The 51,425-nt window shown below is 53.0% G+C and overlaps 4 protein-coding genes across 8 annotated transcripts; 3 read left to right on the top strand and 1 right to left on the bottom strand.

Annotated features, from left to right (window-relative positions):
- Positions 1 to 445: 445 nt before the first annotated feature.
- On the top strand, positions 446 to 21,677 carry TRAIP (TRAF interacting protein). Its single transcript, XM_047693706.1, has 15 exons — positions 446 to 678; positions 6,156 to 6,213; positions 6,724 to 6,807; positions 8,929 to 8,968; positions 9,579 to 9,706; positions 10,913 to 11,007; positions 11,505 to 11,618; positions 12,553 to 12,640; positions 13,247 to 13,336; positions 13,754 to 13,842; positions 18,421 to 18,576; positions 20,255 to 20,303; positions 20,578 to 20,727; positions 20,827 to 20,877; positions 21,078 to 21,677. Exons 1-15 carry the CDS (start codon positions 581 to 583, stop codon positions 21,195 to 21,197), a joined length of 1,410 nt encoding a protein of 469 aa, XP_047549662.1. The 5' UTR covers positions 446 to 580; the 3' UTR covers positions 21,198 to 21,677.
- Positions 21,678 to 29,269: 7,592 nt separating this feature from the next.
- On the top strand, positions 29,270 to 38,057 carry UBA7 (ubiquitin like modifier activating enzyme 7). 2 transcript variants are annotated; one of them, XR_007121179.1, is made up of 24 exons: positions 29,270 to 29,477; positions 29,562 to 29,730; positions 29,830 to 29,964; positions 30,063 to 30,169; positions 30,520 to 30,610; positions 30,685 to 30,820; positions 31,009 to 31,106; positions 31,200 to 31,346; positions 31,777 to 31,959; positions 32,137 to 32,244; positions 32,394 to 32,474; positions 32,555 to 32,710; positions 32,815 to 32,980; positions 33,058 to 33,263; positions 33,353 to 33,417; positions 33,507 to 33,690; positions 33,764 to 33,838; positions 34,091 to 34,274; positions 34,761 to 34,843; positions 35,130 to 35,222; positions 35,292 to 35,506; positions 37,098 to 37,196; positions 37,271 to 37,371; positions 37,834 to 37,871. XR_007121179.1 is itself a non-coding variant. In XM_047693718.1 (24 exons), exons 1-24 carry the CDS (start codon positions 29,422 to 29,424, stop codon positions 37,967 to 37,969), a joined length of 3,051 nt encoding a protein of 1,016 aa, XP_047549674.1. In that variant the 5' UTR covers positions 29,270 to 29,421; the 3' UTR covers positions 37,970 to 38,057. The 2 variants fall into 2 exon arrangements, 1 of the variants encoding a protein (XP_047549674.1); XM_047693718.1 differs by having other exon boundaries at positions 35,315 to 35,506; positions 37,834 to 38,057.
- A 171-nt stretch (positions 38,058 to 38,228) lies between these two features.
- Positions 38,229 to 40,053, bottom strand: INKA1 (inka box actin regulator 1). Its single transcript, XM_047693732.1, has 2 exons — positions 39,816 to 40,053; positions 38,229 to 39,065 (listed from the first exon to the last, which is right to left on the bottom strand). Exons 1-2 carry the CDS (start codon positions 40,038 to 40,040, stop codon positions 38,271 to 38,273), a joined length of 1,020 nt encoding a protein of 339 aa, XP_047549688.1. The 5' UTR covers positions 40,041 to 40,053; the 3' UTR covers positions 38,229 to 38,270.
- A 3,105-nt stretch (positions 40,054 to 43,158) lies between these two features.
- Positions 43,159 to 51,059, top strand: CDHR4 (cadherin related family member 4). 4 transcript variants are annotated; one of them, XR_007121198.1, is made up of 19 exons: positions 43,159 to 43,259; positions 43,590 to 43,774; positions 43,900 to 44,062; positions 44,137 to 44,228; positions 44,763 to 44,873; positions 45,505 to 45,608; positions 45,818 to 45,954; positions 46,238 to 46,421; positions 46,518 to 46,671; positions 46,945 to 47,038; positions 47,359 to 47,562; positions 47,643 to 47,782; positions 48,016 to 48,166; positions 48,254 to 48,376; positions 48,709 to 48,851; positions 49,802 to 49,858; positions 49,959 to 50,046; positions 50,267 to 50,297; positions 50,792 to 50,801. XR_007121198.1 is itself a non-coding variant. In XM_047693815.1 (19 exons), the coding sequence occupies exons 1-19, from the start codon at positions 43,211 to 43,213 to the stop codon at positions 50,845 to 50,847; spliced, it is 2,361 nt and encodes a 786-aa protein (XP_047549771.1). In that variant the 5' UTR covers positions 43,159 to 43,210; the 3' UTR covers positions 50,848 to 51,059. The 4 variants fall into 4 exon arrangements, 3 of the variants coding, with proteins under 3 accessions (XP_047549771.1, XP_047549760.1, XP_047549780.1); XM_047693815.1 differs by having other exon boundaries at positions 48,254 to 48,474; positions 50,270 to 50,297; positions 50,792 to 51,059; XM_047693804.1 differs by having other exon boundaries at positions 48,254 to 48,474; positions 50,792 to 51,058.
- The last annotated feature ends 366 nt before the right edge of the window (positions 51,060 to 51,425 follow it).

A 51,425-nucleotide genomic window follows, 5' to 3' on the forward strand; every position in this document is an offset into this window, starting at 1 on the left:
CAGAGCTGAGGGCTGAGAGAATGGGGCGTTCTTTTAGTCTGTGGGAACTATGGGCTTCCGGGCGTATGGCCAGGCATTGCCCGGAGCCCAGGAGACCGCTCTCCATCGGGACAACTGTCCCATTTCCCTATGGCTTCGGTCTTCTCGACTCTCCCGAGGTGCAGAGAAGCCTGCCCTAATAGAACAGGGCTGAGGAGCCCGTGCCGGGCGCGCTTCGCACCAGATCTGGCTTCGGACCATAATGTCTTATCTTGCCCCACAAAGGGGCCAGCCGGCGGCATAGCTACTGCGGGTACCTGCCGAATCCTTCCGGGAGCTACTGGAGAGATACCACTGACAGATCAGTCTCGCGCTCAGCCCCAGGAATCTCTTCGGTCGTTAAGCCCCGCCCCCATGGCTCGTCCAATCCAGACCCAGCTCCCGGGCTCCGCCTCCACGTACCTTATCACCACTTCCGGTTCGCTCCCGGAAGTTGCGCTGTGGAGCCAAATTTGAAGCCCGCGGGGACGCGGGGGCGCGGCCGCGAAGCTGGACCTGTCGAGGTTTCCTTGGCTGCCTGATCCCCTTTAGATCAGTCGTCATGCCTATTCGTGCGCTGTGCACCATCTGCTCCGACTTCTTCGACCACTCCCGAGATGTGGCCGCCATCCACTGCGGCCACACCTTCCATCTTCAGTGGTGAGTGACCACAGTGGCGGGGCCGGGCTCTCGGCCTTGTACGGCTACAGAACTCGGGGGTGTTGGGTCCCCCGGCGGAGCCCAGACAGGTAATTAAGACGGCACTAGACTGATTCCCACGGTAGGTACCCGACCTGAGCAGAGGCGGGTCTGGGCAGGCTTCCCGGAGGAGGTAACAGCTGAACTGAGTCCAGGGAAACAGAGTTGGTTCGGTGAACTTAAAGTAGGGGCTTCCTTGATCCGCTAGCAGAGAGATGTGACTTCAAAATTATTAGTCCGGGCAGAGGTGACTTTCGCCAAATTAACGAGGGCTTTTATTTCTTTGAGATAACCTGGTAGGCCTCTGGCTATCCGACTTGTGGTTTGGTTGATGGTTTGGGATTATTCCACCCAGAGTCATCTCGTTGGTCGGACTCAGTGTATTCACTGACGCCAAGAATACCAAGATAACATGGAAGGAAGGGCAAGGGGGCACCTGGATGGCTCAGTTGGTTAAGCACCTGCCTTCGACTCAGGTCATGATTTCAGGGCCCTGGGATGGAGCAAGTCTGCTTCTCCCTTGCCCTCTGTGATGTCTCTCTCTCTCTCTCTCTCTCTCAAGTAAGTAAATAAAATCTAAAAAAAAAAAAAAAAAAAAAGCCAAACAAACATGGAGGGCAAGGAGGTGCTCCCTAATCCAGCCATCCTACTGACCCTTTGAATGTACAGCTGGTGAGGAAAGATTCCCTTAGCATCTGTGGACTGGCTGATTCAGAGCTCTTTTTTTAAAGTGAAATATAATTGACATACCATATTATATTAGTTTCAGTTGCACAACATATTGATTTATCAATTCTGTACAATAGTCGATGCTTACCACGATTTAATTGTGGTCACTGTCTGTCACTATACAGCAGTATTTTTAAAAAGATTTTATTTATTTATGGGACACCTGGATGGCTCAGTTGGTTTAGTGACTGCCTTCACCTCAGGTCATGATCCCAGGGTCCTGGGGTCCAGCTCCCCATCAGGCTCCCTTCTCAGTGGGGAGTCTGCTTCTCCTTCTTCCACTCCCTCTGCTTGTGCTCTCTCTGTCTAATTAATTAATTAATAAAAATATTTTATTTTTTTATTTGAGAGAGAGAGAGTGAGAAAAGTGCAGAGGGAGAGGGAAAAGCAGACTCTTTGCTGCGCAGGGAGTCCAGTGTGGGGTTTGATCCCAGGACCCTGGGATTCTGACCCGATGGGAAGGCAGACACCCAACCTGCTGAGCCACCCAGGCACCCACCATACAACAGTATTATTGATCATATTTCCTACGCTTTCCTTTTCATCTCCATGACTTATTTATTGGTTTGTTTGTTTTTTAAATTATTTTATTTATTTATTTGACAAAGAGATCACAAGTAGGCAGAGAGGCAGGGAGAGAGAGAGGAAGGGAAGCAGGCTCCCTGCTGAGCAGAGAGCCCGATTCGGGGCTTGATCCCAGGACCCTGGGATCATGACCTAGCTGAAGGCAGAGACTTTAACCCACTGGGCCACCCAGGCACCCCATGACTTATTTATTTTATAACTGGAAGTTTGTACTTCTTAATTCCCTTTATCTATTTCCAGAACTTTTCCATCATTCCAAACAGAAACTGTATCAATAAATGACAACTCTCCATTACCCCTCATCCCCATTGCCCCCCAAACCTCTATTTTACCCTCTCTCTCCTTGAATTTTCCTATTCTGGGTATCTTGTGTAAGTGGAATCATACAGTATTTGTTCTTTTGAGTTTTGCTTACTTCACTAAGCATAATGTTTTCAAGGTTCATCCATGCTGTAGCATGTATGAGAATTTCATTCCTTTTATGACTAAAATTCGATTGTATGGGAATACCACATTTTATTTATCCCTTCATCTGTTAAAGGATGTTGGGTTGTTTCCGTGTTCTGGCTACTATGAATAATGCTACAATGAACTGGTGTAAAAGTATCTGTATAAGTGCCTGCTTTCCTTTTGGGTTACACCCAGAGGTGAGATGACTGGATCATATGGTAATTCTATGTTTAATTTTTTGAAGAACTGCTTTACTGTTTTCCACATTAACTGCACCATTTTACATCCCCAGCAGCAATGCACAAGGGTCCAATTTCTCTACATCCTTGTCAACACTTGTTATTTTCTCATTTTTTTAAATAATAGTTATCTAATGGGTATTTTTTAAAAATGTGTGTGTGTTTACAGCTATCAACTTCCCTTTTAGCATGCTTTCACTGAATTCTGTAAGTCTTGGTATGTGGTCTTTTCATTTTCACTCATCTCAAGGTATTCTCTAATTTCCTTTATGATTTCTTCTTTGATCCATCAGTTATTTAAGAGTGTGTTAATTTCCATGTATTTGTGAATTTTCCAGTTTTTTTTTTTCTGTTACTGGTTTTCAGTTTCATTCCATTGTGATTAGAAAAAACACTTTGTATGATTTTAATCTTTTAAAATTTATTGGTACTTGTTTTGTGGCCCAACATATGGTCTATCTTGGAGAATGTTCCATGTGCACTAGAGAAGAATGCATACTCTGCTGTGATTGGGTGGAGTATTTGTGTGTGAGATCTAGTTGGTTTATGTTGTCTCAGCCCTCTATTTCCTTATGATTACCTGTGTGATGATTCTATCCATTATTAAAAGTTTGGGTTATTGACCTCTTCAACTTTTATTGTATAGCTGTCTATTTCTCTCTTGAATCCTGTCCAATTTTCTTCCATATATTTTTTTTTGGCTCTGTTGTTAGGTACATGTGTGTTTATAATTGTTATTTCTTCTTGTTGGATTGTACCTTTTATCAATATATAAAGTCCTTCTTTGTTTTTTGTACCTTTTTTAACTTGAAGTCTATTTTGTCTGACAATAACATAGCACTTCAGCTCTCTTTTTGTTACCATTTTTGTACTTATCCTGCTTGGGATTCATTATGGTTCTCTAACTTGTGGAATGGTTTCTGTAATTAGTTTTGAAAAATTATCAGCCATTATCTTTTCAGGTCTTGTCTCTAGTTTATTATCTGTTTTCTTTTCATATTAGTTCCTCATTTGTTATAACAAATTACTACTAACTTGGTGGTTTAAAACAAGACAGATTTACTATCTTGCAGTTCCAGAGGTCAGAAGTCCAAAATGGGTTTACCGGGTTATAGTCAATATTTGTAAGTAGATATATGCTTTTCTTAGCTCATGGCCCCATTTTCCATCTTCATTTCTCTCTGTATGACTCTGACACCCCTGCTTCACTTAGGGACCCTTGTGATTACATGGGGGCACACCTGGATAATCTCCCTGTCTCAAGGTTTTTGTTTGTTTGTTTGTTTGTTTTAAGACTTATTCATTTATTATTATTATTATTTTTAAAGATTTTATTTATTTATTTGACAGAGATCACAAGTAGGCAGAGAGGCAGGCAGAGAGAGAGGAGGTAGCAGGCTCCCTGCTGAGCAGATAGCCCTATGCAGGGCTTGATCCCAGGACCCTAGGATCATGATCTAAGCTGAAGGCAGTGGCTTTAACCCACTGAGCCACCCAGGACCTAACATGGAACCTAATATGGGGCTCTATCCCTGATTCCCCTGGGATCAGGACCTGAGCCGAAGGCAGACGCTCACTCGCAGACACTCAACCGACTGAGCCACCCAGGACGCCCCCTGTCTCGAGATCCTAAATCACATCTGCAAAATTACTATTGTCATATAAGGTAAAATATTCACAGTTTTGAGAAATTAGGATATAGACTTCTTGGGGAATGTGCATAATTCTACCTAATACTTTTTTTTTGGAACTCCTTATTATATGTATGCTAGAGCTTTTCACATTATTTTCTTTTCTTTTTTTTTTTTTTAAGATTTTATTTATTTATTTGACAGAGAGAAATCACAAGTAGGCAGAGAGGCAGGCAGAGAGAGAGGAGGAAGCAGGCTCCCTGCTGAGCAGAAAGCCCGACGTGGGGCTCGAACCCAGGACCTGGGATCATGACCTGAGCCGAAGGCAGCGGCTCAACCCACTGAGCCACCCAGGCGCCCCAACATTATTTTCTATATCTTTTACCATCTCATATATTTTTCTTTTTGATTCTTAGTGTTTTTTGTGACCTATCTTTTCATTTTACTAATTCTTCAACTGTGCGTAAACTGCCATTAAACTCATCCATTGAATTCTTAATTTTGGCCATTTTTTATTTTCGAATTTCTGTTTGGTTCTTATTAAATTCTGCCATGCCACCTTTTATTCTGTAGTTCTCTACTGATATATTTTTTTCTTTTCTAAGATAAACTCTACCCCTACCACAGGGCTCAAACTCAAAACCCCAAGATCAAGAGTCACATGCTCTACCGACTGAGCCAGGCACCCCTCTACTGATATTTTCAGTCTTGATCTTTATTTCCTTAGCATGCTGTGTTACATTGTGTCTGACAATTCCCATATCTGAAGTCTTTGTGTGTATGTTCTGGTTTGCATGCGTAGTGCTTTTTCCCTTGCCTATTTGCTTTTTTAAAAAACTAAAACGGGAGCACCTGGGTGGCTCAGTGGGTTGAGCCTCTGCCTTCGGCTCAGGTTGTGATCTCAGGGTCCTGGGATTGAGCCCCGAATCGGGCTCTCTGCTAGGCAGGGAGCCTGCTTCCCTACCTCTCTCTCTGCCTGCCTCTTTGCCTACTTGTGATCTCTCTCTCTCTCTGCCAAATAAATAAATAAAATCTTAAAAAACAAACAACCTAAAACATTTACTTTACATAATTGGAGTCATACATAATATATCTTTTGTATCTGGCTTCTCTTCCTCCATGTTATGTGTATGTGATTCATCCATAATGTTGTTCTTAGATGTAGACTCATTCTCATCGCTATACCTGGGTACCTTTGAATTTATCTCATGCCTAATATATGGAAAAGTATTTAAAGAAAAAAACAAGCCTGGGATGATGATATTACCTTCCAGAAAGGACTCTGCTTCTCCCTGGTCCCTGGTGGGAGAGTCGACTAGTAGGAGACTAATTAGAGTTTAAGGCTTGAGGTTTTGTTGGACCACTCAGATAGATGAGGTGAAGCTGGACTGTGTTTTGCTTTTACCACAACTTGCATTTACTTCTAGTGTACGCTTACTCTGAAAGTGTAGCCCTTTGGAGTCCTAGCTTAAAGTGGGGGTGTTATTGGAATCCCTATCTTTGAGGGACCCTGGGCTTTGGCTGCTGCTCCGTCCTAGTCAGAGCCTGGAATGTTGACAAAAGAGCAGCTCGGGTCAGGACGGCCACACCAACAGGGCCAAAAAAGGGCCGACTGGTCAGAGTGTTTGTACCAGTGAGGCCCCATGGGATGTGCTGTCCCACTGTGATACTACCCTCCTTTGTGGTCAGGCATCAGGTTGAGGAGGAATAAGTCAGACGCTGTTGTGGTCAGGGTGACTGCCTGGCCGGTACGTCTGTGCCCAAGCAAGGGCTCACCAGTCTGCTTCTCTTCTTCCCATTCCAGCCTAATTCAGTGGTTTGAGACAGCACCAAGTCGGACCTGCCCACAGTGTCGAATCCAGGTGAGGGTGATGGGGTAAAAACACCTTTTCCTTGCTGGGGAGGAGGAATGAGAAAAAATCTCTGAAACTGAACAATATCTTTGACCTTTTCAGACCCTCATGGTTTGAGGCTGATTAAGCCTTACTTGTGCTTTTGAGTGGCTCAGGAGACCTACTTGTGTCCAAGAATAGCTGGCAGATGGACTTGTTGCCCGGGCTGGTCTTCACCTAGCTAAATTTGACCTCCTTCCTTGCCTTTCCCCATCCTCAGTGCCCAGCACCTAGAGTTGGTCGGTCTTTCGAACAGTTACCACATGGGTCTATGGTGACATGACTTCAGAAACCACCAAACGAGTGGCACCAGCGTGGGCAACCTGTAGGGTTACAGAGCTCATCTGATTCCAAGGGATGTGCTGTGAAAAGTTAGGCCTGAGAACAGGCCTGGCTCCATGTCAAGCAGCATGTCCATTCCTGTCGGCCTTGCACATGACCCAGCTATACAGTCATACTCTCTCTTGTCCTTTCATCCAGGTTGGCAGAAGAACCATTATTAATAAGCTCTTCTTTGACCTTGCCCAAGAGGAGGAGAGTGTCTTAGATGCAGAATTCTTAAAGGTACCTGGGATTTATGTCATTCTACTGCACTGCAAGCCCTCTGAGAATTTACTCTCTGTTCCCTCCCAGGGTGGGTGTGTAAACTGTGGAGATAGAGACTGGAGGAAGATTTGTAGAGGTTTCAAGGCAGAGGGGAAGAGAGCAAAGGAAAAGTGATGATAAAGACCCAGTCATTGGAGAGATACACTGTTGGGGAAGAAGGGAGCCACGTGACTGTGAGCCTTCACTGTTGGGATTTCAGAGAGATTCCCACCAAAGGCCAGAGTGTCTCTCCTGAGGTTCTCTCACCTCGTGGAGGTTGTGCAGCCATACTTCCCAGCCCACCTTGCTGCTTGGACAGCTAGAAACCGATCAGAAAACTCTTCTAGTCCTCAGCCACGGAGGATGTGTGGACCCACTATTCACAAACCTGGCTGTGCCTCAAAACTGTGGGGAAGCTTGGTATATATCCAGTTGCCCGAGTCTTTCCAGAACCAGGAATGGAGGGCAGAACCACTGGAATCAGGATGTGAGCCAGGGCAGAAACCCACCATTCCTCCTATACTTCTTCCCTTCAAGTCCAAGATTTAACTTTCTTTGTGTACCGGGGGGACTGAATTGGTCAAAACCTCTTGAGTAAGTGGGATTGGGATTCACAATGCACCTGGACGCGAGGGTTCATTTGCTGGGCATCTGTCAGCCCAGGGTTCATTTGGCCTTGGCCCCGGGTTGCTGTGATGTCCTTAGAACCTTCCTGCTTCAAGAACGTGGAGCTTTTGTGCTTAAAGCCAGCACGTTCATCGTCATGGTAACTGCTCCTGGTTTTAAGCTGCATCTTCCCTGTGATAAAGACAACAAAGGCAGCTTCCTTTCTTTCTGGCTTTCAAAGCCAGATCTAAGAGACAGAGAGGCAGCATCTTGAGTAGTCTGGAGCACGGGCTTGCAGGCATCTTGCTTAAGTGTAGGAGGCAGGCAACTTGGGGGAGCTTTGGGTTGGTGTCTGTTCTCTGGCAGCCCATGCATGCCCTTCTCTACCCACCATTTGCTCTCCAGGATATTCTGCCAACACTGAGCCACCCAGCCACCGAAAGCTTTTGTCCTGGAGTCCTGGGTGGGGGATTTTGACAGAAGGGAGCTCATCCCTCTACTGAGGCTGGTCTTTAGTATTGGTCACCAGTGAAATTCTGAGTCTCGTGCTGACCTGGAAAGGGTGATGTGGGGGAAGCTTTACCTGAATTCCATCCAGCACCACCATGAACCCTTGGTCAAGCCTTTCAGTTCTACAGTGTCTGGTTTTCCTGCTTATGGAAAACTTCTCTTGCCCATGGGGGTGTTGAGTGCTCCGAACTCCTGAATGGGAGCTGGACTCATTTCTGCCCCAGCCTCTCAGTGGTTCTGTGGCAGTGGCTCTGTAACTTAACGCCCGGGCTTTGAGAGGTTCATTTGACCCTCACAATAGTCTGGTTAGAGCCTAGCACGTGTGAGGTTTCATCCAGAGACACAAGGTTGTCCCAGCTTACCTACTTTATTAGGGTTAGAAGATTCGTGGTACACAGAGCCAGCTCAGAGCTTGGAGAGAAGTAGACTGTGGAGCAAGCAGGACCTGGGGTAGAGGGAAGGAGTGGTGACCCAAGGTCCTTAGCCCTCCCAACTCTGTGTCCCCAGTCAGTGAAGCCCAGAGAGTGTAAGGGCCAGCACAGGGCCAAGGAAGTGATGGAAGCCTCTGCTGTGAGACTGATCCCACAGGTCCCAACTTCACTTCTCTTGCCCCTTTCTGGCCCCTCTCTTGCCCTGTTCTGCCTCCTTCCCTGTCCCAGGGTCTTGTACTTGAGATTATTTTCCTCCATCTTACCTACTTTTTAAAAAAAGCATGGAGCACTGGGTGTGGTACAAAAACAATGAATACTGTTATGCTGAAAATAAATTTTTAAAAAATGATTAAAAAAAAAAACAGAGATAAAAAAGCAAGATGTATCTCTCCACTGTGGGCCTAGCTTGGCCATGACATATATCAGGGTCTGTGCCTCCCTGGACCTGCAGGCCTCATTGTCCCCTCCTGGATCTCCCTGCAAGCCTTTGGGATGCTGTGTGGAAGCCAGGTATGATGCCTTTCTGCTTCTTATTGTGGATATTGCCTTGTAGAATGAACTGGATAACACCAGAGCCCAGCTTTCTCAGAAAGGTGAGTTAGTAAGAGGCAAGGGGTCCTGGGAAGCCCCTGATGTAGGTGCTTGGGGGAGAGGCCCTGGGAAAAATGGTTCCAGCCTTCTGGTAAAGCTAGGGGCTCTCCCTGCTTTGTACAGCCAAGAGTTTTGCCAGCTCTTGTGATTGGCAGGAAAGGGGAAGAAAGGGAGGTGCCTCAAGCTGTGCACCTAGGCCCGATGAGCTTTCTCTCTTTGTCTGAGGACAAAGAGAGAGCCCCAGGACTGGGGCTGGGAAGGGACTACCAAATGGGACAGACTATTTCTAGGAGAGAGTTTGGCTGCTGAGTTTCGTAGGAAACCTGCTTGAGTTCTAAGATGATGAATTAACTAGACTCTTGGGAGTGGAGAGCAGTGAAATCTTTACTCAAGTAGTTCTAAGCAGCAGAAAGAGGGTCTCATTCCATGCATGAAGAGACTCTGGCTTAGCTTCCCTGGCTTGGTGTGTGCCAGAGAGAGAAGCAGGCCACCCAACTTGCTGACCGGAGACTTGTTCCTTACGTGGCTCTGGGGTGTGGTGCTGGAGCCCAAGGGCTCAGGTTCTTACACTGATGAGTGAACAGGCCTTCCCCCTTCTCACCCCTGCTGCAGAGAAGGAGAAAAGGGACAGTCAGGTCATCATTGACACCCTGCGGGACACGCTGGAAGAGCGCAACGCCACTGTGGAATCCTTGCAGAAGGCCTTAGACAAGGCTGAAATGCTGTGCTCCACCCTCAAGGTGGGTCCCTAGGTTCTGTGGGCACAAGTCAGTTGGGCTCATCTTCTGCTTCTGCCTTGGTCATGACCTTCGTTTGTGCTGTTATAAAATGGAGGCAAATCCCTTCTTCCCCATGCCACCCATATTGTACCCATCCAGCCCGTAAGCAAAGGGTCACATTGGCCGTGCTTACGGATTTTGCGCCAGGTAGTATGAAGAGGTGAGGCCTTCCCGGTGCTTCTCGGAGGGTCAGCTCAGCCAAGACCTCAGTGAGGCTGGACCTTGTTTCCAAAAGTGGTTTGTACTCCACCAATGAAGCCAGACTGAGGAACCTTCCATTAACACTCTAGTCCTTGGCTGGGCTGCTCTCTGGATCCAGATCAAACAGCATCCCAGGGAGGAGCAGGGGGCCTTTGAAGTCAGATGTGCTGAGCTGACCCGGCAGATCAAAGCCTGCAGAGCAAGGCGCTCTAGACCCAGATGAATTTTGTATCAGGCTGGGTTGGTGAGCCTCTTGCTCTCTAAGGGGCATGAGGCGATTGATCTGAACCTGCAGTTGATGTTCTGGCCTCGTAAGAAGGAGCAGTCCTTGCTGGATGCCATTTGAAAGGGAATGGGAGCCATCTTTGTGAACAGACAGAGCCCCAGGGTGTTCGTTGTCTCTGTTCCTGCTTGGTGGCTGGGCTGGATCACGTGGCGTGGCCAGTGGGAGAGAAGGAGTGAATCAGTACTTGACCGCAGAGCGGGCATCTTCGATGACATTCCCAGGTCAGAGATGGAGTGCTTTTGTGCTGAGGGCAGCCTGGCCCACTGCCTCTGGTCCAGCTCTCCTATCTTGGTGGGTAACTGTCCTTGGGTCTAGATGATAGATAATGAGACCTGGATTTGTGTTTCTTCAGCTGCATACACGACATGCACCCTGAGCCCTTAAGCCATGGGACCTCAGCAGCCCACAGTGGGCCTCTAGATAGTGGGATGTGCCTGGGTTAAGACACATCTCAGGAGGAAGCAAGCAGGGAGGTGAAGGAGCAGCTGGTGTAGGGCGTCAGAGCAGAAAAAACACAAGCCAGAATGGCCCAGGAGCCTTTCTCCCGCGGGGCTGGGGACACACGGTTATTGGCATTTGGAAAAGTGGACAGTTCCAGAGTAGAGTTTTCAGGATGACTTTAGCTGTGGTGCCTGGGATCCTCCAAGCGACAGGTGGGCATGGGTGTGTTTGCTGTGCAGAAGCAGATGAAGTACTTGGAGCAGCAGCAGGATGAGAGCAGGCAAGCCCAGGAGGAGGCACGCCGACTCAGGACCAAGATGCGGACCATGGAGCGGTGAGCCTGACGCTGGGACCACCCTCAGCTCACTCCTCCAGCCCCGGGGCCCAGCTCTTAGGACTGCAGTGGGGCTTGGATCACTTCCATGGCTCAAATCTCCATTGGTCATGTGGAGCTCAGGCCAGCGGGGTGTGGGCCCCCGTGTCCTCACTCGGCCTCGGGGGGGCTCCTCCACTTGCCACGAGGCCCCTGGCCTCAGTCTTCCCCCTTTCTGTTGCCCGTGGCCCAGTGACCTGGCAGGTCTTTGGCTCCAGAGACCCTTCTCCAGGGATCCCTGACCTTGAGGACCTGTCAGCACCCGTTCTTCCCCAGCAGCATCCCTGCAGCTACTTCAGCTCTGCTGCGGGGCCTTTCTTTGGGTAGACCCGCCTGCTAAAGCATGCTGGCAGGCCAGGCTGTTACCATAGCAACAGCAGCAAAGGAGAGCAGAGCTGTACTGGGTACCTACCCATCAGCCTCCAGATTCTAAATGTCGTGGGCTGGGTGTTTTTCAGGATTGAGCTCCTGCTCCAGAGCCAGCGACCCGAGGTGGAGGAGATGATCCGAGACATGGGTGTGGGACAGTCCGCGGTGGAGCAGCTGGCTGTGTACTGCGTGTCCCTCAAGAAGTGTGTACTCTGGCCCCTGTGGCCCAGTCCAGGAGCTAAGCCATGGCACCCTCTCTGTTGCCCATCTCTTACAAAGCAGAGCAGGCTGAGTAAAGGGGCAGGCTCTGGAGCTATCCTGCCTCAGTTGAACCATGACCCCACCTCTCACCATGTGGCTAGGAGTCAATTTCTTAGCCTCTGACCAGCTTCCTGCGTGGGGATAGTAATAACTTGCCTCATTGGGTTACTGAGAGAATGAGTGTGAAGGGAAGTGTTATTCTTTTTTTTTTTTTTTAGATTTTATTTATTTATTTGACAGAGATAGCAAGAGAGGGAATACAAGCAGGGGGGATTTGGGAGGGAGAAGCAGGCTCCCCACTGAGCAGGGAGCCCCTTGTGGGGCTTGATCTCAGGACCCTGGGATTACAACCTGAGCTGAAGGCAGATGCTTAACTGACTGAGCCACCCAGGCACCCCAGAAGTGTTATCGCTAAGCAGACTGGTACCATTCTCTGAGCTATAAGCCCCATCATGATAAATGGAGCCTGTTTCCCATCAGCACTTACCGACTCTGCCTAACTTGAATCAGAAACTTTGCTCAGATTCGCCACTACTGTGGATGTGAGGTTGTGGAAAGGGGCCACATGGCTGACAGGTGCAGATGTCTCCAGTGAGGGCCAGGTGGTATAGGGGCCTCTTCCTGAGACCCTAGTGAGGGCGAGGCTTTCTGCATACCCTCTCCAATCACCAGGGCCTGCAGGACAGGCAGGGAACAGAGACTCCCCCCGCCCCTTGCAGGACCCTCCGCAGCCCCATCCTTTTGGGCTCAGGGGTCAGAGTAGGGAGGAGACCTGGCTGAGGGGACAGCCTGGGCTCTATGTTTGTTTGGTGCCAGGGTGCAGTCTGACCAGCAGGGTGCCCCATTCTGACATCCCTTTTCCTGGCTCCCTCATAGAGAGTATGAGAATCTCAAAGAAGCTCGGAAAGCCTCAGGGGAGCTGGCTGACAAACTGAAGAAGGACTTGTTTTCTTCCAAAAGCAAGGTAACAGTGGGGAACCAAAGGTGAGGGGCGTGGTGGCTATCCTTTTGTTGTGCTGGTTCCTGTCTCCTGAGCACAAGCGTGGGCCCTGATGGTGCAGCAGACTCCATGGGGCCATTGGGTGGCCCACAGGGACTGGTTACTGGGCCCCAGCTCTGGCTCTGTGGCTTGTCCACTTAGGGTAGCTGGTCACGCAGGCATGCCCCTCCACCCCCGTACATGTACATTCACGATGCCCTCTATTCTCTCTGGTCTCTGGCACCTCTCAGCTGGCTGGAGAGCACAGATCCTGAATGTGACAGTGTCAGAGGCCTGCTTTTGTTCCAGGCCCAGAGTAAGAGGAACATACTTGGAACCCGGTTCTTTCAGCACAGCTGCTTTATCTCTGGGCCTGGTGCCTCCATGGGATGTTGGGTGTAGAACACAGCCCTAGTTCCCAGGCAGCTCCAGATGGACACGGACAGGCCCCACAAAACCAGGGTCTCCCCGTGTGTCCTCAGACTCTTCTGGACCCGGGGCTCCCGTGAGCGTGCGCTGGGTAGTAGCAGGTAGAGGCAGAGCACGCGGCCGCCTGCTGGCCTGGTCTTTACTCCCTACACTTTCTTATAGTTGCAGACAGTCTACTCTGAACTAGACCAGACCAAGTTGGAGCTGAAGTCGGCCCAGAAGGATCTACAGAGTGCTGACAAGGAGATTGTGGTGAGGGACATCCCTGGCCAGACGGGAATGAGAGGTTGTTTGTGTGTACTCCGAGAGCCTAGGAACCTATGTCCCAGTCTGTGGTGGTGGTTCTGGGTTCCCTGCATCCTCCTGGCTCAGAGGGGGTCAGGATTTGGAGCCTGGGCCTCCTCATTAGAGGACAGACAGCACCGTGGGTCTTCTCCTACAGCCTGTCCTGTACCTATATCCCCAGGGACGTAGCCTCACCACAGGAGAGGCTACACCAGAGAGGGGTTCTGAGACTGGACGATCCCAGGCGTTCGGGATGTTGGGGGTTCAGGCCTTGCCCTGCTCCCAGTGGGCTTGCCTGTTGTGCATGTCATCCATGTCCTTGGCGGTCTCTCCGGGCTTGCTGCCTCAGCCTTCCTTTCACACTCTTCTCTTTCCTTCCCCAAGAGCCTGAAAAAAAAGCTAACGATGTTGCAGGAAACCCTGAACCTGCCACCAGTGGACACTGAGACTGTCAACCGCCTGGTTTTAGAGAGGTTTGTTGACTTTCTGGGGTGTGCAGGGGTCATAAGCTGGAAGAACTCCCCAGAAAGGGTCTTCACTACTCCTGGCTTTGGTTGGGTGGGTGGTCCGTGTGGGCCTGAAGGCTGTGGGCCTCCTGCCCTGGGACATAGCCAAGATGTAATTGGCAAACAGCTTTGAGGCAAGCTCTGGGCTCTGACAAGGTAAGGTCGGCCAGAGAGGACCTAGGGACGGGCAGGGAAGGGACAGGAGGGTTAACTGTCTGCACGCTTCCTGTTTATGGAATGCTTACCAAATGCATCTGTCTGCCCCAGATTCTGAAACAAACATGAAACCAGTCACCAAAATAAATTCCCCGCTGCTCTCAGGAATGTGTGCTTTAAAGCTGCCGGCAGGGGGAGCCAAGAGGCAGAGGGATAGGCGTCCCTGCCAGGACCGGCTGCCCATTCCTCCTGAGTGTTTCACAGAAGCTGACCAGCTAAGAGCCCCTCAGGGCTGTCCTGCCTAGCTGCCCAGCTGCTGGCCCAGACGGAAAGCACATAAGCCAGTGGCCCAGACTTTTATTTGAGTCACTTTTCAATGTCCTTTGGAAAATCATTATGCTCCTTCCTCACATACAATCAATTGCTGGAGTCTGCCTGGCTAACCTCTGTGGTGCCTCCTGACCAGATACCCGGCCACCACCTGAAGGTGAGGCTGGTGACCATCCTCCGGCTTCTCCTGTCTGCCCAGGTTATCAGCTCCTGGGCTTCACGTCATTGCTTCTCCCACCAGACACTCCCAGACCTCTCGGCACTGTACCTGAGGCACTCATGGAACCAGCCCGTGTGCACACACCTGGCGATGAGTAGACCAGGAGCCACATCTTGCTCTGTGTTCCTCACACAAACTTCCTTACACGAACATTCCTCACTGGGGAGTGAATGCCAACAAGCCAGGGTCCTCTCATTCTCATCGTACCTTTAGTTCTTCAACCGTACTCTTCCCTTTTTACCTCAGACCCTCCAGCGTCTCCTCATGGAGCTAGAGCTGCCCGCCCACCCGTCTGGGTTGGACTGAGAAACAACTGTGGGAGTGTGATTTTCTGTGAGGTCCAGTGTGTTGCCGATTTGGACAAACTAGACTCTGTGTCTGGTCCTTCCTCCCTACTCCACTCTCAGAGCCCAGTGACCACGGTGGCTTGAAAGCCCAGGTAGCACAAGGGCTCTGTCAGGAGCCTGGCTTGTGGAGATCTGATAGTCTCAAAGGCCATCTCATGTGGTCAGGCATTTAGAACTCAAACTGCCTCAAGGCAGGAAGTAAAAATCCTTTTTCTAGGCTCTCACTCCAGGCTGCTATCTACAAGCTCCACCGTGCTCCCTGCACTTCCCACTCCATGGGCCTCAGGGCATTTCCACACACTTGTGCTCTGTGTCTGGCATCCACAGTGAGGGATGCCTCCAGGCTCCCTGGGACTCTGCATACCTGCTTTTGCTTACTTTCTTTACCACTCCACACCAGAATGAGGCCTAGACTTCTGTAGCAGGTTCTCACTGAGGGCGCACTGTGTGTCAGGCCCTCTTAGTCCTCTTGGAGCTCGTGATCCAGTAGGGTAGACAAACTGGGGGGGTCAGATGGCAAAGCCCCCAAAGCCCCCGGCTATGACAGGCCACGAGGACAGGCCAGATCCCATGACAAGAAAAGTGGTGCTTATGCCATTTGTATCTAGAGGTTTCAGTGAGGGCTAAGCTCCGGCTCTTGGGGCCGGGGCATGTGGGAGCCTCCAGGGTGGGCAGCTCGGGCTGCCGGGTGTAGTGGGGTGTGGCACGGCTGCAGAGAGCGGGGTGTGATGAGGTTTATTGACTCTCTGGGGTGGGAGATAGTGGCAGAGGACTCGCTGGGGTTGGTAGATAGAGGCAGAATTAACAGATACTACAACAGTGTTGCTGCGAATGCTCTTGGCTCCTGCTTTATGCTGTGGCTCCCAGAGGGGAAAGCAAAGCAACCAGCATGGCATGGATTTGAGGTGGGTTTGTGCAACCTTTGTTTTCACTTGCAGGCAAGAAGGGTAGAGGCTCCAGGGACTTGGCCAGGGAAAGGAAGAGATAGTCCAAGCTTCCCACATTGCTTTCCCACCCAAATCAGTGCAGGTAGTTTGCTTTCCTCTGATCCGCATGCCCCAGTGAGCTCCCGGCCAGGGATTTATACCCTTACAGGACATCCCTCTGTCCTTGAGCAGCGGGAGTAGGGCTTTGGACACCCCCAATGACAAGGTCCCTAAAGGAAGGATGTTCTTGGGGCTGCCCTGCCACTCCCCGGAGTTCTCTGACCACAGGAGTGCCACCAGGCCTGGGTAGGCTGGAAAAATCCTAATAGCTGCAGTTTTCTAACAGAATACCACCAGCCCTCGTTATAAAGGCAACAACATACTTATCATTGAGAATTTGGAAAATACAGACTTAGCACAGAGGTCGCTGTTGACATGTGATATATTTTCTTCAAGTCCTTTCTCTCTGTGTAGGGAAAGGTTGAGGGGAGATGTGTGTGCACCAATACTGTACTTTCCATAGAATTGTTTTCCCAAATTACAGTGGCAAAACATACCTGACAAAATTTACCAGCATTTTCAAGGGCACAATTCGGTAACATTACATACGTGATGTGGTTTCATCTCCACCAGCCACCTCCGGAACCCTTTTCATCTTGAAAAACTGAAACTCTATACTCATTAAACAATAACTTCTATTTTCCAGCCCCCAGCACCCACCACTCTACTTTGTGTCTCTATGATTCTGACTACTCCAGATACCACATTTAAGGGGAATCATTTGGTATTTGTCTTTTTGTGACTCTGCTCGTGATGTCCTCAGGGTTCATCCATGTTGTAGCAGGTTGGACATGTATAGCACATTTTGCTTATATGTTCGCTGCTGGCCGGACATCTGGGTTGCTTCCACCTTTTAACTGTTGTGAGTATGCAGCTATGAACATAGCTGTGTGGATGTCTCTTTGAGATCCTGCTTTCAGCTCTGGATGTACATCCAGAAGTGGAGCGGCTGGATCATATGGTAATTCTATTTTTAGCTTTTCGAGGAACTGCTGTACTATTTTACACGACAGATGTACCATTTTATATTCCCACCAACAGTACACAAAGATTCCAATTTTTTTTTTCAGGATTTTATTTTTAAGTCATCTCCATACCCAATGTGGGGCTCGAACTCATGACCCCGAGATCAAGAGTCATCCGCTCTGCCCATTGGGCCAGCCGGGCACCCCAGGGTTCTAATTTTACCACATGTTCACCTACACTTGTTCTTTTCTGTTAGTTTGGGTTTTTGTTGTTGTTTCTAGCAGCCATCCTCCTGGGTGTGAAGTAGTAGCTCATGGTAACCTTGATGTGCATCACCCTAATGACCAGTGACGTTGAGCATCTTTTCATGGGCTTCCTGGCCATCTGTAGATCTTTTCTGGAGAAAAGTCTATTTGGGCCCTGGGCCCAGTTTTGAACTAGCTTGTTTGTTTTCCGTTATAGGGCTTCAGTTCTATCTATCTATATTCTGGATTTTAGTCCTTTACGAGAGAGATGATTTGCAAATAGTTTCTTCCATTCTGTGAATCACCTTCTTACTCTGTTAACAGTGTCTTCTTCTTTTTTTTTTTTTTAAGATTTTATTTGTTTATTTGACAGAGACAGAGACAGCAAAAGAGGGAACACAAGCAGGCAGAGTGGGAGAGGGAGAAGCAGGCTTCCCATGGAGCAGGGAGCCCGATGCAGGGCTCAATCCCAGGACCCTGGGATCATGACCTGAGCCGAAGGCAGACGCTTAACAACTGAGCCACCCTGGCACCCCATGTCTTTTTTTTTTTTTTTTTTAATTTATTTATTTGAGAGAGAGAGCATGGGAGCAGGGGGTGAGGGACAAGCAGACTCTGCTGCAAGCCCAGAGCCCAATGGAAGGCTCGATCCCACGACTCCCAAGATCATGACCCGAGCCAAAACCAAGAATCAGATGCTCAACTGACTGAGCCATCTGGGTGCCCAAAAAGTGTCTTTAGATGCACACAATTTTAAATCTTTTTGGAGTCCAACTTGTCTGTTTTTTCTTTTATCACAGAGTTTCATATTACTTTTTAAATGTCATGTATGAGCATTTCCCCATGTTATTAAGTTTACTCTCCAAAAACATGAGTTTAATGTCTGCATCATATTTAGGCTGTGAAAGTGCCAGCCCTCTGGGGAGTCATTTGACTATTTCCAAAATTATGCCATTTGCCATCTCCATCAGTCTGTGGGCACATCTCTGGCCCCTTGCACTACATTCTGACAAATTAAGCTATTTGGTCAAAACGCAGCCTTTTGTTTGTACACTGGGGTTTTGTGTGTGTTTTGCTTTCTTCCTTCCATGTCTTGAAGACTTTCACTGGTCCCATGACTAAAGCACTAAGCCAAGTGGTTTTTTCCATAGAGGTTCAGGCTTCCTTGCAGGGTGGCCCTGAGCCAGATGTGGGCTCCAGACCCCTAGAACCAGGCCATCTCTGATACTTCAGGGACTGTTGTCCTTCTGGACTGCCACGGTGGTCCAGAGTAACCAGGCCCACTCTGCCTATAGCCCAGCCCCTATGGAGATGCTGAGCCTAAAGCTTCGCCGACCAGCCTTTGGTGAGGACATTGACCTCAATGCCACCTTTGATGTCAACACCCCTCCATCCCAGGCCTCCAGCATCCATCATAGCCGTGCCAAGAAGCTCTGCCAAGAGATAGCACAGTAAGTAGTAGTCCCTGGCCCTGTCCACAGCCTCGAGGGAGGATAATGAAGAGGTCTCTGCTGGCCCTGCCCTTGTCACTCCAAGTGGCTGACAGGGCAGTGAGGGTCACCTGGGGTTGGCCATGACTTTGGTTCTGACCACCTCTTGTTCCCTCTCCTGAGTTCTTCTCTTGCTTATCGTAGTCATCACTATCACCCTTTAAGCAAATGTGCTGTAATGTGAGTTGGAGAGAGCACAGGGGTCCCAGTACGGTCAGGTCTGGGTTGATGATGCTGGGGGATGTGTGTGCTCCCCATACCTTGAATGCCTGCCCACCGGAGTCCTGGGCCAGGGACTCTGAACTTCCTCTTCTACTGTGTGCCTCTTGGGCTCATGCTTAGGACCATCTCAAATCATGGAGCCCAGGACTCTACCACCTAAGGGGGTATCCCATGGAGCAAGTATAAGAAACTGTGGGGAGCTGCAGGGGTTGGGTGGGACCTGTACTAGGGGTATAGAGGACTGGGAATGCCTCCACGGATGTTCCTTAATCAGAGACTTTGGAGATGAGAGAAAGAAATCAAGGTGTTAGGCAGTGAAGGTGGAAGACTACTGGGGAGAGGGCAAAATGGAGAGCCAGCTGGGCTCCCCATCTCTCCCCGCCCTCAGGGCTGGAGATACCTATGTCATACGGGGTCAGGCATGGTAGCCATGGAAAGCAACCCTTGGGCATATGGGCTGCCATCGGGACTTACAAGTGCCTAGGGCACTGGTTTCTTGATGTTGTCTCTTTTGCTATAAAGGGTAAGACATTTCTATCATCTTTAGGACCTAAAGGGAGGGTAGGGGAACCCAGGATGTTTCCCCCTTGGATCCACCTCCCCAGGGCCAAACTTGCAGCAAGTGGAGACTCTTCCCATGGTCATCATGTAGCCTCACCACAGGCTATGAGGGCAGGAGTGGAGGGCTCCAGAGCTGACAGGCCCAATCTTGGCTCTGTCTTCATGGCTTTGAGAAGCCACATGGTCAGAGCTACGTTACCATCCTTTTACCCACCTGAGTAAATACCAGGAGAGAGTATTCAGCTGCTAGTGTCCTCAGGAATTGGATGGAAATACTGTGTCTAGTTCTGAAGCTGGGAGTGAATGGTCACGGCCTGGGCCATGATCAGTTCTCCTCCCAGACCCTGCCTGCACAGATTATCTAGGAAGATGGCCTAGCCCTGTGTAATGAGAACACTTTCTAAGCTCTCAACCAAGGGTCTTATGGAGCTGGTGGCCCCTCTCTGGGCAAATGCGGCTAAGCCTTAGCTCACGAAGTGCCTTCTGCTTGTATAGACGTGACTGGGTTTCCTCCTGTGGGTGGTGAATCAGCAGGGCCTCCAGGCCCACAAAGAGCCCAGGACATGCTATGGTGCCTGAGGCCTTGAGGAGCATTGGAATTGGCTTGGCTCCAAGTGGAAGCCACAAGACTGGAAAGTGTTTCAACTTCTCCCTCCCCACTTTGGCAGCTGTGATCATGTCCAGCTGTTCAGAGATCTGCACGTGGGGTGGGGCTGACCAAGGGGCCTTGCCCAGCACACCACCATTACAGAAGCCGTGCCCCGTGGTGGCTCCCTAAGGGCTGTGTGCTGAGCCTGGTTTGCCTGGCCTTGTGTCTTGCTCACCTGCCTCTTGCCTTCATGTCTCGCTCTCGCAGCTCTCCCGTTCAGGACATCTCCAAGAAGATGGCCAAAGGCCCCAAGCAGGTAAGGCTTCCCAGAAGAAGTCAGGCAGTCGCCATCCAACCCTTGCCAGGACTGAGTGTGAAGCTGGGCCGCTGAGGGGGCAGGGTCTTGCCAGAGACCTCTCATTCCTGGCCCAGGACTGAAATGCTTCAGAACTACCTGGGAACTCTTCTCATTATCCTTTCTGCATCCGGGTGAGGTGCCAGAGGTCCTGGTCCTGTTCCACTGCCGCAACCCAGCCCCTCCTTTGCTGCCACCGGGCTCATCAGGTCTGGCTTTGGGGTCTGCCCTCCAGGAGTCCCAGCTCTCACTGGGCGGCCAGCGCTGTGTGGGAGAGCCAGATGAGGAGCTGGCCAGTGCCTTTCCTGTCTTCATCCGGAATGCCGTCCTCGGCCAGAAACAGCCCAAAAGAGCCAAGGCAGAGCCCAGTCGCAGCACAGATGCAGTGAGTATGGCTTCCCCCAAGGGGCAAGTGCCAGTGCTCTTGGGTGGCCAGCCTCCTAGCCTATTAGCCTGGCCCACTCACTTCTTCCTTCTGCTTTAGGTAAGGACAGGATTCGATGGGCTTGGAGGTCGGACAAAATTCATCCAACCTGTATCCTTGTTCTGTAACATTGGGCAGAGCTGAGCTAGCCACACCATCCCTCACCTGTATCCCAGCCCCCAGCCTGGCAGTGGCTACAGCCTCAAGTGTGCAGAGCTAGACCTCACTCAGAGTAGAGCTGCCCAGCCCTCAAGCTTAAGCCTTTGCTGCCCAGTCTCTTCTTTAGGCCTCTTCCTTGACATCTTCTTCAGACGGACACGTCTACGATCCGCCCACTGCCTGTGAAACCCAAGCCCAAGACTAAGCAGAGAGTGGTGGCGAGACGAGTGCTCCCTCCCTCCCAGGCCAAGCTGGACACCTTCCTGTGGTAGTGAAAACAGTGAGCCAGATCAATGGCCAGATATTGTGCCTCCAAGTTACAGGCCAGGACTGGCTCTGCAGGGGGAGTGGGGGGCATGGCCCCTCTTCCAGGACCAGCCCCAAGGGCAAGGGTAGACAAAAAGATGGGGGTGAGGGTGAGGCCCAGAAGCCTTGCTTTTCCTGCACTCACCCTGCCTGTCCACCCCCCCACCCCACCCCAACTGGGTCTACCATACTGGGCCTACGTGTGGCTCCTTGTTGAAGGCCCCTGTTTATAGCCGATGTGCCTGGGCTGCTGCTGGTTCTTGAGACTAAGGTCTTTTGTTGACTGTGTGGACCAAAGTGCCTGGGGCTTCTTGGGCAATTTCAGCCTGCCCAAGCTTCTGCCTACTTCTGACTTGCTGCTAGGCATGGCCAGAGCTGAGCAGGATGGGGATGGTGATAGGGAGAGGATGGTTGGGCAGGGGAGGGGAGATTTCTATGTAAAATAAAAAAGATAGAATCTTTTCTTCATGGCTCTGGGAGTATAAATTTGCATCAACCTTTGACAAACCATTTGGCATAATTTTCTAAAATGGGACCTTCACCTAGACTCAGACTCAGTAGCCCTACCCTGAAGCATGTGCCCCCTCATAGGGCACCAGGAGACCCCAGCAGGAATGAGATCACTGTAGTTTTTTTTTTTTTCTAAAATTTTATTTATTTATTTGACAGAGATCACAAGTAGGCAGAGAGAGAGGAGGAAGCAGGCTCCATGCCGAGCAGAGAGCCTGATGCGGGCCTCAATCCCAGGACCCTGGGATCACGACCTGCGCCAAAGGTAGAGGCTTTAACCCACTGAGCCACCCAGGTGCCCCTAAATCACTGCAGTTTTGTCCACAGTCTCTAAGCTGGGCACAGGCCAAATGCCATAGGCTGGAAAGCAATTAGGTAAACAGGTATAGCCATACAGGGAACTCCCAGCAAGCAAAATGAATAATCTGTGACTTTTGGGTCTTAACTTCAAGAGTACTTTCTCCCAGGGGCGCCTGGGTGGCTCAGTGGGTTAAAGCCTCTGCTTTCAGCTCGGGTCATGGTCTCAGGGTCCTGGGATCGAGCCCCGCATCGGGCTCTCTGCTCAGCAGGGAGCCTGCTTCCTTCTCTCTCTCTCTCTCTGCCTGCCTCTCTGCCTACTTGTGATCTCTGTCAAATAAATAAATAAAATATTAAAAAAAAAAAAAGAGTACTTTCTCCCAGACTTCCCCTTGTGACCTCTTTCTTGGCTGAGGTCTCCTATACTTCTCTTTCTCACTACTGCATGGGGGTTCATCTCTCTCCGCAGGGCCCAGCATGGGCCTGGCACAGGGAATGAAGGTAGGTGCCCATGTGCTTCATGCTGAGCACGCCCAGGTGCCTCCAGCGCATCCAGAGGGGCCACACAGAGAGAAAGTAATGCTCTTTGTGATGGGAGCCAGATTCTTCTGTTGCTGCCTTGAACCAAGGAGGTTTGGTGAGGAGAAGTGCAGCATCAAGTTAGGGGGCCCTCTGTGGCTGCCTAATAGCTTCCAGGCCAGCTGAGTGATCTTAACAAACTCCCTACCTCTCGGGGTGTCTCCGCTCCTTTAAACTGGGGACATTAGCCCTAACCTCCCAATTGTGGGAGCCTGATGAGTCAGCTTCGCAAGTTGAGAACTTACGACCCTGAGGAAATAAGTCAGACTCCAAAGACAAATACTGTATGATTTCACCTAAATGAGGAATCTAGAATGGCTAAATTCATAGAGACAGAAGGAGAATAGAATTGAGGTTACCAGGAGCTAGTGTGAGGAGAAAAGGAGGAGTTAATGGTTAGAGAGTTTCGGTCGGTGATTTGTTTTCTTGCTACATAAACTTCCCCCAGCCATTTATTTTTTTTTTAAGGTTTTATTTATTTATTTGACAGAGATACAGGGAGAGAGGGAACACAACCAGGGGGAGCGGCAGAGGGAGAAGCAGGCTTCCTGCTGAGCAGGGAGCCCAACGTGGGCCTCAATCCCAGGACCTTGAAATCATGACCTGAGCTGAAGGCAGAAGCCTAACAACTGAGACACCTAGCAAATTGAGCTGGGGTGTCTGGGTGGCTCAGTTAATTAAGCATCCAACTATTAATCTCAGCTCAGGTCTTGATATCAGGGTTGTGAGTTCGGGCCCAGCATGGAGCCTGCTTAAAAAAAAAAAATTTTTTTTTTTAATTCCAGGATAGTTACATACAGGGTTATATTAATTTCAGGTATACAGTATAGTCATTCAACATTTCCATACATTACTCAGGGCTCATTGCAATAAGGGTAATCTTGATCCCCTTCACCTACTTCTCCCACCTCCCCTCTGCCTGGGGTGATTCTAAAGTTTTAGAAATAGATAGTGGTGATGGTTACAAAATAGTAACAAAACAACTATGCTAGACCTAAATGCAAAGACATGGAAGGAGCAATTGTAATCAACTATTTCAGAACTCTGCTACCAGATCAGACAACTGGGAAAGTACTTGGTAGAGGAAAAGCGGGGCTTGACCCAGCCACTGTCCCTCATTCCTCATGGTGGTGTGGATAGCAGCTCCAGTTGCAAAAGTAGCTGACCGGTGCTGGAGCAGGCAGTGGGTCTGAGTTCGTCCCCAGGTAGCTGGTCTCAGAATTCAGTTGAATTACAGGAATCGCAGTTGGCATTGGAGAATTGCTTGGTGGTATGGAATAAAACACACACGTAGGAATTAGTGTCAGAATTCTAAAAAATGATAGAGAAAATCAACAAAACCAAGAGCTGCTTCTCTGAAAGGTCAACAAAATCGGCAAACTTTTAAACAAATTGATTAAGAGAAAAAAGACAAATTATCAAAGTCAAATGAAAATGGGGATGCTGTAATCAATTCTACAGAAATGGAAAGGATTATAAGAGAATATTGTGAACAACTGTACACCAACAAACTGGATAGCTTAACTGAAATGGACAAATTTGTAGACACACAGAAACTGACAAAACTGACTCGAGAAGAGAGAGAATGTGAATTGACCTGCAACTAGTCAGGGGATTGAACCAGTATTCAAAAAACTCCCAAGATGGGGCATCTGGCTGCTCAGTCAGTTAAGTGTCTGATTCTTGGTTTTGGCTCAGGTTATGATCCCATGGGTCATGGGATGGAGCCCTGTGTTGGTGGGGGGTGGGTGTCCGCACTCAGCGGGGAGTCTGCTTGGAGAATCTCTCCCTCTGCCCCTCTCCCAATCCACACGTGCACACACTCTTTCTTTCAATAAATCTTTTAAAAAAACAAAAACTCCCAAGAAAGAAAAGCCCAGAACAAGATAGCTTCACTGGCAATTCTATTGAAAAATTTTTTTTAAAAGGATTAACACCAAAAAGACACTGTCCACATAGTAAAAATGCAACCCAAAGAAAGGAGAAAGTATTTTTGAATCATATATCTGATAAGGGATAATATCCCAAATATATAGAGAACTTCTAAAAGTCAAAAACAAAAATCAAATTTGAAAATGGGCAAGAGGCGATGGGATACCACCTTGCACCTGTCAGAATGGCTAAAATTAACAACACAGGAAACAACAAATGTTGGTGAGGATGCAGAGAAAGGGGAACCCTCTTGCAATGTAGGTGGGAATGCCAAATTATGCTGCCACTCTGGAAAACAGTATGGACGTTCCTCAAGGGGTGCCTAGGTGGCTCAGTTCAGCATCTGCCTTGGGCTCAGGTCATGATCCCAGGGTTCTGTGATCGAGCCCTGTGTCAGGCTCCTTATTCTGTGGGAAGCCTACTTCTCCCTCTCCCACTCCCCCTGCTTGTGTTCCCTCTCTGACTGTCTCTCTCTCAAATAAATAAAATCTTTTTTAAAAATGGAGGTTCCTCAGAAAGTTGAAAATATAAGTACCCTGTGACCCAGCAGGTGCACTACTAGGGATTTACCCAAAGGATACAAAACTACAGATTTGAAGGCATACATGCACCCTTTGTTCATAGCAGCATTATCAACAATAGCCAAACTATGGAAAGAACCCAATGTCCATCGACCGATGAATGGATAAAGATGTAGTATAATGGAATATTCCACACAATGGAATATTACTCAGCCATCAAAAGGAATGAAATCTTGCCATTTGCAAGGACACGGAAGGAGCTACGGTGTATTATGCTAAATGAAAAAAGTCAGAGAAAGACAAATAGCATACGATTTCACTCATACATGGAATTTAAGAAATAAAACAAGAACATAAGGCAGAGAGCGGGGGAAATAAACCATAAGAGACTTTTTTTAAAAAAAAGTTTATTTATTTATTAGAGAGAGAGCATGAGCAGTGGCAGGGGAGGGGAGGAGGGTACAGGAGGGTGAGCAGGGAGCCTGACAAGGGGCCCAATTCTAGAACCCTGAGATCATGACCCGAGCCAAAGGCAAATGCTTAACCAACTGAGCCACCCAGGTGCTCCACCATGATACTCTTAGAGAACAGACTGAGGGTTGACGGAGTGAGGGAGGTGAGGGGATGGGCTAGAAGGGTGACAGGTATTATAGAGAGCACTTGTGATGACCCCTGGGTGTTGCACGTAAGTGATGAATCACTGAATTTTCCTGAAACCAATATTGTGCTGTATGTTAACTAACAAGAATTTAAATAAAAATTTGAGGGAAAAGGGCGCCTGGGTGGCTCAGTGAGTTAAGCCTCTGCCTTCAGCTCGGGTCATGATCTCAGGGTCCTGGGATCGAGTCCCGCATCAGGATCTCTGCTCAGCAGGGAGCCTGCTTCCTCCTCTCTCTGTCTGTAATCTCTTTCTGTGTGTCAAATAAATAAATAAAATCTTTAAAAATTTTTTGAAGAAAAAACAGACAAAAGACTGCAATAGACATTTCTCCAAAGACGCTGAGGGACCAATAAGCACGTGAAAGATATTCAATATCACTAAACATTAGGGAAGTATGAATTAAAACTACCATGAGATACCACCTCACACCCATTGGGATGGCTAGTATCTAAAAAACAGAAAACAAGTGTTAGGAAGAATTTGGACAAATTGGAACCCTTGTGCACTGTTGGTGAGAACGTCAAATGGTACAGCCACTCTGCAAAACAGTATGGCAGCTCCTCAAAAAACTAAAATAGAATTGCCATATCCAGGGGCGCCTGGGTGGCTCAGTGGGTTAAGCCGCTGCCTTCGGCTCAGGTCATGATCCCAGGTCCTGGGTTCGAGCCCCGCATCGGGCTTTCTGCTCAGCAGGGAGCCTGCTTCCTCCTCTCTCTCTGCCTGCCTCTCTGCCTACTTGTGATTTCTCTCTGTCAAATAAATAAATAAAATCTTAAAAAAAAAAAAAAAAAAAAAGAATTGCCATATCCATATTACCATATCCAATTACCATATCCAGCAATTCCCCCTCTGCGTATTTACTCAAAAGAACTGGAAGCAGGATCCCAAAGAGAGATTTGTACCACCATGTTCATAACACCATTATTCACAATAGCTAAAGAATGGAAGCCCCCCAAGTATCCATCCCCCAGTGAATGAATAAGCAAAATGTCGTACATACATCTAAGGACTATGATGTGCCTTTAAAAGGGAAGGAAATTCTGTAATCTATTACAATATGGATGGACCTTGAAGATATTTGCTAAGTGGAATAAGCCAGCCAGAAAAAGACAGTCTGGCCCTGATTTCTGTACCCAGTACATATGACACTCCCAGTAAATAGAAACAAGTCAAATGTCCATCCACAGGTGACTGGATAAACAAATCATGATATAGTCCTATGATGGGATATTTTTCAGCCATAAGAAGGAACGAAGTACTGATACATGCTATAATTTGGATGACCCTCAAAAACATGCTGAGTGAGAGCAGATATCAAAGGTCACATTTTGTATGATTCCTTTTACAGAAACATCCAGACTATGTAAATCCCTGGAGGCAGAAAGAATCTAAGTATTTGCGGGGGGATCGGGGTAGGGAATGAACAGTCACTAATGCGGTGGGGGTTGTTCGCAGGTTATGAAAAATTTTGAAACTACAGAGAGTTGATAGCTGCATAACTTTAACACTTTAAAATGGTTATTTTAATGTTATATGAATTTTACCTCAATTAAAAAAAAGGGGGGACCTGGGTGGCTCAGTCATTGAGCGTCTGCCTTTGGCTCAGGTCATGATCCCAGGATCCTGGGATCGAGCTCTGCTTCAGGGTCCCTGCTCAGTGAGCTTGTTTCTCCCTCTCCCTCTGCCTGCTGCTCCCCCTGCTGTTCTCTCTCTCTCTCTCTCTTTCTCTCTGTTAAGTAAATAAATGAAATCTTTAAAAAAAAAAAAAAAGAATCCATGACCACATCTGGTCTAGCTGTTGTGGAGTTCTTTTTTTTTTTTTTTTAAGATTTTATTTGTTTATTTGACAGAGAGGTCACAAGTAGGCAGAGAGGCAGGCAGAGAGGCAGGCAGAGGGAGAGAGAGAGGAGGAAGCAGGCTCCCCGTCGATCAGAGAGCCTGATGCAGGACTCGATTCCAGGACCCTGAGATCATGACCTGAGCAGAAGGCAGAGGCTTAACCCACTAACCCACCCAGCCGCCCCTGTTGTGGAGTTTTGTGGAGACCTGTGGTCCACCCTCCAGAGAACTGGCCCCAAATTCCTAAGGAGGCAGAAGGACACATCTCTGGGGGATGGGTACACAGGACCTCTACTGTTTTTGCAACGTCCTTTGAGTCTGTAATTATTTCAAAATAAAAGTTGAAAGGAAAAGTAAGGACACACGTGACCACAGCTGCTCCATGGGTGCCACTCTGAGGTCTGGCGCTCAGAGACTGACCATTCTCTTTGAGTCCCAGGACTCATTCCCTGACTGGTCACCTAGAACTGCCATCTGTTCTGAGCTGGCAGCTGTGGGCAAGGGGGAATCCTTATCCTCAGGAGTGGGCCCAGGGCCAAGTAGGTATTCCCAAAGATGTCAGGCTTCACCTGGATCTGTGCTTTGGGCTCCGGGGATGGGGCAACGTAAGCCTCACAAGTTCTCACAGCCTCTGGAATGGGACCAACTCTGTCCTGTGTTAGGGACTAGGTGAGTCCTCAGGACACGGGGGCTCCTGCCAGCACTCTGTGGGCAGGAAGCCCGTTCAGGCATCGACACTGAGGGGAATGGGGCCCAAGGTTTGGGACATTTAGGGACCTACAGGACACCATGGCCTCCAGCCCACCTGCTCCTGTCCTCCATGTCCTCCATGGCTCCTGTCCTCAAGACAGATACCTGCTGGAGCACCTGGGGGACTCAGCTGGTTGAGCACCCAACTCCCAGTTTCAGCTCAGGTCATGATCTCATGGGTCCTGGGAGGGAACCCTGCGTCCTTGGGCTCCATGCTCAGCTGGAAGTCTGCTTAAAGATTCTCTCCCTCTGGTCCACCCCCAACTCACATGCACCTGCTCTTTCTCTTTCAAATAAATAAATCTTAAAAAAAGAAAAAGAGGGGCGCCTGTGTGGCTCAGTGGGTTAAGCCGCTGCCTTCGGCTCAGGTCATGATCTCAGGGTCCTGGGGTCAAGTCCCGCATCGGGCTCTCTGCTCAGCAGGGAGCCTGCTTCTCTCTCTCTCTCTCTCTCTCTCTCTCTCTGCCTGCAAAAGATTACTCTCTTTCCCGCTCCATCTGCACAACTCCCCAAGCCCCCACACCAGCTCATGCTCTCTCTCTCCAATAAATAAATAAAAAAGAAAAAAAAAAAGAAAAAGATAGGGGCGCCTGGGTGGCTCAGTGGGTTAAAGCCTCTGCCTTCAGCTCAGGTCATGATCCCAGGGTCCTGGGATCGAGCTCCGCATCGGGCTCTCTGCTCTGCAGGGAGCCTGCTTCCTCCCCCCTCTCTCTCTGCCTGCCTCTCTGCCTACTTGTGATCTCTCTCTCTCTGTCAAATAAATAAAATCTTTAAAAAAAAAAAAAAAGAAAAGAAAAAGATACCTGCTTGCCTAGAGGCCAAATATCCTAGAGTTCCATCCCACTTTGCCTGTGCCCTCCAGCTGCCAGATCTCTCTGGAGGCAGGACCAGGAGCTGGCTCAGTCTAGTTTCACTTTCCCTTTCTCTGAAATGACAGAAAAGCCAGGAAGAAAGCTGTGAGCAGTAGCGTCCTTCACTCCTGGAAACTTAGTGCATCTTTGCACTGGGTGCTATGGGCTGCTGGTCTCCGTGGGCACAGCCTCCCACACAGCGACCCTATCTATAGGAGCTGCAGCCTGCCGTCTTGCCTCCTGCCTGAGGATGGGTGTCCTGGAGACCGCCAAGCTGGTGGATGAGCAGCTGTACTCACGGCAGCTGTGAGGCCCGAGGTGGGGAAGGGAGTGGGGTGGCCTCCTGACTTCTGGCCTCCCACTGCCTACCTTCTCATTGCCCCTCCACAGGTATGTGCTGGACTTGCCAGCCATGCAGAGGATTCAGGGAGCCAAGGTCCTGCTATCGGGCCTTCAGGGTCTGGGGGCCGAGGTGGCCAAAAACTTGGTCCTGATGGGTGTGGGCAGCCTCACACTGCATGATCCCCACCCCACCTGTTGGTCTGACCTGGCTGCCCAGGTAAGGGGCATGGGAGGGGTACTATGGGTTCCCAGGCCAGGGTGGGGGTGGGGCCCAAGAGAAATCCCCTTGCCCGAGGCACACTGGGTCTCGCCCTAGTTTTTCCTCTCCGAGAAGGACTTGAAAAAGAGTAGGGCTGAGGCATCTCAGGAACCTGTGGCTAAGCTCAACAGCGCCGTCCAAGTGTGTGTACACACAGGCGACATCACCGAGGAGCTGCTGTTGGACTTCCAGGTACCCTCCCTGCCCCACTCTCCAGGTGAGCCGGGTCTCTTCCTCTGGCCCTGTGCTGAGCAGCGGGTCTGACCCTGCTGATCATGGGTTCCACCCAGATGGTGGTGCTGACTGCCTCGAAGCTGGAGGAGCAGCTGGAGGTGGGCGCTTTATGCCACAAGCTCAAAATCTGCTTTCTGGTGGCCGATACTCGGGGCCTTGTAGGGTGAGTGAGACTCCCGGCCTGACCTGCCACAGCACAGGTGGCAACTGGCCTGGTCCTGTTCCTGGGGCTGGCCAGATCCCCAGGCTTGCTCCTGTGCCCCTCTGCCCCCAGCCCCAGGCCTGTCCTAGCATCCCCTCCTGATTGCAGCCCCCAGTCCCACCCTCTGCTTCCTCCACCCCAGTCTCCACACCTGCTCCAGTAATTCCCTCAAGTTCCAGCTTCCAAGCCTCTCCCAGCATCCCTTTCCCAGGGCTGGCCTTCTGGGCTGTGCCTAGTGTCTCCCACCCTTAGCAGCAAGCATGGTGAGTAACCGCTGGGCTGGCTCAGTGACCCCTACCACCCCACTACAGGCAGCTGTTCTGTGACTTCGGTGAGGACTTCACCGTGCAGGACCCTACAGAGGCAGAGCCTCTGACAGCTGCCATCCAGCACATCTCCCAGGTGGGTGCTGAAGTGTGGGTGCTCAGCTGCTGACCAAGTGGGGGCACCCCTGAGCCAAGCCACCTCTTCTCTAGGGCTCCCCTGGAATTCTCACCCTGAGAAAAGAGGCCGATGTCCACTACTTCCGTGATGGGGATCTGGTGACTTTCTCAGGCATTGAGGGCATGGTTGAGCTCAACGGCTGTGATCCCCGGCCTATCCACGTACAGGGTAAGCCAACCCACTCAGTCCTCAAGCCCCCACCCCGGGGCGTACACGCAGCCTGGTCCTTGGGGATAGGTTCTCCCTCCACCTTCCTCAGTGTGGAGCAAGGTCAAGGACAGAGGCACAAGACAGGATAGGGTATGAAGAACAACTCAGGTTCAGAGGTCATACTGACGAGGCTGGATCTCCCCCAGAGGATGGAACCTTGGAGATTGGGAACACAGCAATTTTCTCCCCTTACTTGTGTGGTGGGGCCGTCACTAAGGTCAAGAGATCCAAGACTGTGAGCCATGTGAGTGCAAATGCATCTGAGATGGGGGAGCTTGGGAGCCTCAAGGGCCCCGCAGTGTTCTGAACCTGACCCTGAGCTGAGTACCTGTTACAGAAGCCCCTGGATGTAGCCCTCCTCCAGCCCCGTGTGGTGGCGCAGGGTTCGGAGGAAGCTCACCGTGCCCGCTGCCTACATCAGGCCTTCCGTGCACTGCACGAGTTCCAGAGCCTCAATGGCCGCCTGCCCCAGCCGTGGGATCCTGTGAGTGGCCCCGTTGCTTCTCCCCCGAGCCTATCTTATTGGGGTCTCACCTACCAGAAAGCAACAGTGATTATCTCACAGACCCGAGTTATAAACCCAGAGGCAGCTTCCCACTTACATAAAGGAAGTGATAGCACTGTCTTTGGACCAGAGACCGGGTCCCTGAAAGTACTAGGCACAAGGCCTGGGGACCCTGGCCGCCTCCTCCCCGCTCAGCTCTGGGCTGAAATGTCTAGCCACGTTGGCGAAGTCTCTGCAGGTACTGTCTAGGCATCCTCTGGTGGGCCACACAGTCTGACAGCTGGTTTGGGCCTTCACGTTTAGGCACTGCTCCCTCTTCTACGGAATCGGGGGATGGGCTCATGAAGGGTTTGAGTCGGGGAGAGAGCCCAGGCCAGGGCTGCCATGCCCACAGAGTCCTCCTCCACAGGCTGATGCAGAGAAGGTGGTGGGCCTGGCCCGGTCCCTGGAACCACTGAAGGGGACAGAAGGAGAGCCGCTGGAAGAGCTGCTGGATGAGGATCTAGTGCAGACAGTCGCCCTGAGTAGTGCTGGTGGCTTGAGCCCCATGGCAGCCATGCTGGGTGGGGTGGCTGCCCAGGAAGTGCTGAAGGTGGGCAGAGGCACAGGCAGGATGAGACTGGGAAGGGTGTGGAGATCTGTGTGGGTGCCGGAGGGTGCCAGCACCAGACAGCGGCCCTGGCGACTTCACTGGTCTGGTGAAGCCCAGCCAGGATCGAAGGTGGCTTGGAGCTGGCAGGAGTCCCTACCCTGAAATTCTGGCCTCTAGGCAGTCTCCAGGAAGTTCATGCCCCTGGACCAGTGGCTTTACTTTGATGCCCTCGATTGCCTTCCAGAAGATGGGGAGCCCCTTCCCACACCAGAGGACTGTGTGCCGGTAAGAACCTAGGGTAGGGCTGCAAGCGTTCTCCAAACTTCAGACCAGGGAAGGAGAAGGAACAACAGTCCAGAAATCCTGACCTGGAAAAGTCGGCGTGAGAGGGAGGCACAGCACAGCCATCACTGAGCCCTGTCTGTGTCTCCTAGAGACGTTGCCGCTATGATGGGCAAATCGCAGTGTTTGGGGCTGGTTTTCAGGAGAAGCTGAGCAGGCAGCACTACCTGCTGGTGAGCTTTGTGGCCCAGCTGGGAGAGGTCTGTGGGAGGGCCAGGCCAGGCCCTCCCGCTAAGGCTGCTCCTGCTGGCAGGTGGGTGCTGGAGCTATTGGCTGTGAGCTGCTCAAAGGTTTTGCCCTAATGGGCCTGGGGGCCGGGGACAGCGGGGGCGTGACCGTTGCCGACATGGACCACATAGAGCGCTCCAATCTCAGCCGTCAGTTCCTCTTCAGGACACAGGACATTGGTGTGAGTGCTGGGCCCTATGCACGTCTTGCATCCCAGACTGTCCACGGTGTGCCCCCCTCAACACCCACCCACCCACACCCAACATCTTCCTGTTCTCTTCTCAGAGGCCCAAGGCAGAGGTAGCCGCAGAGGCCACTCGTCGCCTGAACTCACACTTGCAGGTGACCCCACTCACCCACCCGCTGGATCCTACAACAGAGCACATCTATGAGGACAATTTCTTCTCCCATGTGGATGGCGTGGCTGCTGCCCTGGACAGTTTCCAGGCCCGTGAGTGGAAACTTGACACTCAGCCCCTTATTCAAGGCTGTGCCAGCCCCACTCCTGACCCTCTGCCCCCTTGCTAGGCCACTATGTGGCTGCTCGCTGCACCCACTATCTGAAGCCACTGCTGGAGGCGGGGACACAGGGCACCTCAGGCCATGCTTACGTGTTCGTGCCACATGTGACTGATGTCTACAGAGCGCCCCCCTCGGGTTTAGCTGCTGAAGGGGCTACCTACCCTGTCTGCACCCTGCGGCACTTCCCCAGCTCAGTCGAGCACACCTTGCAGGTAGGAAGCACCCTGACCCCACCCAGCTCCGCCCCTAGCTGCAGACCTGCTCCCCGCCTGACACCTTATGGTGACTCTCTGCCCCACAGTGGGCCCGGGATGAGTTTGAGGGGCTCTTCCGTCTGTCTGCTGAGACCATCAACCGCCACCAAGAGTAAGGCCACCAAGAGGGCGTGGATGGGAGTCCAGAGACCCTAGGGTCAGAGTCTTCAGGGCTTAGCCTCAAACCTCTTCTCTCTGCAGGGCACTCACTTCTCTGGCAGAAACAGATGGGCCGCAGGTGCTGACCCTGCTGGAGGAGGTGCTGGGTGTCCTGAGACAGCGTCCACAGACCTGGCAAGACTGTGTGGTGTGGGCCCTGGGCCACTGGCAACGACGCTTCCATTATGGCATCAGGCAGCTGCTGAGCCATTTCCCACCTGATAAAGTGGGTGTCTAGGGATCAGGAGGCGGAGGGTTTGGGGGAACCAGACTGAGCCCAACCACCTCCCTTCCCCTAGGTGCTAGAGGATGGAACTCTTTTCTGGTCGGGTCGCAAACAGTGTCCCAAGCCCTTGGAGTTTGATGCCAGCCAAGTGAGTGGGGTCCCTTGGGAACCCCAAGGTGGGGATGTGACCCCTCAGAGCCGAGGTAGGCACCTCTGTATTCTGCAGAGGGGCACAGGTGCTGAAGATGCCATGCCACATTTGTGCATCTGTGGGTGTCCATGTGTAGGACCGAGGCAGGCACTCCAGTGACTCCACAAATGGCCGGTGCCCCCCACCCCACGCACCTGAGCATGCTCACTCACACCCACGCATCTGCACGTGCTCTTGGTCTGACTGCAGGACACACACCTCCTCTATGTGCTGGCAGCTGCTAACCTGTATGCCCAGATGCATGGGCTCCCTGGCTCCCGGGACCAGACGGCACTCAGGGAACTACTGGAGTCACTGCCGCTGCCTGTGCCCCAGGCCTTGGCCCCCATCTCTCCTAGTGACCTGGAACTAGCTGGGGCTTCTGCTGAGTTTGGTGAGGTCCCTGGGTCTGGCCCCCTGTGCTGCCTTCCAAAGGCCTGGCCCTGTCCTGAGCCTAAGCTACAGAAGGAAGACGGGGCCTGGGGGCCCTGCTGCCAATTCACTCTCTCTCAGGCCCTTTGACCTTGCTTCTTTCAAGGTTTGGGCTCCTCCTCTAGCCCCTCAGTAGGCCCTCTCCCTGCTGCCCACACCCCCCACACCCCTGTTCCCATGGCAGATTTTCAGCAAAAAAGACTCCAGAAACCACTGGGCCCTGGAGAGTCCGCAGCTATGGTCCCCAGGTGAGGCCAGAATTCCGTAGGTGCGCGCACAGGCGCAAGGCTCAGGCTGCTGGACAGACTGCAGTGCCCATCAGGGGATCTCTCTGAACATAGTTGGTTTAGGCTTAGGGAAGAGTAAGACTAGGCACCAGGCACCAGGCTCCAGGGAGAGGGCGGGAGGTGGGTGCTGAGAACTGCCTGTCACCCCCTTCCTCTGCCAGGCCCTGAGCAGCTGAAGAAGCTGCACCAAGTGCTGAAGGTCTGGAACAGGAGCCCTCCCCTGGAGCCCCTGAAGTTCGAGAAGGTGGGAGCCCAAGCAGGGGTGAGGGGCAAGCTGGGGAGGTTGTTGGGGAAGGTCAAGAGCTAAGAAGGTGGCTTTGGAGTTCCCTTGGCCTGAATTCTCCTCCTGGCAGGACCCCCAAAGCAGATCACCTTCCCTGAGCCTCTGATTCCTTATCTGATAAGGGAGGCAGTTGTCAGCATGCCCCCTCCCCCCCAGAACTGTGGGAAGACCTGTGCGGGGACACGCAGTCAGCCATGGTGAGGGAATCTGAGGCCATGTTAACTCTGTCGGGACTTGGGCCTCACAGGACAATGATAGCAACTTCCATGTGGATTTTGTGGCAGCGGCAGCAAGCCTGCGAGCTCAGAACTATGGGATCCCCCCTGCCAACCGCTCACAGGTAACTCTGCCCCTTGGGGCTCAGGCCTGGAGGTGGGGGTCAAACCCTAGCCCTACACCTCGGGCCCAGAGCAAATCTCCTGTCCTTGGCAGAGCAAGCAAATCGTGGGCCAGATTATCCCAGCCATTGCCACCACCACAGCAGCTGTGGCAGGCCTGGTGGGCCTGGAACTATACAAGGTGGTGGGTGGGCCACGGCCCCTCCGTGCCTTTCGCCACAGCTACCTGCATCTGGCCGAAAACCGCTTTGAGCGCTGGGAGCCTTGTGCCCCCACTGTCCAGAAGGTAAGCCCTTCACCCGCCTGCCCCCCCACCCCGCCCCGCAGGCCTGGGTCTTTCCTGTACCTACCAAAACGGGCTTTCCTCTGGCTCTGGGCTCACACCAGAACCCAGACTCTGGGGGAGTCCTTAAGACCCCCTCCAGCCAGCTTACTGCTGTGAAGCCAGACTGGGACCTGTCAGACACAGGAAGCAGCCATCAGCTTCCCTCACCCCTCACCCCTCCCCTGCCCTGTGTCTGGGGGTTGCTGCAGCTTTAACTCATTAGCGGAGTCAGACAAGCCTCACAGCCTCCTCCTTGTAGTAGAGCCCCTAATGGGGGAGGTGGTAGGGAGGGGGCACTAGAGCCCTAGCCCCAAACAGAGCCTAACTTCCGCCCCTGCAGAGCATGGGGACCCTGGCCCACTCCCTCCAAGCTGAGTTAAAGGGCACTGAGCTCACTGCCACAGGTGGGGATGTGTGCGTTCGTTTTGTGCGTGTGAGTGCACAGGGGTCTGGGCATCCTTGGCCCTGTGGCATGTGGGCACGGAGGGAGCATGCTTGTACATCTGTGTGCCAGATGGGAGTACAAGGCTCTTCTTCGCTGTGGGTGTGCATGGGTGTGCATGTGAGTACACATGCAGGCGTTCCTGGTCGTGTGTGTGTGTGTGTGTGTGTGTTCCTCCAAGTGCAGGGCCTGTGAATGCCCCTGGCTGTGCGCCCAGGCTCGGCAGTAGTTGGCATTTTCTCGGGGCACGGGAGAGGGGGTGGAGAGAATGCCCTCACCAGGGGAGAGGGGAGAGGTCATGGGCCAGCACTGGGCTTTTGCTGAGCAGGCCTGGGGTCCCTCAGGGCACAGTACACAGAGCTCTTTTGTGAAGGGCCTCTCCTCCAGCTAGCACATAAGCTCCTTTGTCTATGGTGGAGGGGTAGGGGGCAGAGGACGGTCCCCCCCACAACTCACCTCTGGCCTCATCTCAGCTTGACCCCACTGTTCTTTCTGGGGGAGCTGGCAGAGCCCCCTTCCTGGCCCCTGGCCCCCTGCCACCCTCAGCTCCCTGCACTAGAACCCCAAGACTCTTGAAATAGGGAAGGAAAGGGAACAGGAAGAGGAGGCCTCTGTGGACTGTGTCCCTGCTGGGGTCTCTTAGCCAGTGGGGCCCTAGTGATCATTGTGCCCCTTGATCCTCTGTGCTCATGTAGTCCAACACCCTGGCAATACAGAATGACGGGACGGGGGCAGGATGTCCACCCCCCCACCCCAGCTCCCAGCCTTGCATTTGAGGCTCAAGCAGCTTTATCAGTGACTGCAGCGGCCCTGCTTCTGCTTCCTCAGGAAACAATGCCCCCCCCCCCACACGCACACACAACCCGCCTGCGTGATGGATTGCCTGTTTCCCTGTGCGGGGGCCCCATAGCCCCATTTCCTGTGCTGGCCCCAGCATAGGCGGGGAGGGTGCTGGGACTCTGGGCCCAGATCCCACCTTCCAACCCCACCCCCCTGGCTTCTGTTTCCTGCCTCTAGTCCAGCTCCTCCTCTAGGAAAGGGGCCATGAGCTGCTGGTAATGGGTAGGGGGAGGGTGTATGTGAGAAGCCTCTCACTGCCCTCCCCCCCAGTTACATCCCCTGACATGGACCTGGACCTGTTGGAACCGCCTGCTGGTGCCCGCTGGGCAGCCAGAGAAGACCCTGGAGTTACTGCTGGCCTATCTCGAGGTGAGCCCCATCCCTCCCTGCCTTTAGGCCGGGCATGACCTGGCCTAGCTGGCCCCTTACCTGTCTCTCTCTAGGAACAATTTGGGCTGAGGGTGAAGATGCTGCTGTTTGGGAAGGCCCTGCTCTACTCGGCAAGATGGTCGCCTGAAAAGCAGGCCCAGCGCCTGGCTCTCAGGTAAGCCCACACCAGGCTTCAGCGGGCCTTGTTCTGTTCCTGGAGGCTGGCGTTGGGACACATGACGCCTTTCCTCTTCCCAACCCCGTTTGGGCCCCTCACACACTCCTGAGGCTTTCTTTTGCCAAATGGAGCCAGCAAATGGGCTGGGGGTGGGGTGAGGATTGAAAACCTGAGGAGGGGCCTCCCAGCTGCCTGCTTGGCCAGCCCCATCAGCTCCTCCACACCCCACTAAGCCCCCCTTTCACAGCCCACTCCCAGGGGACTCGCAGCTTCCTGCCTCCTGCCCGCCCTGCCTGCTGCTCCTAAAATAGTTTCAGATGTTTCCGGTCTTGAGCTGCTCCTGCCCCCAGCTTGAGCTCCTTATGGCCCATCAGCACCCTTGGGTCCATCCCTGGTCACTCTGCCTCCTGCTGCTCACTTAGCCAATCACCCCCAACCCCTTCCCTGCCACACTACCAGGGTGACGGAACTGGTGTGCCAGGTGACAGGCCGGAAGCCTCAGCCAGGGCAGCGGGTGCTGGTGCTGGAGCTCAGCTGTGAGGGTGAGGAGGAGGACACTACCTTCCCACCCCTGCACTACCAGCTAGCTGTGTGACAGGACAGCAGCCCTGTCCTCCGGCTCCATGGAGCCCTGCATCTCGAACCCACAGTAGGCACTCAATAAATGCTTGTTGCAGGAGGGTTTACGTGGAGACGGATGATGAAACATGGGGCAGTAATGCACAGGGCGTGTGACATGGACGTGAAGGGGACCCCTGCAGGGAGAGAAAAGGCTCTCTAGATTCGCCTGCCTAGACTGTGTCTCAAAGGGCTGGAGCCACCTCCTAGAGCCTCAGGGGCATGGAACCAGGATAGTCCAGAGAAAGGCCTTTATTGTCCCAGGCTGGAGGGCAGGGTCAGAGGTAGCTGACATCATTGCAGATGATGGGTTGGCGGCTGCGGCAGCTCATGAGGGCTGCAAATCGTGAGATGTCTGCAGGCAGTTCAGGTTCCGGGCGAGGTGGGCATGATAGTCTCTTTCCCGCCATCGCCGCCCTGCGTGCCCTGGCCAGCTGGCGCCGCAGCTGCTCTGAGAGCCCGAGCAAGAACTGAGGGGGCCGGGCACGGGCACGGGGCCCACCTCCATCGTCCCCCTCACCCGCTGCCTCTGGCAGCTCCATCCAGTTGTGCACCAAGTCAGCAAAACAGTTGTCCCCCAGCACCAGGGGCTGGCGACTGCGACCTCTGTTCAGCAGGGCTGCTGTCCAGTCTTCAGCTTCCAGCCCCCGCCAATGCTCCAGGCAGGCATCCGGGGTAGACTTGGGCCGTGGTCGGCGGGCAGGTGGTGCACTGGCCCCAGGAACTCTGCTGGGCAGGGGAATGCCACTGGCCGAGAGGCGCTGTCTACGCGGGGGCCATGCTGCAGGTGCTGGGTGCTGGAGTACCGGCAGCTCTTCCTCTCTCCACGTGCTGCCCGACACTTCAGAGAAGCCAGAGTCCCAGTCCAGGGCATTCTCCCTGGGGCTCCCCAAGACAACACCCTTGTCGCCTATCACCACACCTTCATCCTCCTCTTCCACACAGCAGACAGAGTCCTCGTCCAAGGCATCTGAGGCCCTGAGTTGGTGGCTGAGCAGAACACGTGGACTGGGTTTGGGGGGTGGTGGAAGGGGGCCAGACATGGGGGGTGAACCTGTGTCCCGGCCACACAGCTGTGGAGGAAGAGAAGGCCCAAGTTGGAGGGGGTAGCGCTTGTCACCCCTGCCTGCCTGGCCAGACCAGTCCCCAAACAGAAGGCCCAGGAGGGCTGGCTAGGCCTGCAGGCCTGGGCAGCCAGCCTCCAGCGGGCACTGGGCCGGTATGGGGGCCCTGGCACACGTAGCTCGTGTGGCTCCCGTCAGCCGACCTGGTGGCAGTCTGGCAGGCTGCAGCACGCAGAGCTGGGCAAGTCGGTACCCGCCACCAGGGCGGGAGGCAGGGTTGCGGGCCTGCCTGCATCGGGAAGTAGGTCTTGTTCAGGGCTGGGGGTGGGGGAGCATCCCTGCTTCCTGAGGGATTCAGCTCCCCAAAGCTCACAGCCTCTTTCAGAGAAAGAGCACTTGCCGGGTGAGGGGTAGGAGAAGGAGGTACAGGTCAGTCTGGGGTAGAAGGCATCCAAACAGCGCCAGCACTTCTTTAGTCCCTCGTAGCCCCCTGATCCGCCCCAAAACAAGTTTCTCCCCGCCAACTCCCTCCGCCACCCCGGCAGCAACGCCAGCTGGGCGGCTGTTACTTGATGCCCAATGCAGCTCCCAACCGTCCGAAACCCGATGCGGGCCATCTGGGCCATCTGCGCCGCCCCGCCCCCATCCTTTCTCAGATGGGCACTCGGGGCAGCCCCCTACCCGTGTGTCGTTCGGGCCGGACGGCAGCGGGGCACCCCACATGCGTCCTCACAAGCCACACCCGCTCCCAAGCCTCACCAGTTCCCAGCGGAGCTGGCCCAGGAAGCTGTCAAGCCGAGCGCTGTGCATGCCCGTGCCGGAGCCCCCGCCAGGCCTGCCAGTTCCTCTTCGAACTCCAGCGGGAGCCGCACGGAGAAGGCCCAGCGGGCCGGCCAGCCGCGCCCCCGCGCTCCGCCTGGCTCCGTGGCTCCTCGCTCTCCGCAGCTCCGGCCGCCGCCGCTGCCGCCGCCGCCGCCCCAACATCTGGCAGCCGCGCCCCGCCCCTGGTGCTGCAGCCAATGGGGGCGGGGCGGGGCTGAAGCGGCCCCGCCCCTCGGGCCAGGACTAGTGGGTGGGTGAGCCTGACACCCGCTCCCCACTTTTCTGCCGCTCAGGAGGGAGAGGCGGGGCTGTAGCTGAAAGCCGGGCGGGTCCTGCCTGGGGCTCCCCCACACCCTGGGCGGTTCACTGCATGACCCAAGACAAGGCGATTCGCGCGGTAGCCTCATCTTCCCGGTTTTTCCCAGGATAGGCCTGCGGTCTCCCCCGCAGGAGCTCCTTGAGCGCGCGGATACCCCCAGCCACGCCCACATGCGGACAGAGCTGCCCCAACCGTCGGACCTAGCCTTGCTGTAGCCCACTCCGGGCGCGAACCACTGAATCCTTTCCTGGAGGGGCCTCGACAAACCCTGGGAATGATGGGTCCCACCCCTGTAAGGACTCCGGGAGCACAGGATCTCGCGGCGGCACGGCAGAGGGACTCCGGCCAAGGCCCAGCCCCACGTCTGGCAGAGCTAGGCAGGGCCGCCCTCTAGTGGGGAGCGCGGTTAGCGGTGATTACCTCGACGACAACCGCACTCCCTTTGCCCGCACCGCAAGCCAACCTAGAGTGCAGGCGGTTAGGGCGGCACTATCTCTCCAGAACCGTCGGAGCCCCGTTCCTGGAGGCCGCTCCACGATCGGAGGCTAGGTTTCAGGATACAGTCTAACTTGAGACAGACTAAACAACTCAGTAGGCAAAACAGCAGGAATGAGGGTGGACAGGCTAGTCTGGGAGAGGGGACTCACAAAGGAGGCAGCATTCTGTATGGGACCTGAATGAGCCATCATGGGAGATCAAGAAGGGTATTCTAGGGGCACCTGAGTGGTTCAGTAGATTAAGCGTCTTGAGTCTTTTTTTTTTTTTTTTTAAGATTTTATTTATTTATTTGACAGAGAAGTCACAAGTAGGCAGAGAGGCAGACAGAAGGGGAGGAGGGAGCGGGCTCCCTGCAGAGATCATGACCTGAGCCAAAGGCAGAGGCTTAACCCACTGAGCCACCCAGGCGCCCATGTGTCTTGACTCTTGATTTCCTCTGAGGTCATGATCTCAGGGTGGTGAGAGGGAGCCTGAAGTTGGGCTCCACACTGAGTGAGGAGTCTGCTTAAGATTCTCTCTCTCCCTCTGCACCCTCCCCCATGGTCTCTCTTACTCTCAGAAAAAAAGGAGGGGCGGACAAAGGTATTCTAGGCAGAAGCATCAGCCATTTGAAGGCCCTTAGAAGAGAGGGGTTGCACAGAGCTCAACATAAAGAAGGCCTAGGTGTCTAGACGATGGTAGTTAGGGGAAGGAGGTCAGCAAACCAAGCTCCTAGCAACCCTGGAAAGAATAGAGGGTTTTGTTCTTGGTGTGTTGGGGAGCACTGGGCTTTTGAGCAGAGAATGAGCCAGGATGGCTCCTGTTTGGGTAATCCTAGCTGCTTTAGGAAAATCACTCTGTAATCAGAGTGGAGGCTTCTGCCCTCACCCACCAAGGAAGGGAAGGGCCTGGGCCTGGGTAGGGCAGGAACACAGGAGGGGGTGACTTTGGGGTACGTTTTGGAGCTAAAATCAAGCCTTGCTGATGCATGAATATGGGTAGGGAAAGAAGAGCATCCACCATGACTCCTAGATTTCTGGCCTGAACAGCTGGTCAGATGGAATTGCCGTGACTGGTTCCAGGAAAGAGACTGGAGAAGAACAGGTTCGGGGAGGAAAACCAAGGGATTATTTGTGGATGCTCGACCCTTGAGATGCCTGTTGGAAATCCCACATGAGATGCAGAGGCAGCCACAGGGTGTGTGACTCTGGAATTTGGGAGAGCGATCGGCACTGAAGCTTTGGATCTGGGAGGCAAAGCGAGTGGATGGTATTTAAGGCCACGGACTTGGATGTGTTGGGGGAGGTGAGTGTAGACAGAGGAGGGTAGCAGTCAGGACTGAATGCTAGAAGAATCCTCTTGGTTGTGATAGGGAAGCAGGACCCACACGGGGGCTAAGCAGGAGCAGCCAGGGAGCGGGGAGGAAACTGAGAGAGTGTGGGCACTTAGGAGCCAAGGGAGCAAGTGTCAAACACTGCCCAGGAGGGGAGACTGGAGAATGAACTGAATTTAGCAGTATGCAGATCTCTGAGGACTCTGGCAAGGGCAGTTTCACAAAGAGAGCGACAAACTTGATGATAGTGGGCAGAAGAGAGTGAGAGATGAAGAACTAGAAAGTGCGAGTGTGAACAACTTTTTAAAAATTGACATATGGGGCCCCTGGGTGGCTCAGTGGGTTAAACCTCTGCCTTTGGCTCGCGTCATAATCTTAGGGTCCTGGGATTGAGTCCCGCATCGGGCTCTCTGCTTGGCAGGGAGCCTGCTTCCTCCTCTCTCTCTCTCTGCCTGCCTCTATGCCTACTTGTGATCTCTTGCTACCAAATAAAATCTTTTAAAAAAATAAAAATTGACATTTAAATATAATAAATGGACAGCTCTCAAAGGTGCAGCTCAATGAATGTTAAAATCTGTAAACACGTGTATAGCTGTCACCCAGATCAAGGTATAGACTCTCCCCAGCCACTCCAGGAGGACACTTTGTGCCCCCTCCAGTTGATAGTCCCGAAGATAACCACTATTTTGATTTATATCACCAAGGATTCTTCTTGCTCTTGGAATGTAGGCAACTTTTAAGAGATTCTGTTGATGGCTGGGCTCAGATTTATAGGCAGATAATGTTCTTAATGGTGAGAGGGGGTGGGCAACTGGAGTTTGGACTCTATGGCCTAGCAAGTCCTTAACCCAGTTTTTGTGGGTGCTGTGCTTGTGTCTCAAAGACTGCATGACCAAGACTTCCTTCCCTGAGCCTGTTTCCCTACCAGAAGCTCGATCCTTTTCCCCTAACATTTCCTTTGGGTTATAGTAACAAATGGGAGAATTCACTAGAAGCAGTAAACCTTGGGGTTGCCCAGGCCTCGTAGTCCCTGTCTGGAGTCCAGAGCTCAAGTCACCAGGAATGGGCGGGGCTGGGACCCGGGAGGCCCAGGAGTCCAGCCTGCCCTGCGGTGTTTAAGCAACTGACCTGGCAACAGGGAAGGCCTGAAAAACACATCTGGTCTTCTGGAGTCTCCTCTGCTGTCTGTGTCTTCAGGCCACCATGGCCCTGCTCAGGCCCCCGGTGCTTCTGCTAGCTCTGGTTGTCTCTGGTGAGGAGTTGGTGGGTGGGGGAACCCACTTTTCGTGCCCCAACACCCTCTACAGTGCAGTGAAATCATGACTCTTCTCAGATAAGCTACCATGCAGGGCAGGGGCTGTGGGCCAACCAAGGAAGGACAAAGATCTAACTCCCTGACCCTCATTCCTTATGGCTGCTTCCTCAACCAAGTCCTCACTCTTGTTCAATGAGCTGAGTCATGGTTGGATGTGGGGGACAAGGAAGAGTTTTGGCTGCTTGGCCCTGAGATGTGACCAGGCCCTGAAGCTGAAGGGCCAGTATGCGTGGGGGGACTCCAGCCTGAATTGTCTCTTCCTCATAGAACTTCACGGCCTGCCCTGGTTCATAAATGTCTCTGAGAGCCAGGGACCTGGTGCCATCCTTTACTCCTTCCCCGTCAACTGCACGTCTTACGTGCCCACCCTGGAGTTGCTCTACGTGCGGCCACCAACCACCTTCTTTAACCCACCCAGCCTGAACAGGCAGCAGAAGACCTACATGGCCATGGTACGGTCCTGGGCACAGATGGGAAGCATGGGGGGACAAGGGCAAGCCCTCAGTTCCCCAAGCCAGAGGTAGTATAGGGGGATGGAGAGCCCAGAGTCCCACATGGCACCACTCATCTGCCCCAGGTGACCTTAAGCAGCTCGGCCCGGCTGGATGCCCTGGCAGTGAATCACTACAGACTGCAGCTGCGGCTCACATGTGGCAGGAAAGTGTTGGAGCCAACCCTCTCTGTGGGCGTGCACCGGGACCCTGGCTACAGCCCATGTGCCAGCCAATTTGCCAACCCAGGTGAGGCCAGGGGCAGCAGGCAGGGCTGGGCGGCACGGCCTGAGCAGAGCCTCCCTGACTTCCCCTCTGGCTAGGTGGGGAAATCATTCAGGTTCGGGAAACGGTCACCCCTGGGGCCCAGCTGTACACTCTGCTGCTCCCAGGCCTGCAACTCCAGCGTGCCCAGGTGAGCCCAGCACGTGAGCAGTGTGGGGTAGAGGGAACAGCAGGATGGGGGAGGCACCTAGGGAAACCAAACTCGGCCCCTCCTTGGCCCAGCTCCTCGCTGGCCAAACACAGAATGCGGAGGGCCCCTTTAGTGTGTGCTGAGCCTCTGCGTGAGGTGTGTTCCTGGAGAGAGCCACTGAGGGCTGCCCTCCCCCTGAGGACCATGGTTGTCCTGCAAGGACATCTCAGGGGCTTGTGTTCTTTCTGGCTCTCCTCAGGGTTCTGAATTCTTCATGAAAACTCTGTATCACTCTTGGAATCCAAAAAAAGAAATGTCGTTTGAAAAAACAAACAAACAAAATAATTGATTTAAAAGCAGAAAAGATTGAGGATCAGGGCCAGGAGTCAGGGTGGAGGTTGGGGAGTCACCCTGTGGTGGGGTATGGGAGCGTTGGGTGTGGGCAAGTACCAGCTGGGGTGTTGGGGGATTTCAACAGGGATGTGTGGGGCACTGGGGGTGGGGCTGGGGTCTCCAGAATCACTGTCCTGTCAGCTAAGCATCAACAGTGCCCAGGACCCTCCATACTTCCCTGGACCTTTCTCCATCAATGGGCAAGGCTGGCTGCTGGCACCATCCCAGGGCCTCAAAGGCCAGGCTCCAAAGGTGAGCTTGACTTGGAACCTGGGGATACCCATGGATGGGGCATGCAATAGACAAGAGCCACCATTTCCTGGAGGTTTGTTTGTTCTTGGTCTCTGAAATTTTGCTGCCATGTTCAGACATAGCCCACATCTGTACCTGTTGCCACATGCTAGCTGTTCTCTCACACTGGCCTGGTTCTGTGCTGGGTTCTGGAGTTCCAGAAAGAAAAGGGATCCCTGGCTGTGGGAGCTCCCAGTTCCTTTAATAGGACTGAGAGTGTTCAGAGCAGTTACATGGAAAGAGAAAGTTCTGGGTAAAGTGGCTAGTCTGGAGAAGATTAGAGAAGTTCCTTCTTTAAAACCTCCGTGTCTTAATGATGGGCTCTTAGTAACTCTAAGATGATGTCGCATTGTGAATGACTCAGATATCACACATTTGGGGGCTGCTTGCATCCTAAAAGAAGAATTTATGGCCCCAAAGAATGAGACTGAAAGGAGTACCTGTCAGCAGAGTGACAGGTATTGGGGTGGAGGGAGGGTTGGGGCTCCTTGTCCATGGAGGGCCTGAGGCAGGGAGTGCCTATTGGAGGGAAGACTATGCAAAGACATACAGTAGACACACTAGTCCTCTTCCTGTTCTGTGTGCACTGTAGGTCTTCCCGCTTGACGTTTTGGTGAGCTTTGGCCAAAATCAAAGCTGCCACAGGATGCTGAAGGTGAAAGTTTTGCCTGATCCCTCCAGTCAGATCTCCTTCCTGTAAGGCTCCCCTACACTGGGTACAGTGGGGACAGGGGGCGGCAAGGCATAGGCCCAGAGAATTAGGAGTAAGGTTAAGGTGTGGGGCTGCTGAGGCGTCCCCAGCTAGCTCCTTTATGAGGAAACTCCCGAGGGAGGAGCCTGTGGACAGGGCCCAGGGTGGCGTGAGCGGGCATGAGCTAGTGCTCCCCCCCCAACTTTTTGTCCAGGGGACAGGCCCCAAATGTCACCATCCTGGAGGACCTGGCCCCCGGCAGTAATGTAGTTCAGGTTCGAGCCCGGGGCTTAGACGTGCGCTACGAAATCATCTCCCCGGTGCCCTGCCCGCTCTTCTCCATCGGACGTGGTGAGGGGCACTGGTGGGGGGGGGGTGCAGCATGCCCCTGCGGCTGGTCCAGAGTGACCCGCGCTATCTCCCCGCCCTCCTGAGAAACGAGGCTGGAGCCAGGGCAGACGGGGGCGGGGTGGCGTTGGGAGGCCGGACTAGAATTAGAGGCGAGCCTCGGAGGAGGTGGCGAGAAGGGGCAGGCTCAGAGCCCACTAGGTGCGGTGGATCCGGTGGGAGGATGGGGACGGGACTGAGCTGGGGGCGGGGTTAAACTCAGCATTCCCCACCCCTCCCCGCCCAGAGGACGGCATGGTCCGCACCACCGCACCCCTGGAGTTGGCGCCCGCCCGGGGCGTGGCGATCACTAGGCTTCAGGTGAAGGCCTATGAGCGGCGCAGACCGTGGGCCAGCGTTGACCTCGATGTCACGGTGAACGTGCGTTCGGTCAACCGCTGGCCCCCGCGCTGCCTCCCAGCGATGCTGGTGTGAGTACACAGGAACCTTATCTAAGATATTGGGGGGATGGCCATGGCTCTTGGTCCTGTTCTACTCTTGCCTTGCTGGCCGCACTCTGCTCCCAGGACTGAAATCCCAGAGACCACGCCGGTGGGCACTGTGCTGAAAACCTTCACTTGCACTGATCCCGACTCTGCTGGCTCCCCCCTCAACTACGAGCTGCGGTTCCACAGCCCGCCTGGTCCAGCTAGCCTCTGCCTTCGAGGCAGGGCCTTGGAGGTGCCCAGTCCCCTCCTCCAGACCCATGTGCTGGGTGCTCCGGGACATGAAGGTGGAGGGTAGTGGGGGGCGGGGGCGGGGACAAGGTTCTGTGGGAGCTGAGACCATGACGGTGAAGGCTTCGATATGGGAAGTCAATCTGCTTTGTAGTCCAGGAAGCAGAGGCTCAGGGTTGACTGTGTGTGGATGCCCTGACCTCATGCAGCCCAGGGTGGCTTTAGGCTCTCCCAGGCCTTCCTTGGCTTGGCCTCACTCTGTGGCCCCTATGGCCAGGTGAATGCCACACTGGACTGTGACACTCCTGGGGCCTGCTTTCAGCATGCAGCTTCCATCCTGGTGCTCGATGGTGGTCAGCCCCCCATGACCAGTAAGTGACCATACCTAGGCATGGACATTCAGGACAGGGCTGTTCTGTACCCCTCTCCCGATCCTCAAGATAGGGTCACCTCTCTTCCCACAGAAACCAATAGGGCAGGGTTGTCTCCACATCAACTCCTAGGGTGGGGCATTCTCTCACCTCTCCTTGACATCGCCCTCTCCACCCACCCAAGGAATGGCTATTGCCCTTCCTTCCTCCAGACCCACTCCCTCCTTAGACCCCCAGGGCAGGGCCCTGTCTCCCTCCTCAGACCCCAGGAAAAGGTTGGACACCCCAGGCCAGCTCCTTGACTACCCAATGGCCTCTAGGTGAGGTGCCAGTATTGGTGATGGTGACTCCTGTCAATGAGTTCTCCCCCGCCTGTGTCCCTCGCACATTCCGGATCCGGGAGGATGCAGGGCCCCACACCCTGCTGGGCTCTGTGGTGGGCACAGACAAGGATTACCCGCACAACAGCATCGAGTACTACATCTCTGGTGGGCCCACCACCTTCTCTGTGGACCGTTTCAGCGGTACTTCTGAGCCAGGGCTGGGATGGAGGGAGGGAACCGGAGCTGACTCTGCAGGCTGAGGCTGTGGACACCTCTTCTAGGGGAGGTTCACCTCCTGGGATCTTTGGACTATGAGCTGCAGACACTGTACAGGCTCACTGTCCTGGTGACTGACCATAGCCAAGACCAGCACCCCACCCAGCGCCGCTCTGGCTCCTGCACCATTACCATCGAGGTTGAGGTAATTGAGCCTTGAGGCCTTGGAAACACTTGGAAAGTGTTCACATCTTCCTCTGGCATTCTACTTTTCTACCCAGGACTTAAGTTTCCTCCATTGGTTGGCTGGAGGGAAGTGGTGCCTCCTCACAGAAACCTCTGGGACCTGTTTCCTGACACCTGGGCTCTGGCTGTGGTCGGGGGAGACTGAGGGGGGCCAGCCTGGGGATTTGGGGTGATCTGGCGACTTTCCTGCAGGATGTGAATGACTATGCCCCCAAGTGTCAGTCCCCATTTCAAGAACTCACCATCTATGCTCCTCTGGGCCATAGTGTGGAGGTGACCAAGGTGTCATGTTGGGTTCCTCAGGAGCCACAGCGTCGGGCCTTCTCCTACAGCATCGTGGGAGGTGAGGGCTGTGGGGGCTATTGGGCTGTTGGGGAAGGAGCAGGCCAACGCCAGCAGTAGTCCCCTACTTCTGCCACTTTGCTTTCAGGGAACAGTCAGAGCCGATTCAGCCTGCAAGGACCCATCCTGGTGCACAAGAGCATCACGTGGGGACCCCCCTGGCCAGAGCAGCCCCATACTTATGAGCTATTGATCCGGGTGGCTGATGCAGGTCCCTCCATCCCCCACCTCAGCACCACAGCCACTGTCATTGTGCATCTCATTCCCTGGAGCACCAGCACAGTGACCACCCGCACCCACAGATCCCCAGTGAGGGGGGGGCCCTTGGGACCTTGGGAGGTGGGGAGAGAGGATCTTGAAGGGTGAGGAGACCCAGTTTTCCAGGCGGAACGATGGGGGAAGGCACTCCAGAGGGAGTCATTGAGTGTTAAGAGCCTAGCAGTTCAGAAGAGCAACTCTGGGGTGTGGGGCAGCCCAACTCTTGGAGGGGTCTGAAGGCTGGATGATCAGGGCATTTTGGCAGGGCTGTGGCCCCCATTTCAGGTGCCTTCGGTGATGACACCCCTGCTTGTGACAGACGTGGAGGCTTTCTGGCAGCCGGAACCTTGGTTTGTGGTGGTGCTGACTGTGACAAGTGCCCTCTTTCTCTTGGCTCTGGGCTGGCTCTTCAGCAGGCTCTTCCAGGGGTAGGGTTTCTATCCCTCTGCTCTCTGTCTCACCCCAGCCCACTAATGGACCCCATCTGTGATATGTGGTTTCACCAAGATTTGGTGACAGTGCCCAAGTTGATGTGCAGGAAAACTCATATTAATTCGGGCTGCTCTCCCTCCAGGGGTCTTCAGGTTAGAGGCAGAGAGGCACTGGGAGGAAGTTGTCTCCCTTATTGGCAGAGCCTGGTCTTGGAATGGGCTGGGTGTGGATGAGGCCCAGTATTTTGAGATTCAGAGTTTGTCATGCATTGGGCATTTATCCCTATTTCTTTCTTAAAGCTTTTTTATTGTAAAAAGATATTATTTATTTGACAGAGAGAGAGATATCACAAGTAGGCAGAGAGGCAGGCAGAGAGAGAGGTGGGAAGCAGGCTCCCTGCTGAGCAGGGAGCCTGATGCAGGGCTCGATCCCAAGACCCTGAGATCATGACCTGAGCTGAAGGCAGAGGCTTTAACCCACTAAGCCACCCAAGCGCCTCTCCCTATTTCTTTCTTTCTTACTTTCTTTTTTAAGATTTTATTTATTCATTTGAGAGAGAGAGACAGAGTACAAGCAGGGGGAGAGGCAGAGGGAGAGGGAGAATCAGACTCCCCACAGAGCTGAGACCCTGACATGGGGCTTGATCCCAGGACCTGGAGATCATGGCCTGCACCAAAGGCAGACACTTAACCATCTGAGCCACCCAGGCGCCCCTGTTTATCCCTATTTCTTATCCCTACCCTTCACTTCAAACCAGACCTGCCCCCAAGAATGACTTTGTTTTGTGGGCACAGGACTGAATCCAGGGGAAGGTTGGGGGTAACAATGTGGGCATTGCATAAAGACATCGGCTAGCCCCAATATAAAGGGACAGATAAATGGTGCTGGTTCCTGAGCCAGCAAGTCTGCTGCCCTCACTGACTGGTCCCACCTCCTGGCATTTTAGGTTGGCCCAGATGCCGCAGACACCAAGCAAATCAGCCCAGGCTCTGCTACTAAACAGGTCAGGCTCCTGTACATACCTCAATGCCTGAGAGTCCATCTCTTAAACTCAGGCTGGGATGAAGAGTCTTATTCTTATTCTTGCTCTTGCTTTGCCCTAGTATCCAGGGAACTGAGGAGTCCATTGAGGGGTTCACGGAGGCACCGAGGACAGAGATGCCCCGGGCACCCAGCAGTGTCATGAGCCTGGTATGCCAACCCACCATCCTATATAGTGGGCACAGAGGCTGCTCCAGAGTACCCCCCTGTCAAGCCTGCCTCCTTATGGATGGCTACCCTTGGTAGAGCCCATGGCAGCACCATCAGGATGGAGGAGACAGTAGGGTTCCTGACCCCTTTGGGAGAAGACCTCCAGCTGCTCCCTGGGGGCAGGGCTCAACTAATTGCCCCCTCTCATTCTCCCCATCAGCAGCACTTCGATGGCAGAGCACAGGACTCCCGTGAGTCCCCCTCTTCCCAGACCATTCTCTACCTGGGTCCACTTTCTCTCCTTAGCCCATTTCAGCATCTCCTTTGACCACCAGGCAACTGCTAGCTACTCTTTCCCTGAATGGGGTCTGTTCTCACCCCCATTCACCTTTCAGCCAACGTTTCTCAAACACCTGTCAGACTCAGACCTGGTCTGGTTCCTGTCTATGGTGGAAAGTGTGGTGAGGGGAGGGGCCCTCAGATATTACATGGTCATCAGTGATTTCACCGTAATCCGGCCCTGGGCTTGGGGGGCTGGTGTCCAGTCTGTGGGAATCAAGGGGGCTTCCTGTACATTTGAGCCAGACCTCACAGGATGGTTGAGAAAGGGGGGAGGGAACACGTTGGATCAAGCAGAGGAGGGTCTCCCCAGAGGTCCTAAAGTGTCTTCCCTACATTTAAGGGAAGGAGGCTGTTCTGCTGAAGCCAGCAGTGCCCTCTCCTCCTCCTGTTCATCTGAGCTCAGGTACAGGCAGAGAATACTTGTTCAACACGCTCACGGGAGCCCGGCGCTGGCTCTGAGGCCAAGAAGCTGCTTTGCTGCTTCACTACGTGTGGCAATCCTTCTTCCCATGATCAGGAGTTGAGGCTGCAAGTTGATTCTATAATAAACAAAATTACAAACAGAAGAGTCCCAGGCTTGAAACCCACCTGTGGGAGAAGCTCTGAGATCTGTTTCTTTGTTCTCACTTGGAGAGTGCTGCCTTGCCTTCTGGGAGCACTCTAGGGAGTAGTAAGATTATTTATCTTTTGAGAAGGCACTGTAGGATGTTCTGACTGACGGTGATTAATGCAGAGGTGAGAGGCTGTTATCCTTGCTCGTGACATAAGAGGCCTCCAGTCAGCCTGTCCTTTCAGAGACCACCTGCTCTAGCAGATGGGGAGGGCCGAGGAGTTTCCTTTCTCCACTGAACAGAAAATATTGTTGCTGTTTGAGGGCCCTCACCAACCTCCAGTGCTGTTTGCAAACTGTGTGGGGGAGGTTTTCTTGGGAAGGATCTGGAACTTTTGCACTGAAGTGAGAGTTGGTGCAGACTTGAGAACCCAAGGAAGGATGGGTATGGAGGGATTATGGTAGCCCCCTTCTGACGGGGTCTTCC

The sequence above is a fragment of the Lutra lutra genome, chromosome 1 (assembly GCF_902655055.1).
Source record: "Lutra lutra chromosome 1, mLutLut1.2, whole genome shotgun sequence".
Lineage (NCBI taxonomy): Eukaryota > Metazoa > Chordata > Mammalia > Carnivora > Mustelidae > Lutra > Lutra lutra.

What these genes read in the sequence shown, in the direction of transcription:
- TRAIP (XM_047693706.1), top strand. Translation starts at nt 581, where the DNA reads ATGCCTATTCGTGCGCTGTGCACCATCTGCTCCGACTTCTTCGACCAC. An exon ending in TAGATGCAGAATTCTTAAAG is followed by an intron (nt 6,808 to 8,928) that starts GTACCTGGGATT and finishes ATTGCCTTGTAG; the next exon opens with AATGAACTGGATAACACCAG. An exon ending in TGTTTTCTTCCAAAAGCAAG is followed by an intron (nt 12,641 to 13,246) that starts GTAACAGTGGGG and finishes ACTTTCTTATAG; the next exon opens with TTGCAGACAGTCTACTCTGA.
- UBA7 (XM_047693718.1), top strand. Translation starts at nt 29,422, where the DNA reads ATGGGTGTCCTGGAGACCGCCAAGCTGGTGGATGAGCAGCTGTACTCA. An exon ending in CAGTCGAGCACACCTTGCAG is followed by an intron (nt 33,264 to 33,352) that starts GTAGGAAGCACC and finishes TCTGCCCCACAG; the next exon opens with TGGGCCCGGGATGAGTTTGA. An exon ending in AGCCCCTGAAGTTCGAGAAG is followed by an intron (nt 34,844 to 35,129) that starts GTGGGAGCCCAA and finishes TGGGCCTCACAG; the next exon opens with GACAATGATAGCAACTTCCA.
- INKA1 (XM_047693732.1), bottom strand. Translation starts at nt 40,040, where the DNA reads ATGTTGGGGCGGCGGCGGCGGCAGCGGCGGCGGCCGGAGCTGCGGAGA. An exon ending in GCCAGCTCCGCTGGGAACTG is followed by an intron (nt 39,066 to 39,815) that starts GTGAGGCTTGGG and finishes CTTCCTCCACAG; the next exon opens with CTGTGTGGCCGGGACACAGG.
- CDHR4 (XM_047693804.1), top strand. Translation starts at nt 43,211, where the DNA reads ATGGCCCTGCTCAGGCCCCCGGTGCTTCTGCTAGCTCTGGTTGTCTCT. An exon ending in TCCAGTCAGATCTCCTTCCT is followed by an intron (nt 45,609 to 45,817) that starts GTAAGGCTCCCC and finishes CTTTTTGTCCAG; the next exon opens with GGGACAGGCCCCAAATGTCA. An exon ending in GCTCTTCTCCATCGGACGTG is followed by an intron (nt 45,955 to 46,237) that starts GTGAGGGGCACT and finishes CTCCCCGCCCAG; the next exon opens with AGGACGGCATGGTCCGCACC.